Source organism: Zingiber officinale, chromosome 2A (genome assembly GCF_018446385.1).
Source record: "Zingiber officinale cultivar Zhangliang chromosome 2A, Zo_v1.1, whole genome shotgun sequence".
NCBI lineage: Eukaryota > Viridiplantae > Streptophyta > Magnoliopsida > Zingiberales > Zingiberaceae > Zingiber > Zingiber officinale.
The window spans coordinates 166,899,357-166,971,445 of record NC_055988.1 but is presented as its reverse complement, the minus strand read 5'-3'; the positions used below and the strand labels follow the sequence as shown (position 1 = coordinate 166,971,445).

Here is a 72,089-nt window from a genome sequence, read left to right as displayed (position 1 = left end):
CCCTAGGTAATGAAGAGTCTTGTGTAGGATCAGTGTAGTCGAGAGGGGGGGGGGGGGTGAATCTCGACTTGTCGCTTTCTTTTCGATTTCGTCTATTCTTTCTATCAAAGTTGTTAGTAGTAGCGGAATATAAAATAAAGCATGGGAAAAATAATACTCAAGGGATTTACTTGGTTCCCAACTTCCCAAGGTCAGTACTGTTGGACCGTTACGGCCAACTTGAAGGGGGGTTGAATAGCCTGAAAATAAAAAGAAACCCTTCTCGAACTCTTAAACTAACACTTGCATAAATAATTAACTAAACAAACAAAAAGATGAGGCTCACAAGATTTGACTTGGTTACAACCGGGGAGGTTGTTAATCCAAGGAAAATGATCGTACTTAGAACTCCTTTAGGCGGAGAATCCTCTTACAACAATGAAGCGCAGAAAACATAAGCTTAACTACAGAGAAAACGTACAAGTGTAGAAAGAATGAATTGCTTGAGTTGTTTAAAAGCTTCTGGACTAAAACTGTATTTATAGCTTTGGTCGGGGCGCCCCGAAAGAATTTTAGCTTAGGAAGAAATATTTTCAGAGAATTTTTCTAAGTAAAAAATTTTATGAAAGAAAATTTTTCTCAAGATAAGAATATTTCTGAAAAATGTTTAAATTTTTTTTTAAAGAATTATTAAGTTTCCACCTTAATGCTTTTAACAAAAAATTAATTAAATATTTTATTTAAATATTTTGTCTTCCAAGTTGTGGCGAGATACTAGGCCTTCTTGGTTATTGGAGCAACAACCACTTCCTTAGACAAAGTCTCATAAAGAAATTTTAATGTCTAATTTTCTTACTGAAAATACTAAGTCTAAGTTTTTAATTTAGATAAAATTCTCTAATATTATGATATTTAAATTTCCATTTTAGTTTATCATAATTTCTCAAATCACAAATTTTCAAATTTGAAGCAAAAAATATTGAACATGCAGAAAATTGTATCATTTCCTTTATCATGTTATTTTCTATTGTTAGTTTGTCGAAATTCTTTGATCGACAAGCTGTTGCATGAGTTTCATTTAACCCACTATTCTTTAATAATTTTTTTATTTTTAATTCACAAAATCCTTTCGATAAAATAATTTTTGATTTGCAAGAATCTTTTGATAATATATTTCCTAATTCGAAAAAGTCTTTCGATAATTTATTGATCAAATTAAGCAGTTGGTCAGGAGGTGAAGACCATACCTGACTTACCTTGTCGGTTGTTGTTTCTCCCCCTGTTGGGCTGCTTTCTCCCATCATTGCTCCCCCTTTATTGATGCTCTCGATGCTTTTTGAGGAAGAGTTGATTGCATCTTCTGGTAGATACTCGGTGGTGAGTGTTGTTTCGACAATTTCCTCCGCCTCGGATTCTTCCGGAGGTGGTTCAGTGTCCATCGAGGAGTTGGATTCGACTTCAAATGGTTCTTCGTAGAGCTTCAAGAAATTTTCCCAAAGTTCTTTTGCGCTTTTGTATTTTCCGACTCTGTCGAGATCCTGGGCAAGTAGTACGCTCAAAAGGCACGACTCAGCCTTACCGTTTGTTATGAATTCGTAACGTTGCTCGTCAGTCCATTGATGCTCCTCAAGTTCTTCTCCTTCTTTGCTTTTAGGCATATCAAAACCATAGGTCATTATTAATAACAAATTAAAATCAGTTTTAAAATAAACCTCCATCCGTCGCTTCTAAAAAGCGAACTCCCCCTCGAACGTTGGTGGGTAGATGTTCATTCCGGCCATCTCGTTGTTTCAGTCGACGGTTAGTCCTCCTGAGGCGTTCTTGCTCTGATACCACTTGTTGGACCGTTGCGACCGACTAGAAGGGGGGTTGAATAGCCTGAAAATAAAAAGAAACTCTTCTCGAACTCTTAAACTAACACTTGCATAAATAATTAACTAAACAAACAAAAAGACGAGGCTCACAAGATTTGACTTGGTTACAATCGGGGAGGTTGTTAATCCAAGAAAAATGATCGTACTAAAAACTCCTTCAGGCGGAGAAGCCTCTTACAATGAAGAAGCGCATAAAACAGAAGCTTAACTACAGAGAAAGCGTACAAGTGCAGAAAGAATGAATTGCTTAAGTTGTTTAAAAGCTTCTAGACCAAGGTTGTATTTATAGCCTTGGTTGGGGCGCCCCGAAGGGATTCCGGGCATCCTGGGGGAGATAAAACTTTATCCCTCAACGTTCAGATCGCGATTGACGCGTTCTGGTAAAAAAGTCAACTCCGGGTGCCCGGAAGGGGGCGCCCCGGACTGTTCCGGGCGCCCCGGACAGCTCCGGGCGGCCCGGTTGGAAAAGTCAATCCCGTTGACTTTTTCCAGACCGGGTCTTTTGCTCCGGCTCCATTTGCCTCAGACCGAGTCTTCCGCTCGCTTGGGTGATCTTTGCCATCCGGAATAGGGCTCACCCGAACCCAACTTCCGGTCTTCTCGAGCAGACTTCCGCTCAGGCTTCTCGTCCCTCGGAATCGCCGCGTGCTTCCTTCTCATCCGCTAGGGTACTCATCCACAGTCTTCATCCCTCGGTCGCACCTCGTGATGACCTTCTCGCTAGCTGCGTCTCTTGCTCCTCGAGCAGTCTTCTACTCTTGCTTCTCGTCCCTCGGAACCACCGCATGCTTCCTTCTCGTCCGCCGGCGTACTCTTCCGCAGCGCCTCGTCTCTCGGACGCACTGCGTGCCATCCTTCTCGCTAGCTACGTCTTCCGCTCGACTACTTGTGCTCCTAAGCTCCTGTACACTTAGACACAAGGTTAAAAACACACAGGACCTAACTTAACTTGTTGATCACACTAAAACAACCTTGGGGTTCCAACAAGTACGTCCAAGGCCTACGCACTCAAGCACAAGTCTACTAGTGATCTACTTTCCGGAAACTTTCCAGAGGCGGAGAAGCCCATATTTTCGCTTATAAAATACAAGCATAAAAGAATGATAAAGTAAATACAGTTTGTAATAAAAGAAATACAAATAAAAGCTTTACTGAACCGATCCAGAAGTCTACATTCCTAGAGCTTCCTCGGTAGCAAAGCTTCGCATTGTAGCCTTCCTTTTGAGCACACGGAATATAAGTATTAGAAGAAGTGATGTCTTGAACGTAGAGCCTTCATCTTCTTTTATAAAGTTGAATCAGATCCTTATCTAGATCAACTCTTATCTGGATGAAATTATATCTAGATGAAGCATATCTAGATAAAGCAATATATAGATCAATCTTATCTCTATCCACTTCATCTAGCTTATCTTTATCCTCATCCAAATCATAAAGATAAACCTGATCTTTTACCACATCATCTTGCATATCAATATTTCACAACTTAGCAATTTGAACCAAGCCCAGTCGGGCTACCTAACCGCTGGTTCGGTCTATTGAACCATTTTGGATCTAGTTTGATCCGAGTCAAGTCCGGTTCACCCATTTGAGTTTATCTTCTCTCTATTTTACTTTTAGCTCCAAGTTCCTACAAAACAACCAAATATATACAAACAAGCAACCTTAGCCTTAATCCTGTAAGTCTACTTAACTTATTAGGTTTATCTTTTGCTTAGAGGTCGCTCCTCCAAGTCTACCACCTAAGGGTCAATCCCTTGGGATCAAGTCGCACTCCTATAAGTCTACCCGACCTACTAGGCTTGCCTTTTACTTAAAGGTCCTTCCTCCAAGTCTACCACCTAAGGGTCAATCTCTTAGGATCAAGCCGCACTCCTGTAAGTCTACCGGACCTACTAGGCTTCATGCTTGGATTATATCCAAGACTTTACCATTACCTAGAATTACCTCCCCCAAGGATTTCCATTACCTAGTTTCACTCACTAGGACTTCCACCGCATAAGGTTACCTCCCCCTAGGATCTTCACCACCTTCCTTCACTCACTAGGGCCTAGCTTCATTCATTAGGACTTCCACCACCTAAGATTACCTCCCCCTAGGATTTTCACCACCTAGCTTCACTCACCAGGACTTACCCTTGCCTAAGTTATAACTTTTGCTAGTCATTTAGTCCTGACTAGACTTCTCTCTTCCAAACATTAAGTCTTGTTTGGATAAACTTTTGGTCAAACTGACCAGACTTAGGTATATTGTCAAATATCAAAACTCTTGAGGTTGATTACACCAACATATTGGAAGAGTGAACTCCAAGCAAGTGTGACAAAATTAGTGGATTTTAGTAAACCTAAGTATAGTTTAACTAACACTATTTTGCATTACTATTATTGTTATTGTGCTAATTTAGTATTGTAAGAAAAGTTTTAATGGATCAAATTGATCAGATACTAAGCAGAGGAAGTCTAAATAGATTTGGAGGATCTGATGTTTTGAAGATAAGTTGAGGTAAGATCGTAAAGTAGAGTAGTGAGGTTGTGTCCCAATCAGGACAAACTTTAGGCGGTGATCAGACTGAAGAAACCAACAGAAATTTCAAACCTTAGGTGATGATCAAACTAAAGAAACCAACGGAGATTTCTAAGTTGAGATCAAGACAATCGTAAATATTTATATTACTCATGCATACTATTATTTAACTCTGTTTTGTAGAACTACTATTATTATTATACTTGTACTAACTTTATTTTATAGCAAATAAAGATCCGAATTGACTTAGGGTTTGGTTGACAAAACATGGAGGTTCAGTTGATCGATCCGGACAGCTTGGTAGGGAAAAGATCGAGGTACAAAAAATATGAAAAAAAAAAGAGGATTCATAGACTGATAAACTGATCAGTCGACCGATCAAATATGATAATGATAGATGATCATATCAGATCACATAAGAAAGGGAGGTTCCGTCGATGATAAAGTTGTTCAGTCAACCAAACAATATAATTTACATGATCAACTAGATCATATTGAAACAAACAAGAAAGGGAGTGTCGATCAATCTATGGATAAAAGGTTCAATCGAGGGAATGAATCAGTCGATGGAACAGTCTTTCAGTCGACCAAACGATGCCTATAAAAGAAAGCCTCGGGGTTCGAGGCTAAGAATCAATTAACTATTCGAATAATTCTTCTTCTACTGCTCTATTCGTGCAAGTGCTCCTACTACGACTCTGAGAGGCTCTCTGACAACGACGCTTCATCTTCTATCTCTTATATTCTGTATATTTGTTTTTTACTTGCATTTATTTAAAAGGAGATAGTAGCGTTGTTACTATTATCCTATTTCATTGTACGAGTTTACTTCTTCTCTGAAAGGGTTCGTAGAGAAGAATTATAGTGGATTGCCCATCGAAGTGATCAAGGATTGCAAAGCTTGGAGTAGTAGTTGTCAGGCTACGGACAAAGTAAAATCAAACGGTGTTATTATTCACTTTACATTATTCTGCTATTAATTTGATTCGATTTTACGAAAAGATGAAACTGTTAGATCGATACGCACGTGAGAGGGGAGGGAGTGAATCACGTGGTTTTCAAAACTTATTTTTTCGTTTTTAAAATCACGAGTACGAACGTAGTGAAAAGTAAATAAGAAATTAAAAACAAAAACCATAAGAAAACACAGTCGGTTTATTTGATTAGGAGTTTTCGGCAACTCCTACTCCAAGACTTAGGTCCCGCGGACCTATCGATGGATAATCCACTAAAAACCTCTTCTGGTACCTCCGGAAGAGGGAATCAAGTACAAAAACGATTAGAACAAGTGCAACACACTGCACTTATCCTTTTGCAAAAGTTAAGTACACAAACAAAATTCGTTACCGACACTTAAGGATCGAAATGGAGGTGTTCGTGTGTCATTGTTGGTCTACCTGCCATGATCGAAAGTCCTCGGAATAGTCGTCGGGCGCAGTAGCTTTGTAGCAGAGTCGTAGCAGAAGTCTGGAGTAGTCAGAAGCTTAAACGGATGTGTTGTAGCTCGTATATCAGTGTTCTGTCAAAGCCTTCTCGAGACTGCCTTATATAAGGCATGGAAGGCGCATTCCATAACTGTTGAAGGCGCCTTCAACCTGAAAATTTTGATCCCGACCAGCCTGACACTTATTCGTGGCAAAGTCAAAATTTTATCCTGCGAAAGGCGCCTTCTATGAACAGTATGAAGGCGCCTTCGGGCACTGTTCATCCGAAGGTAAATTTGCTTCTTTTGTCTTGCAAAACAATGTTAGTCCAAATTATCTGCAAAACAAGTATTATGACAATAATAATTAATAATAAAGAGTGGTAATTAGTTCTTATTCTCCCAGGACCAGGAACTAGTCAAGGTCTCAGTTTAGGGATTCCAAATGGACCTAAACTGGATCGACGCCTACTGTTCTTCAACCAGGGCACGTCCTCACAAGGTCACTCTCCTCCAGTGGCTTACCTTAACTTACTAATTTACCAGACATCCGGTTAGTCCGTCGACCTATCTGGACTCCCTCAGACCTGTCAACTTCTGCACACTGGGTTAGTACAATAAATAAAATAGTAAAGTAAAATAGTGTCAACATATTTCAGGATTCGCTGGTCCGGTCAGGATTGGCTGGTTGGTCACACATTACCTAGGGTTACCTCCCTAGGGTTACTTAGCTTCACTCACTAGGACTTCCATTACCTGATTTCACTCACTAGGACTTCCTCCACCTAGCTTCACTCATTAGGGTCTGGCTTCACTCACCAGGACTTCCACCGCCTAGCTTCACTCACCAGGACTTCCTCCACCTAGCTTCACTCACTAGGGTCGGGCTTCACTCACCAAGACTTCCACTCACCTAGCTTCACTCACTAGGGCCCGACTTCACTCATCAAGACTTCCACCAACTAGCTTCACTCACTAGGACCCGGCTTCACTCACCAGGACTTCCACTTGCCTAACATCTAGTTAGAACTTCTCACTTGCCTATCCTTCGGTTAGGACTTACCCTTGCTAATCATCTAGTCTTGACCAGACTACTCTTTTTCAAACACCAAGTCCTGTTTGAATTAATCTTGGTCAAACTGATCAGACTTAGGTACATTGTCAAATATCGAAACCCTAGAGCTCAATTACACCAATAGAAACAAAATGAAAAAGTTTTAAACAAATGAGATTCATCCTCCCATCTCTCGACTCTTTTGATCCTGCACGCATACCCTACGTTGCACACCTCATGAGCATCTAACGTAATTATTTTTTTAAAATTAGACTTAATACTTTACCCTAACTCCTGAACCCTTAAGTCAAAATCCTAAATGACTAAACCTAAATCTTAAAAAAACTATATACATCTTACGACCCACATCCCATGAGCACCTAATGTAATTTTTGTTGGTGCGAGAAGCATTCGATGATCGAACCTGGGTTTTGATTATGTCAAAGGGTTCAAAGTTAAGTTATTTTATTGTCTGACAAATTTGAATGAGATTGCAGGAAAGTCCTAAGTGTTCTTAGGTAAAAGTCCTAACTGTGGTTAGGAAAGTGGAAAACCCTAGGGGGTGGTAACCCTAGGTGAGGAAAAGTCCTAGCTACGGTTAGGAAAATGGAAACCCTTAGGGGGCGGTAACCCTAGGTCCTAGGGAGTGGTAAGCCTAGGCGGAAAGTCTTGGTGGGTCGAGAGCTTCTGGCAAAATCCTAGAGTCGGGGACTCTAGGTTGAAATCTTGGTGTCTTGAACCGGGTGAAAGTCTGGACGGGTCATGGAGCGGACGTCCAACATGAAGACTGGAAGTTTCGGACGCTGAGCAAAAGTTCAGTTGGTCTCAAGGATCAATCTAGCAACAGGTAAACTCTCCTGAGAGGAGTAGGTAACGCGCTCCCCCACGAGAGAACAGTGTTGGAGCAATCCCAATGGTCCGCGGGACCATGTGTTTTGTTGTTTGGGCAAAGGGTTTAAGTTAGGTTTACCCTTGTTATTTGATATGTGTACTTGAGTTGTGCAGGACTGCAGGTGACACATGTGACTCAGGTTGACGGCTTCAGGTCCGGTGAAGGATGGAGCATCCGAGGGACCGTGGACAAGGCAGCAAGGACAAGGGCCGAGGGAAGCGACTTCGAGGCATACGCGAAGGATGGCATTGGAGACAAGCCGCGGGCTTGGATGCATCTGAGGGACGAGAGCCAAAGGAAGTAGGCTTGAAGGCAAGAGGTCAAGGCTGCAAAGAAGAGTCAAATGAGTCGTGAGAGTACGAGTGCATGAGAGATTGTACTCGGAGTAAAATCCTAGTTTTGTAGCAGTTACTGTAGCGCACTGTAGCAGTTACTGTAGCGCACTGTAGCAGTTAATGTAGCGTACTGTAGCAGTCGACTGGTGTATGGACCAGTCGACTGATGCACTGTAGCAGATAGCCGTTGAGAGAGCCGTTGGGCTGGCATCAGTCGACTGGTGCAAGGACCAGTCGACTGGTAACGGGCAAATCAGGTTCTGATTTGTTCCAAGCTCTATAAGAAGGAGCTTGGTATGGCCGGGCAAGGCGACGAAATTAGACTTGGTTAAAGCCTAATTAGTAGTCATCTAGTGCTCTAGCAATCCAAGTGTTCTTGATCGAGTTGTGGCGAGGTTTCTCCACCGACAAGGAGGATTGTGCTAGCCGGAGTTTCCGGGGACTAATCCACCGACGGATTGAGGGATCGTCCACCTTACGGACAACCGTGGAGTAGGAGCATCATCTCCGAACCATGTAAACAAACGTGTTAGCGATTTGGTTTGCATTTCCTTTCTTTGTCTTGTATTTAGTTTAGCTTGTTTGTTTTTATTTGTATTCCGCTGCGCAAGCTAACAATAGTGTAGGAAGCTAACGATTTGGGGGTGCCGTCTATCCAACCACCCTTCAAGCATGGCACCGATCCTCCAATAAGTGGTATCAGAGCGAGGACGCACTTCACCGGACTAACCGCCGAGAAGAGCAACGCATATAAGAAGATGGCCGGGTTGATTGTCCCTCCAAAATTTGAAGGAGGAAGCCTTGGGGACATCACGTATTGGATGATGAGGATGGAGGTCTTCTTCAATACGGATTGGGACATCATGATGATTATCAAGGACCCATTCGAAGTCCCAAGAGATAAGAAGGGAAAAAGACTTCGACCACGACGTTGGACGGAAGAGCAAACCACACGATCGGAGGCAAACTCAAAGGTAATATCAATATTGATTGAAATTTTACCTTCTAACGTGATAAGTCGTGTAGGTGACTATGAGAACGCCCACGATTTGTGGAGCAAGGTGAAGATGGTTCTATGGGAAGAACCTAAACCTACACAAGAAGAAGAAGAATCCAAGGAGATGGGTTTAATTGCTCAAGTTGAGGAGGAGCAAATGGAAGTTGAGTCACGCTCAACATCCGAGGAGATAGAGGAGAAGGATGAAGAAATTCTATCCACTAGTGTGGATGAGGAGACATCCTCAAGGGTTGAAGAAAAGTCCAAGACAAGTGAAGAGGATGAAGAAGAGGTCTTGGAGGTCAACCTAGTGAGCACCTCCACCGAAGCAAAATCAAAAGCTCACATTGTGTGTTTCGGGTGCAATGAAAGGGGACACTACAAAAGTAGATGTCCTATGGGTAAGAAAGAGGTATCTCCTAAACCCAATCAAGTTATTTTGAATACTAACATGGGTTGTAGGAATAAAGAAGCCCAAAAGAAGGAGAAGAAATGTCACATAGTGTGCTTCACGTGTGGTGAGCGGGGTCATTACCACACCAAATGCCCAAAGAAGAAAGAAATCAAGAAGTTGGCGCATTTGAAGAAATGGGAGAAGAAGAGAAGCAAGAGTCAAGGGGGAGCTTCAAGGGTAAGGGAGGTATACCCTAACTTGAAGGTTAATTCAAATTTAAACTCCTCCATGCATGCTAGGAAAAATAATGTTAATCATTATATGCCCATGCAAAATTATGGTTTTAGATATCATGATAGGAATAGGGTTAATGTGGATCATAACCCTAGGAAATCTATGCATGATAAATTTAGAAATGGTAGACCTAAGGAGATCCAAGGCATTAATCCCAAGAAGGGGAGACATATGCCTAGAAAGGGTAGGTCTAGAAATGTCCAAGGTGGACATGTTGACTCTAGGGTTAGGAACCTAGAAAGGGAGAATCAAGCTTTGAAGGCAAAGCTTGATGGTTTAGAGAAATTCCTTAAGAGATTCACTATTGGATCTAAGGGATTAAGTATGGTGTTGAGTAGTTAAAGACCCAACAATGATAGATCGGGCTTGGGATATCGATCTAGTCCCTCCAAGGTCAAAAGGAGACCATGTGCTAGGGTGGCACATGATAAGGGCAAGGGAGAATCATCTAAAGCCAATGAGAAGAAATATGCTAGGGTTGCATATGATTATGGCAAGGATGATGTGTCTAAGGTGCACCATTGTGGCCTAGCCATTGTGGATGAGTCACCTAGGGAGGTGGCTAAGGCTAAGAGCTCTAGGGGGAGCTCAAAGAGTCAAATTGGGACCCATGGCCAATGGATCTCAGGTGGGTTCTAGTTGGGGGTCTAGAGGAGCCATGGAGTGTGCCAAGTGGTTTAGAGACGGACTTGAGTCTCAAACCTAGGGATTTGGCACACATGGTTTGTGTTTCATGCAAGAAATATGACATTTGGGGTCATATAGCATGATAATTGGTTTTGGATGTATAGATGCCATATAAACCAATTCTAGGGATGCATTGTGGGTTGGTATGGGCAAATACATCAAAAGGAAGGCAAAACTAGGACTTTAGGTCAAGGTTCAATTGAACCATTTAGCTAGTTTTGGATTTTGTGTCAATCTTGGGATTGGTGATAGATACATTTTGTAATGTATTGATCCGGCAGTAAGAATGGGGGACCCCATTTAGCAGTCAACGCCGCGAGGAGGGCCAAAGGCCTTGGCCGAGCGGATAAGGAGGGCGACGACCAGCTGAAGCTTCCGAGCGGAAGCAATACACCCCGCCGGAGTCGGGGTTCCGACGCTCATGATGAACAGTAGGAAAGGCCGAGCAGAGGGCCTGCTCGGCCGAAGGAATAAAACATCAACGCTGCGAACAGTCCAGAGAGCACATGACCAGGAAGCTCCCGCGTGGATCAAAACACCCGATCGGCCGGACGCGAGGAAACTGTCGACCGGTCGGACGATCGACGGGGAGTAAGAAAAGGCAAGGATAGAAATATCTTCTGACAGCAGATGATATGCAGGATCTTAGGACATGCGCTCACTGTCCCATCAAAGACGCGCTCACTGTCCCATCAAAGACGTGCTCACTGTCCCATCAAAGATGTGCTCGTACTGTAGCAGTAAGGAGTCAGGCAAGCTCCTCTGACAAGCCCATACTGGGTATGGGTTGAGGACACGTGTGTGTGCCTCGGTATATGTACATCAGCCTCCTCAGAAGTCTATATAAGGCCTCCACTTCTTCAACCAGAGGTACGCGAGTCTTCATCCGGCAACCACTTTCATCTATTCCTTCGCCTGACTTGAGCGTCGGAGGGCCGTCGCCGGGACACCCCTCCCGGCTCGGTTTTGTTGCAGGTTCGCCGGAGCACTCGAGGATCCAGCAGGGAGCGCCACGTCCCCAGCGTTCGTTGACCCCTTGTTCGGACAGGATCAATTTGGCGCCGTCTGTGGGAACGCACCTGCATCTGAGCAAAGGCAATGGACGAGGCTGGAAGAATACATACCGTGGCACTCTCACAAGAAGAGTTGGACGCTCTGGTCGAGATAAGGGCCGCCAAACTTGTGGAGCAAAAACAGAAATCAGCAGCCGAACGACCGGAGCAACAAGCAACGTCTGCGTCAGGTGGCCGAGCGGAAGCACCTCCAGCCACTGTCGCATTCCATCGAGCCTTATTTCATACCCCTGAAGCCATACCAGCTCGAAGGGATAGAGGATCTTCTTCAGACGAGATGCCTAGGCGAGATGACAGAAAGGGGAAAGCTCCCCGAGCGGACTCATCTCCCGAGCGGATCAATCGCCAATTTTCGGAGGCTATCCTGCGAGACCCTCTGCCCAAGCACTACGTGCCTCCGACGATCGGCTAGTACAATGGAACAACTGACCCGGATGATCATCTGGGTAAGTTTGATAACATAGCCATGCTCCATCAATACACCGATGGAGTAAAGTGCCGAGTCTTCCTTACCACTCTCTCGGGATCGGCTCAACGGTGGTTTCGAAGGCTGCCGGACGGATCCATCACAAGCTTCAAGGACTTCCGAACGGCCTTCCTCCACCACTTCGCCAGCAGTCGACGTTATCAAAAAACAAGCGTAAGTCTGTTCGCCATCAAGCAAGAGGTCCGGGAATCGCTTCGAGCTTACATCCAGCGATTCAACCAAGTGGCGATGGACATTCCAACGGCCACTACGGAAACCATGATGAATGCCTTCACACAAGGCCTAGTGGATGGAGATTTCTTCCGATCGCTCATCCGAAAGCCACCCCGGGATTATGATCACATGCTACATCGGGCCAACGAGTACATTAACGTGGAAGAAGCGCAAGCTGCCCGGAAAAAGGAAGCTCCAACCGAGCGGGCACCTATTCAGGCCGAACGGAAACAGCACGCCGCTCATCAACCGCCGAGAGGACAAAGGGCCGAAGCAATCCGCTCCCCTCGTGTAAGGTCCCAAGTACAAGAAGTAGCTGCCGCTCAAAGCAAGCCAAAGAAGAAATGGACCCCTATGTTCTGCTCCTTCCACCGGACGGATACGCACAACACAAGGGATTGTCGAAGTCTTCCCTTCGTGGCTAATCCCGTTCCCAGGAAGGCCGAGCGACGGTCTCCTTCCATCGACAGGAGGCGAAGGACCCATGAAGCCGACCGGACTCGCACCGAGAGGCGACATCAACAGACGCCTGATCGGCATAGATCTCCAAGGCAGGAGAATCGCCGAGCGTCAAGAGAACGATCCCGGCCGTCCGCTCGGGAAGAGGAAAATAGAAGCAATACTTCCCGAGGCGAGATCAACGTTATTGCTGGTGGGCCGACCGGAGGAGACTCCAACTGAGCCAGAAAGGCGGGCGTCCGACAGCTACAGATCCACGCAATCGGTTGTAGCCAAGAGCGGGCAAGTGGGCCGGAAATCACTTTCGGGCCCGGAGACTTAGAAGGAGTAGAAGTGCCCCACGACGACGCTCTGCTCATTAAAGCGGTAATAGCAAATTACACTATTCACCACATATTTGTTGACACAGGGAGCTCGGTCAACATTATATTCAAGAAGGCGTTCGATCAGCTGCAAATTGATCAAGCCGAGCTGCTGCCCATGACGACGCCGCTCTACGGGTTCACGGGTAACGAAGTACAGCCGGTCGGACAGATCCGATTGGCTACCTCACTGGGAGAAGAGCCGCTCAGGAGGACCAGGACAATAAATTTCGTGGTGGTCGACTCTCCCTCGTCCTACAACGTTATTTTGGGACGACCGGCACTCGGTGAATTCCGAGCGGTCGTCTCAACCTTCCACCAGAAGATGAAGTTCCCCGTCGAAGACAAGGTGGGAGAAGTACGAGGAGATCAGTTAGCGGCTCGGCGATGCTATATAGAAATGGTTCGAGCAGAAGTCTGTTCCGCTCGGAAGGCGCCCCGGATCGAGGTACACGCCATAACCGAGAAACCTCCTGCTTTAATTTATGATGAAAAGGAGGAGGTTCAGATCCATCCGACCCGATCGGAGGCCACGACTTTTATCGCTTCTGATCTGGAGGAGGAGCAGAAGGAGGAGCTGATCCAATGCCTCCAACGAAATCATGATGTCTTCGTCTGGTCGACACATGAGTTGCCCGGAATTTCGCCAAGCATAGCGCAGCATGAATTGCATGTCCGACCGGACGCTCGGCCAGTGAAGCAGAGAAAAAGAGATTTCAGTGTCGAGCAGAATGCCATCATCCGGGCGGAAGTAGAAAAACTTCTGGAAGCCGGCCACATACGCGAGGTGCAGTTCCCAAGCTGGCTGGATAACGTAGTATTAGTCTCCAAGCCGGGCGGCAAGTGGATGTTAGAGTGTATACTAAAAGCCTAGCTTTTGGTATAAACATTTATCTAGAAATAAGAATCACATTGGTCAAATGTCTACATTTGTGATAAATGTAGTTGTTCAATTAATTTATATTGTAGATAACATGGTGTGTGGTGTCACACACAGAGGATCATGTTATCAGTACCTTATAAATTATAAATAGTAGCTCACGACCAAGATGGAAAGGAACAAACCATTTGAAGGTCGTAGTGTAATTAGGTATTAGTTTATCTTAACTATATAATTACACTAGTACACTTAGAGTGTATTGAGTAGGACCAATAGAGGTCGTTTCTTTTATACTGACTTTATAAAGAAACAAAGACCTCAGTTATTATGGAAGCGTGTGCTCTTAATCCTAATATAATAACAAGCACATATATTTGATATTTATTTCTTTAATTTATCAATGGGTGAGATTTAGTTCGATGAATCAATAAGCCCGATAAGTTGGGAAATGATATCACTTATAGTGTGTGTTGTTGATTATAGAAGGAAACTGTGTCCTAGTGATCTAGGTTGAGAATGTCCCCAAGAGGAGCTCATAAGGATTGTCATGTTAAACCCTGCAGGTGGACTTAGTCCGACATGACAATGAAGTTGAGTGGTACTACTCTTGGAGCTAGATATTAATTAAGTGAGTTGTCAGTAACTTACTTAATTAGTGGACATTTGTTATCTTAAACACAGGGAGACTAACACACTCATAATAAGAAGGAGCCCAAAATATAATTTGGGATTGGTGCGGTAGTTCAATAATAGTTCTTTAGTGGAATGAATTATTATTGATGAAATTAAGTTGTGTGTTCGGGGCGAACACGGGATGCTTAATTTCATCGGGAGACCAAAACCAATTCCTCCTCTCGGTCCCTATCGTAACCTCTAGTATATAGAGATTTATACCCACCGCATACCCACCTTCTTACCCATCCAATGGGGCCGGCCAAGCTAGCTTGGAACCTAAGCTAGGGCCGGCCAAGACCAAGTGGATGAGTCAAGTAGGTGGCCGGCCAAAGCTTGGGTCCCAAGCTTAGGTGGCCGGCCACTAGAATATTAAAAGGATTTTTATTAAAATTATTTCTTATGTGGATATCATGATTTTAAAAGAGAGTTTAAAAATTAAAATTTCCTTTTATAACTTTCTACAAAGATTAAGAGAAGAGATTAATCTCTTTCCTTATTTGTAGATTAAAATGATGGTTTTAATTTTTGGTAAAAACTTTCCTTATTTGTAAATCATCTACATGTTTAAAAGAGAGTTTAAAATTTGAAATCTTTCCTTATTTGTTGATTAAAGGAGGATTTTAAATTTTAAGAAAACTTTCCTTTTTAACCATGTTCATGATTTAAAAGAAAGTTTAAAAATTAATAATTCTCTTTTATTAGTTTCTACAAAAGATTGAGAAAAGATTTGATATCTTTCCTTATTTGTAGATTAAAAGAGATTTTAATTTTTAGAGATAACTTTCTTTTTATCCACATGTTTAAAAGAAAGATTTTAATTTATTAAATTTCCTTTTTATAAACCAATCATGAAGGGATTAAATTATTGAAGAAATTTTATAAATTTCTGGAGACAAATTAGGAAGTTTTAATTAATTAAAACTCTCCTTGTTTGTAACTTTAGTGTGGCCATGTAAATTGAGAAAAGGAAAATTGTTTTAATTAAATAAAATTTTCCTTTTCATGGCAAAAGAATTAAGGAAGTTTTTAATTAAATTTCCTTATTTGCCAAGACCAAGGATTATAAAAGAGGGGGTAGAGAAGGCTTCATGGTGAACAACCTCTATTATTTCTCTCCCTCTTTTCCTTGGTGTTGTGGCCGGCCAACCTCTCTTCCTCTCTTCCTCTTGGTGGTGGCCGAACCTTCTCTATTGGCTTAGAGCTCTTGTGGTGGCCGGATACTATTTGGAGAAGAAGAAGAAGAAGGAGAGAAAGCTTGTATCCCTTGGAGCTTGGTTGGTGTTTTGTTCTTCGTCCTTGGTGAAGCTTCTTTGTGTTGGCCGAACCTAGCTAGGAGGAGAAGAAGGTGCTTGGTGGTTTCTCATCTCGGAAGATCGTTGTCCACACAACGTCCGAGGTTAAAAGAGGAATACGGTAGAAGATCAAGAGGTTTTTCTACAAGGTATAACTAGTAATTTTTCTTTCCACATCATACTAGTTATTTATGGAAATAATACCAAATACAAGAGGCTAACGATTCTAGAATTTCGAATATGTTTTTCGATGTTGTGTTCTTTTGTTTTTCTTTTCCTTGTGATTTGATTGTTCTTTTCGGTTAACCTAAAGTTATTTTAGGAAATTAAATATTAGATTTCTATAAAAGGTTTTGTCTAGTCGGTGGCGGTTGCTCCCATATCCAAGAAGGCCGTGTGCCTCGCCACGTCAGTACTGGGAACCGATTATGGAAATTAATATTTAATGGAATTAATAACTTAAGGTGATTTGGGTCGAACGTGTTAAGTTCCGCAGGAGATCCAAGTCAAAACCTAAAAGAACAAATAGATTAAGTTTTGGATCAAACGTGTTAAGTTCCGCAGGCGATCCAAAATTTAATTTAAAAGAACACATGGTAGCTAGGAAAAGGTTCAGACCTTTGTACAAAATTTTTGTACAGTGGAACCTCTAGGCTTTCCGAGTAGCAACCAACAATTGGTATCAGAGCTAGGGTTTTGCCTCTGTGTATTTGGTATTAGTTTAATTATGCACATGTCATACATAATTTAGGCAGGATAATAGTAGGATGTGCTAACTTTGTGGATGCAGGATCCAACTATTATGGCTTATAGTTTTATGTGTGTGATTGGACCCTTGGACATGTCAAGGGCATTTATATGTGTGTGCATGATTGTATTATAAAATACAGCAGGAGCTGTATTTAGTTTTATTAGGATTTTATTTTTGATCTAGATACATGTACATTCCTTTTATGGAATATAGGATCAAAATTGTAAAATTCTATAAATGTCGCGGATCGAATCTTGCAAAGCGTGGAACCTTCTAAGGACCAGAGGCGCAGCGGAACAAGGAGCAAGATGGATGCGACAGCTAGACCCGGTGGCGGTGGCCAAATATGGCAGCAGCTTGGGATGACAACACACGGAGGACAATAGAGATAAAAGCCATAATAGTTGAAAATTAGATTTTCTATTTATTACTTTTATATTGTGTTGTGTTTGCATGTTAGTTTACAAGTTTAGTAGGCTAGCATAGTTAAAATTCCTCATTAATAAATAACTAAGTGGGAGAGGGATTTTTAAGTAAATCCCATGGTCTCCATTACTGGTTTGTAAGTGATGCAAACAAGCTTGCGCGTTGGCTCTGAGTGCCTTCCTCCATAACGGATGAGCTAGTTTGCAGATCACTAGAACAGACTTCCATTTTTGGATGACTATAGGAAGTTAATTAAGAGCGTGTGATCTTCCCCAACGGAAGGGGCATAATCTTATTAATGGACTTAGTGTCAAGTAATGGTATACACTTAGACACATCTAATAGTATCCTCCCCATCGGAGTCACTGTTATTATTTGTGTGACCAAATGAAACCAACTATTAATTTGTCATAAAACTAGGTTGACAAGATAATAAAATTAAAGGGTTAAAACCCCTATTACAAATGATTGATTTTGTATACGTCCACACTAACGTGGCATACAAAATTAACGGTGTTTAAGATAATTTTATTTGTCATAAAGTTACATTGACAAGATAGTTAATGGGTAAAACCCTCCTCTTACAAATGTTGATTTTGTATACGTCCACACTAACGTGGCATGCAAAATTCACGGTGTTTTGAGGTGTTGGTAAATTTAAATAGTATTGTTAGAGGAATCAATATTATTTTAAATTTAGAGACTTGACCAAATATTTGATTAAAGATAGATCAACTATTAATTTTATTCGTCATAAAGTAAAATTGACGAGATAATAAAATTAATGAATAAAATCTCCTCTTTGATTTTGTATACACAAAATTCATGGAGATTTTAAGAAGTTGATCTTGACCAAATATTTTTGTGATTCTTAGGATGTTTGTCAATCCCTAGTAGTTATACTATAGAAAAAGACTTAGTAGTCCCAATTGTAATGATTGGAAATAGGACTTGGACATTAAGGTAGACTATTTTTTTTTAGAACTAAGAACAATTTAGGTGTATTTAATTCATTAGTTGAAACATGTCTAGTGGTGTTATCTACCAGAACCTGGAGTGTAGATACAATATGCCATTAATCATGTCTGCAATTCATTGCAGGGTTCCGGGAAACCCGACAACTAAATGAAAGGTAAATCACCGTCCACATGGGCACTACTGTAAAAGTGGTAGCTGTTGCAGTGGGAGATGTTTATCCTTTGATAAAGAATAAAATATGGATTTTAAGTAATTGTCTTTACATACCAAGTTTAGAAAGAACCTGATTTCAGTTTCTAAACTATTATAGATATTGTGTCTATTTTGATAACAAAGTTGTTATCAAGAAAAATAGGGAAGTTATCTATTCTGGTATGATGGTTGACAATTTATAATCCAATAACTCCCACGATGCAACAAATGGAAATTAGTAACACATCTTCTAATTTTAAGAGAAAGCAACATTCGGAAATGAACCAATTATATCTTTGGCATCTAAAGCTAGGTTATATTTGAGTAGGATTCATTGGTAGCTGATGAACTTTTGGGTTCATTGGTAGTGGAAATCTTTCCAACCTACGAGTCTTACTTGGAAGGAAAATAACCAAGAAGCTTTTAAGTCCAAGGGGTATGGAGTCAAAGATAAGTTGAAATCGGTTCATTCTGATTTGTGTGATCCTATGACTATCCAGACAAGAGGTAGTATTGAATATTTTGTCTATTTTATAGACAACTATTCAAGATACAAATAAATTTACTTAATGTACCGCAAGACTAAGTACTTTGATTAGTTCAAAGAGTACAAGGTTGATGCGGAGAAATGTTAAAGTAAAAAGTCACTATGGAAGATCGTAGTGGCAAAGTACCTCTTGAGAGATTTTAGGAGTCACTTATCAGAAGTTGGATTTCAATCCCAACTAACTGCATCTGGTACACCCCAACAGAATGGTGTAGTAGAAAGAAGGTAAAGGACTCTTATGGAATAATTAGATAGATGATGAGTTATTCAGAAAATTACCAAATTTGTTTTAAGGATAAACTCTGAAAACGAAAGTGAACATAGTACCTTCCAAGTTAGAACTCTCTACTCATATAGAATTGTTGAATAGGTGAAAACCTATTTTGAAGCATATTCGGATTCGGGTAATCCAGCACATATGTTAAAGAGAGACAATGATAAGTTGGATAGGAGTTCACTTGTTTGTAGGTTATCCTAGATAAACAAAAGTAGGTTTATAGTCTTAAAAATCAGAAGGTCATTGTTAGCATCAATGACTGATTTTTAGAAAAGGACTATATAAGGAACCACGTGCTCATAAGTAAATTTGTTCTTAAGGAAATAATAAAAGATATGTCTAATCTAGTACCAACTGTATAAGATGAGATACCACAAGGAAACTGCAACACGTATCACAAATGATACACAATTACAGAAAGTGTCTTGTCGTAGTGGGAGGGTTGTTAAGCAACCTAAAAAGATTCATATTTTGGGAGAGTTTTTGGACTCGATCCCTGAAGGACATGAACCTGATCTCCTGTCATATGATGAAGCACTCCAAGATAAAGATGCATCATCTTGGCAAAGAGTAATGAATAACAGAATTAGAATTCTAATAAAATCTGGAAGCTTGTAGAACCACCAAATGGTGTAAAAGTCTTTGGGTGTAAAAGGTCTATAATAGGAAAAGAAGGATAGACAGGAAGGTAGAAACCTTCAGAGCAAGGCTTGATGAAAAAGGAAACTTTTTTCACTGGTAGTCATGCTAAAATCTATCCGGATTCTTTTATCTATTTGGCAAGTGGATGTCAAGACAGCATTCCTTAATGGAAGTCTTGAAGAAAGCATCCATATAAAGCAACCAGAAGGGTTCATTGCAAAGGGCTAAGAGCATCTTGTGTAAGCTCAATCAGTCTATGGACTGAGGCAAAGCTTCAAGGTCTTGGAACATCCGGTTTATCAAAGTAATCCAGACCTATGGATTTATTTAGTAACCGGATAAGTCTTGTGTATACAAAAGGCGTGATGGAAACGTGGTGGTATTTCTTGTACTATACGTAGATAACATTTTTGGTAGTTGGAAACAATATCAAAGTGTTGTCAGAAGTAAGGGTATGGTTGTCCAAACAATTCGATATGAAGGACTTGAGAGAATGTATATATTCTTGAGATCAAAGTAATAAGGGATCGCAAGAAAAGAATATTTTACTTATCCCAAGCTTCATACATCGAAAAAATCCTTGCTCGTTTTAAGCATACAAAACTCCAAGAAAGGTTTCTTACTTTTCAGGATAGAGTAACTTTATCTAAAGATATGTCTCTGTAGACATCAAAGGAGATAAAGGAAATAAAGGCAGTTCTTTATGCTTCGGCTGACAGAAGCCTAATGTATGCTATGCACGAGATCAGAAATCTGTTTTGCCAAGGGCATAGTTAGCAGATATCAAAGTAACTCTAGACAAGGACAGTGGACTACAGTAAAGCATATATTGAAGTACCTTAGAGGTACTAGAGAATATATGCTAGCTTACAAGGCAATTAATTTGGTCCTTGTGGGTTGCATGGATTTTGACTTCAAATCGGATAGGGACAATAATAAGTCAACCTCGGGGTTTTGTGTTTACTTTAGGAGGTAAAGTCATAACTATGGAAGAGTGATAAGCATAGGTGTTTTTCTGGACTCCACCATAGAAGCTTAGTATATGGCAAGCCTCTGAGGTAGCCATAAAAGCTGAATGACTCAATAAACCTCAAGATAGACTTAGATATGATTTCTGGTTTGTCCAAAAAATTATTACAATTTATTGTAATAATGTTGGTGCAGTAGCAAACTCGAAGAAACCATAAGTCTATAAGGCAAGTAAACACAATAGAGCGCAAGTACCACCCAATACGAGGAATCGTATAAACGAGGAGAAGTTGTTGCCGCCTAGATTGCATCAGGTGATGACCTATAGATCCTTTCACTAAGGTCCTTAAGGCAAGAGCTTTTGATGGGCATGTTGAAGGGATGAGAATCAGATGTATGGCAGCAGATATGGCAGCTTAGTCTTTTAGTATAAGTGGGAGATTGTTAGAGTGTATACTAAAAGCCTAGCTTTTGGTATAAACATTTATCTAGAAATAAGAATCACATTGGTCAAATGTCTACATTTGTGATAAATGTAGTTGTTCAATTAATTTATATTGTAGATAACATGGTGTGTGGTGTCACACACAGAAGATCATGTTATCAGTACCTTATAAATTATAAACAGTAGCTCACGACCAAGATGGAAAGGAACAAACCATTGGAAGGTCGTAGTGTAATTAGGTATTAGTTTATCTTAACTATATAATTACACTAGTACACTTAGAGTGTATTGAGTAGGACCAATAGAGGTTGTTTCTTTTATACTGACTTTATAAAGAAACAAAGACCTCGGTTATTATGGAAGTGTGCTCTTAATCCTAATATAATAACAAGCACATATATTTGATATTTATTTCTTTAATTTATCAATGGGTGAGATTTAGTTCGATAAATCAATAAGCCCGATAAGTTGGGAAATGATATCACTTATAGTGTGTGTTATTGATTATAGAAGGAAACTGTGTCCTAGTGATCTAGGTTGAGAATGTCCCCAAGAGGAGCTCATAAGGATTGTCATGTTAAACCCTGCAGGTGGACTTAGTCCGACATGACAATGAAGTTGAGTGGTACTACTCTTGGAGCTAGATATTAATTAAGTGAGTTGTCAGTAACTTACTTAATTAGTGGACATTTGTTATCTTAAACACAGGGAGACTAACACACTCATAATAAGAAGGAGCCCAAAATGTAATTTGGGATTGGTGCGGTAGTTCAATAATAGTTCTTTAGTGGAATGAATTATTATTGATGAAATTAAGTTGTGTGTTCGGGGCGAACACGGGATGCTTAATTTCATCGGGAGACCAAAATCAATTCCTCCTCTCGGTCCCTATCGTAGCCTCTTGTATATAGAGATTTATACCCACCACATACCCACCTTCTTACCCATCCAATGGGGCCGGCCAAGCTAGCTTGGAACCCAAGCTAGGGTCGGCCAAGACCAAGTGGATGAGCCAAGTTGGCGGCCGGCCAAAGCTTGGGTCCCAAGCTTAGGTGGCCGACCACTAGAATATTAAAAAGGATTTTTATTAAAATTATTTCTTATGTGGATATCATGTTTTTAAAAGAGAGTTTAAAAATAAAAAATTTCCTTTTATAGCTTTCTACAAAAGATTAAGAGAAGAGATTAATCTCTTTCCTTATTTGTAGATTAAAAGGATGGTTTTAATTTTGGTAAAACTTTCCTTATTTGTAAATCATCTACATGTTTAAAGAGAGTTTAAAATTTGAAATCTTTCCTTATTTGTTGATTAAAGGAGGATTTTAAATTTTAAGAAAACTTTCCTTTTAACCATGTTCATGATTTAAAGAAAGTTTAAAATTAATAATTCTCTTTTATTAGTTTCTACAAAAGATTGAGAAAAGATTTGATATCTTTCCTTATTTGTAGATTAAAGAGATTTTAATTTTTAGAGATAACTTTTTTTATCCACATGTTTAAAAGAAAGATTTTAATTTATTAAATTTTCTTTTTATAAACCAATCATGAAGGGATTAAATTATTGAAGAAATTTTATAAATTTCTGGAGACAAATTAGGAAGTTTTAATTAATTAAAACTCTCCTTGTTTGTAGCTTTGTTGTGGCCGGCCATGTAAATTGAGAAAAGGAAAATTGTTTTAATTAAATAAAATTTTCCTTTTCATGGCAAAAGAATTAAGGAAGTTTTTAATTAAATTTCCTTATTTGCCAAGACCAAGGATTATAAAAGAGGGGGTAGAGAAGGCTTCATGGTGAACAACCTCTATTATTTCTCTCCCTCTTTTCCTTGGTGTTGTGGCCGGCCAACCTCTCTTCCTCTCTTCCTCTTGGTGGTGGCCGAACCTTCTCTATTGGCTTAGAGCTCTTGTGGTGGCCGGATACTACTTGGAGAAGAAGAAGAAGAAGAAGAGAAAGCTTGTATCCCTTGGAGCTTGGTTGGTGTTTTGTTCTTCGTCCTTGGTGAAGCTTCTTTGTGTTGGCCGAACCTAGCTAGGAGGAGAAGAAGGTGCTTGGTGGTTTCTCATCTCGGAAGATCGTTATCCACACAACGTCCGAGGTTAGAAGAGGAATACGGTAGAAGATCAAGAGGTTTTTCTACAAGGTATAACTAGTAATTTTTCTTTCCGCATCATACTAGTTATTTATGGAAATAATACCAAATACAAGAGGCTAACGATTCTAGAATTTCGAATATGTTTTTCGATGTTGTGTTCTTTTGTTTTTCTTTTCCTTGTGATTTGATTGTTCTTTTCGGTTAACCTAAAGTTATTTTAGGAAATTAAATATTAGATTTCTATAAAAGGTTTTGTCTAGTCGGTGGTGGTTGCTCCCATATCCAAGAAGGTCGTGTGCCTCGCCACGTCAGTACTGGGAACCGATTATGGAAATTAATATTTAATGGAATTAATAACTTAAGGTGATTTGGGTCGAACGTGTTAAGTTCCGCAGGAGATCCAAGTCAAAACCTAAATGAACAAATAGATTAAGTTTTGGATCAAACGTGTTAAGTTCCGCAGGCGATCCAAAATTTAATTTAAAAGAACACATGGTAGCTAGGAAAAGGTTCAGACCTTTGTACAAAATTTTTGTACAGTGGAACCTCTAGGTTTTCCGAGTAGCAACCAACAGTGGAGAGTCTGCATCGACTTTTGGGACTTAAACAAAGCATGCCCCAAAGATTTTTATCCCCTGCCCCGGATAGATCAGCTGGTGGACTCTACGGCCGGCTGCGAGTTAATATGTATGCTCGACGCCTACCAAGGCTATCATCAAGTGCCGCTCGCCCGTGAAGATCAAGAAAAAGTTAGCTTCGTGACTGCCGATGGCACATATTGCTACAATGTGATACCGTTCGGATTGAAAAATGCCGGGGCCACCTATCAACGCTTGATGAACAAAGTGTTCAGGGAGCAGATCGGGCGGAATCTGGAAGTCTATGTGGACGACATTCTTATCAAATCAGTCCGAGCGACCGATCTCTTCAAGGACATGGAAGAAACCTTCCGAACGCTACGCAAATATGGAGTCAGGCTAAATCCCCAGAAGTGCCTGTTCGGAGCAAAAGGAGGGCGTTTCTTGGGGTACATAGTGACCAAACGGGGAATTGAAGCAAATCCCAACAAAGTGAAAGCTCTACAAGACATGTCGCCTCCCAGAAATATAAGGGAAGTGCAGCGGTTGACTGGTCGGATAACTGCTTTGTCCAGATTCATCTCCAAAACCGCCGACCGGAGCCTACCATTCTTCAAGATCCTGCGCAAGGCTACTAAGTTCCAGTGGGATGAAGAATGCGACCGAGCGTTCGGATAATTGAAAACATATCTCAATTCTCTGCCTGTACTTGCCAAGCCGATCGGGGGTGAGTCACTTTATATTTATCTGTCGTCAACTGAGCATGCTGTAGGCTCAGCACTTGTGAGGGCGAGCGGCGAAGAGCAGCCGGTGTATTTTCTGAGCCACATTTTAAAAGATGCTGAATCCGGGCTCGAGAAGTTGGCCTTTGCTTTGGTTCTAGCCGCTCGGCGCCTTCGACCATATTTCTTGGCTCACACCATCATTGTCCGGACGAACAGCCCACTAGGAAGAGTGCTGTTGAATCCCGAAGCGTCCGGACGGCTCATCAAATGGACGACAGAACTAAGTGAATTTGACATCCAATATCAGCCCCGCTCGGCGATCAAAGCGCAATCCTTGGCTGATTTTGTGACCGAAGTGCAAAAGCCAGAGCCGGAAGCTCTGTGGAGAATATATGTGGATGGGTCTTCCACTCGGCTCGGAAGTGGGATTGGAATATTGCTGCTCTCGCCTCAGGAAGAAAAGATGCACTTATCCGTCCGGCTGGATTACAAGGCTACCAACAATGAAGCAGAGTATGAGGCCCTCATAGCTGGATTGCAGGCAGCACGGCATGTGGGAGCCGGTCGGGTGACACTTTATTCGGATTCACAGTTGGCCGCTCAGCAACTATCGGGCACCTTCGAAATCAACAGCGCTCGGCTTAAACTCTACGCGGAGGCCTTTGAAAAACTCAAAGCTAATTTCCGCGAGGTTCTTATTAAGAAGATTCCCCGAACGGAGAACCAGGCAGCCAATGAGTTGGCCAAACTAGCAAGTTCTATAACGCCAGTCATTATCCCGAAGCCCATTGAACAAGTATCTTTGGTGGCACATGTTGACCGGATGGAAGGCCTCATGTTTCCGGACGACTGGAGGACACCCATCATGGAGTTTTTGCGCTCGGGCACCACTTCTGCCAATCGGGAAGAAGCCCAGATGCTCAGGAGGAGGGCCGGTCGGTTCACACTCATCGGCGATCAGCTCTACAAGAAGGCTTTCTCTCGCCCGCTGTTAAAGTGTGTGAGCTCGGAAGACTCGGCTTACATCCTCCAAGAGGTACATCAAGGATCGTGCGGAGGACATCCGGGCGGACGATCACTAGCCAAGAAGATTTTGCTAGCTGGATACTTTTGGCCGACCTTACAAATGGACGCCGCTCGGACAGTATCTACGTGCCTTTCATGCCAGAAGTATCACAACTTCTCGCACCGACCGGCAGAGGAGATGAAGACATCAGCCGTTTCATGTCCTTTCGATCAATGGGGAATCGATATTGTGGGTCCATTCCCGATGGCGACCGGGAATTTTTGCTGGTGGCGGTCGATTATTTTTCCAAGTGGGTGGAGGCCGAGCCACTAGCCAGGATCACCGAGCAGATGGTCAAAAAATTCATCTGGCAACACATCATCTGTAGGTTCGGTATCCCTCGCCGATTGGTTTCCGACAATGGGCGGCAATTCACAGGGAAGGTGCTAGAAGATTGGTGCAAAAGCTATGGCATTGAGCAACACTTCACGTCCGTGGCTTACCCCCAAAGCAACGGTCAAGCCGAAGTAGCCAACCGGGAAATTCTCCGTATTCTGCGCGCTCGGCTCGACCACGTGGGAGGAAGTTGGCCGGATGAAGTGCCGGGCGTTTTATGGGCCATCCGGACGACTCCTAAGGAAGCAACGGGCGTCACACCTTTTCATCTAGTGTACGGCGGCGAAGCAGTCATCCCGGTTGAAGTCGGCGTCGAGTCCGTCCGGGTCCAATTGTACGATGAGGGCAACGCCGATCGGAGGAACATGGAGCTGGATATGATTGACGAGGAGCGAGCCAAGGCATCCGTTCGGCTGATGGCATACCGTCAACGAATGAAGCAAAACTACAACCGCTGCGTCATTCCCCGATCATTCCAGGTCGGCGACCTTGTCTGGAAGAAAGTCAAACCGGTCGGCGACGTCGGCAAGCTTGAAGCTCCGTGGGCAGGGCCCTTCAAAATTATCGAAAAGCTCCGCTCGGGTGCGTATTATTTGGAGGATGAGGACGGTCGACAGTTAGATAGGCCGTGGAGCGCGAACCACCTCCAGCCTTACCGGGCGGGATGAAAGGTGTACCACTGTAAATCATCCTGTGTACTTTTTTCGACTGAATACTGGAAATGCAGAAATGAAGAACCAAGAGAACAAATATAAGGCATTGTCAAGAAACGAAGGCCCCGCGTCGTTCGGCCGGAGGTAAATGGGTCGAGCCAAGTGCTCGAGGATCGAAGACCCAGTACCTTCCGGACGGAGGTAAATTAGCCGAGCCAAAATGCTCGACGAAGCAGACCCTGAGCTGTTCGGCCAGGAGTACGTTCTCCAAGCTGGGTGAAAGGGGCATATGGATTATCCGAGCCAAGCGCTCGAATAGTGAAGGCCTCCCAGCCGATTGGATTCGCAAGCAAATGACCCGTGCCGCTCAGCCGGGCACAAAGACTTCAAGCGCGAGATAAGTTATGAAGGCCAAGGTCGCTCGACCTGGTAAGGAGTTAGCCTTAAAGGCCGTCTAGCTCAGACGTTAAACCGTAGAGCCGCGCCGACCGACTATAAATATCCGCGCCGACGAGCCCCGTCGTTAAAAATTGAGAGCCGCGCCGACCGGCTATAAATAACCGCGCCGTCGAGCACCGACGTTAAAGATCGAGAGACGAGCCGGCCGTCTATAAACTCTCCGAGCGGAAGACCGACGAGCCCCGTCGTTAAAAATCGAGAGCCGCGCCGACCGGCTATAAATAACCGCGCCGTCGACCGCCGAAATCGAGAGACGAGGCGGCGTCTATAAACTCTCCGAGCGGAAGACCGACGAGCCCGTCTTTAAAATCGAGACCGGCTATAAATAACCGGGCCGTCGAGCACCGACGTTAAAGATCGAGAGACGAGCCGGCGTCTATAAACGTCCGAGCGGAAGACCGACGAGCCCCGTCGTTAAAAATCGAGAGCCGCGCCGACCGGCTATAAATAACCGCGCCGTCGAGCACCGACGTTAAAGATCGAGAGACGAGCCGGCGTCTATAAACTCTCCGAGCGGAAGACCGACGAGCCCCGTCGTTAAAAATCGAGAGCCGCGCCGACCGGCTATAAATAACCGCGCCGTCGAGCACCGACGTTAAAGATCGAGAGACGAGCCGGCGTCTATAAACTCTCCGAGCCGACGAGCTCCGTCGTTAAAATCGAGAGCCGCGCCGACCGGTTATAACCGCGGCGTCGAGCACCGACGTTAAAGATCGAGAGAGCGGTGTCTATAAACTCTCCGAGCGGAAGACCGATGAGCCCGTCGTTAAAATCGAGAGCCGCGCCGACCGGCTATAAATAACAGCGCCGTCGAGCGTAGAGACGAGCCGGCGTCTATAAACTCTCCGAGCGGAAGACCGACGAGCCCCGTCGTTAAAAATCGAGAGCCGCGCCGACCGGCTATAAATATCCGCGCCGTCTAGCCCAGACGTTAAACCGTAGAGCCGCGCCGACCGGCTATAAATAACCGCGCCGTCGAGCACCGACGTTAAAGATCGAGAGACGAGCCGGCGTCTATAAACTCTCCGAGCGGAAGACCGACGAGCCCCGTCGTTAAAAATTGAGAGCCGCGCCGACCGGCTATAAATAACCGCGCCGTCGAGCACTGACGTTAAAGATCGAGAGACGAGCCGGCGTCTATAAACTCTCCGAGCGGAAGACCGACGAGCCCCGTCGTTAAAAATCGAGAGCCGCGCCGACCGGCTATAAATATTCGCGCCGTCGAAACTAAGGACGTCAAATAATGAGCGTTCTCAAGTACTAAATTGATTAAGTCCGATCGACCATCAGTTTGCCAATACTTCGCATTCACTGAATGCAAACAGCATAGCCAAGCGCTAAACGATTTCGAGGAAAACAAGTCAACTGATTAACCCGATCGGTCGTCTAGTGGGGAACACGTGGAGCTTAACTGATTCTACGAATAAGCACCAAACAGACAAAAAAGGGCAATGAAGGGCAAGCAAAAATAGAGGCAAAAGAAGACAATTACGCCGATCGGCGCATGCAAAAATTTTACATCAGCAGATGAAATACAGAAAGTACTGGGGAGAACTCGCTTCACTCCGGGTCCTCAAAATTAAAAAAGGCGTCCGGGATATTGTCAATCATAGCCGCCAGATCTGAAGAGGGAATGCTCAGGTCAGCAGGAAGGTGCCCCCCTTCTTCAAGTACGCCATGGTGACCTTGACCGCCTCGGCGAAGGTGGAGGAGACGTTGCCACCGAACTTTTCGCCGAACCGCTCCGAGCGGAGGTATTCTTGGCGCGCTGCTGCTAGGCGACTCGGCTCCCCTTCCTTGTACTTTCTGAAAGCCGCTCGGGAGGCAATTAGCGAGTCCTGGAGAACTTTCTGGTCCACCTCCGCTTTAGTGCGTTCAGCGGAGCGCCCATCCCGTTCGGCAGCTAGTTGGGCTTCCAGATTCTTAGAGTGCTGATCTAGGGCTCGGACTTCAACTTTCATCTTATCCAGATCAGCAATCGCCCGCTTCTTCCGGCTACTGGTGCGCTTCACGTCTGCGTCGCGTGTCTTCACCAGGCCTTCAAGTCGAGCCACCTCTGTAGCCAGGTCGGCGGCCTTCTTCTGTTCGGCCTCACGGGCTTGTTTCTCCCGCTCGGCCGATGGACCCCCCAACACTTGGAGTTTCTCCAGGAGATCCTCCAGCTCGGCTAGCCGATGGCTAGTGGCGATTTGCTCAGCCCAACGCTGTAAGGGAAATAATAAAATGAGGAACCGGACAGTAGCATGGCACAGAAAAAAAAAATGAATTTACCTGAGTGGCCTGCTGCATGTTGTTATCGCCGAGCTGCTTGGGCGTCATGAGGGCCACTTGAATCTGGGCGTCCTCGAAGAGTTTGGCGATCGGACCCGTCAAGGTTATTTCATGAACGGGGCTTGAGGGCCGATCGGCAGACAGTAAATATTCCTCCGATGGGAATCGAAGGGTAGTCTTGACGGTCGGGTGGTCGGCCGGCACTTCCTCAGCCGCAGTCGCCTGTCCCGAGGACTCCCCTATGGTTGAAGTCTCGCCCAACCGTCGTAAGCGACGACGAGTCAGTGGAGGAGAGCCAGAGGGCTGTGCGGTGGGCGAGGCCACGGGGGTCCTGATCTGCGACGGCGTGCGACTGGGCGAAGCGACCTCGATCGGCGCCTGGGGTTCGCCTTCTTGGGTCGGCGGGAGGCTGGGGTCTCTTCGACGTTTCCGCCGAACTTGTCTGGGGAACTCCCAGCTCTGCTGGAGCAGAGGAAACAGGATCCGCCTCAACCTCCGTTGAAGCGGCTGAGGTAACTTCTGTTTCAGGGGCGGACTGCGTCCCCCCCTCTCCTGTAGCTGCCGGGCGGCTGGGGATAAGACCCCGCTCGGCGAGTTCTTTTTTAGTCGCCGCCTCAATTTCCACGGCCTTCAACTTCAGATGATCGGTGGCCTTGGAGCGCCACATGACTTCAGCTGTAATGGAAGAAATTAAAATCAGTTAGACAAAAAAGGCGAAGAGAGTAAAAAGTCCTTACTCATGCGGTAGGGGAGATTGGCCCGAACGGGAGATAATCCGAAAATATACAACACCCCCTTGAGAAGCAACTAGTCGATTTTCTACCGCTGACCGGACAACCAGTTCGCCGCATGAAGGTAGGCCGGATTGCTTCTGAATTTGCCGAGCTCCGGCTGGGTCGGTACAGCGGTCTGCCATTTGGTTCTGAATGCTGGCCGCTCGGGAAGTCGTATGTAGAAGAAGAACTCCTTCCAGTGCTTGTTAGAGGTCGGCATATTATCAAAAAATTTAAAGCCTATTCTACTTTGGAAAATGAAAGTGCCCAGCTCGGATTGTTTGGGGTAGAAGAAGAAGTGGAATATTTTGGGGTCAAGTGGGATACTGTGCAGCTTAAAGAGGACAACCACCCCGCTCAGCAACCTAAAGGAGTTCGGCACAAGTTGGCCGAGTGGGATGCGGAAATAATTACAAACCTCCAAAATAAAGGGATGGGTAGGAAATCTAAGGCCGCCCTGGAATTGGTCCAGAAAAAAACAAATGGTACCGATCGGCGGGTTATGGGGCCGGTCGGCCGGGTCGGCTATAACTATTTCATGGTCATCAGGGATCCCATACGTCCGAACAAGACGACGAGCGCCCTCTTCATCAAACCGACTCTCCATGGTCATGTACTAAGGGCCATGAACATCCATAGTGGGTACGGAAGTGCTTGCCATGACTGAAGTATCAAGAAAAAGAAAGAAGGAAGCCGAAGGAAACTCGGAAACGGAGGACAGATAAGAGTTCGCAAGCAAGGGAACGAAAGGAGTTCCACGCGAAAGGGAAAGGTCGAACGAAAGGAAGGGAGAAGCTTACTGAGGAAAGGTGAACGGAGAAGATCACCAGAAAGCCGAAAACCACCGAGAGGCGAGAGCTAGGACAACCGGAATGAAGCAGCCGCGGGCACCTTCGACGGAGGATGAGCGATGAAATAGAGAAATGCGGCGTAAGGGCGGAGACGAAGGCTTTATGCGAACGAGGCTGGTCGACCTCGTCCGTCGGATGCAGGTCACGAGGGACGAGGTCATCATCTAACCGTCCATTTCAAAGTAATCGCGTCCCATCGTACGGATCATCACCGCCACACAAGAAGAGCCACGTGGCGCTCTGTCACCAGGCGCAATTAATGCGCCCATACCGCGTATGCTTCGACTTAATGGAAAGGATTTGCACGATTTTCGAGAAGATTTAGACAAGCAAACATCCACGCTGGACGCCAAGACATCCAGAATGAAGAGCCGAGCGGATGATGAGTTATGAGGGCCGAACGACTCTAGGTATATCATAAGCGGCGGTAAGGCGACGACCGCCCGTTCGGACACATAGTCCAGTCAGTCGGACTCATTGCCTCCTTCGACTAGACTTGAAGAGGAGGCAAGTGATCCGTCAGTAAGAATGGGGGACCCCATTTAGCAGTCAATGCCGCGAGGAGGGCCAAAGGCCTTGGCCGAGCGGATAAGGAGGGCGACGACCAGCTGAAGCTTCCGAGCGGAAGCAATACACCCCGCCGGAGTCGGGGTTCCGACGCTCATGATGAACAGTAGGAAAGGCCGAGCAGAGGGCCTGCTCGGCCGAAGGAATAAAACATCAACGCTGCGAACAGTCCAGAGAGCACATGACCAGGAAGCTCCCGCGCGGATCAGAACACCCGATCGGCCGGACGCGAGGAAACTGCCGACCGGTCGGACGATCGACGGGGAGTAAGAAAAGGCAAGGATAGAAACATCTTCTGACAGCAGATGATATGCAGGATCTTAGGACATGCGCTCACTGTCCCATCAAAGACGCGCTCACTGTCCCATCAAAGACGTGCTCACTGTCCCATCAAAGACGTGCTCGTACTGTAGCAGTAAGGAGTCAGGCAAGCTCCTCTGACAAGCCCATACTGGGTATGGGTTGAGGACACGTGTGTGTGCCTCGGTATATATACATCAGCCTCCTCAGAAGTCTATATAAGGCCTCCACTTCTTCAACCGGAGGTACGCGAGTCTTCATCCGGCAACCACTTTCATCTATTCCTTCGCCTGACTTGAGCGTCGGAGGGCCGTCGCCGGGACACCCCTCCCGGCTCGGTTTTGTTGCAGGTTCGCCGGAGCACTCGAGGATCCAGCAGGGAGCGCCACGTCCCCAGCGTTCGTTGACCCCTGGTTCGGACAGGATCATGTATTTTTCCCAAGTAGACACTGGTACAATAGACCTCTCCACAAAATTTGGGAATTTTTGGAGGTCTAGGGAATTACTGGTGCATTTCTGAAGTTGGCCTAAAAAGGCTGATTTTTTCAGAAATAGGGTACCAGTCAACTGGTACAGATACCAGTCGACTGCTAACAATGTTTTTGAGCACAGAATGTCTCTGTAAGCTCATTTTGTCGATACCAGTCGACTGGTGCCGATACCAGTCGACTGGTAACAGTGTTTTTCGACCACAGAATGGTTCTGTAAGGTTGTGTCGAAGGGGGCAGTCGACTGGCACTTAGGGCAGTCGACTGATACCAGTCTGAAATTGTTTTCAGCATTGGTTTGTGACCATGTCAACTCGCTTAGATGTATGGGATCCAAGGGGGATTAATACATGAGTTTAGAGTCAATTTAGATGACAAGTTTTCAACAATTGGGATATTGTTGGAGAACTTTTTGGATGATTAGGCAAAGGGGAAGAAGTAAGGTTTAGTTGGGAAAACCTGAAAGTGCCTTTGAGTTGGGGGAGCCTTGGGATAGGTTCTTAAAAAGCCCTGTGGGAAAATCCTAGCTCAATGAGGAGCTTAGGTGTAGGGGGAGCCTTGTGATAGGTTCCAATGCTTGGTGCATTGTTTCGGCGGTTGCCAAGTGTGTAGCCTTGGCAACGTAAGTCCATTCGGCAGTTGCCAAGTGTGTAGCCTTGGCAACGTAAGTCCATTCGGCATTATAAGTCCAAGTGTGTAGCCTTGGCATCGTAAGTCCATTCGGCGGAGTAAGTCCAAGTGTATAGTCTTGGCATCGTAAGTCCATTGTATTAGCATGTTTATTTGCTATTTGTTTTCCCTAACTTAAACGTATTGCCAAACACCAAAAAGGGGGAGATTGTTGGAGCAATCCCAATGGTCCGCGGGACCATGTGTTTTGGTGTTTGGGCAAAGGGTTTAAGTTAGGTTTACCCTTGTTATTTGATATGTGTACTTGAGTTGTGCAGGACTGCAGGTGACACATGTGACTCAGGTTGACGGCTTCAGGTCCGGTGAAGGATGGAGCATCCGAGGGACCGTGGACAAGACAACAAGGACAAGGGCCGAGGGAAGCGACTTCGAGGCATACGCGAAGGATGACATTGGAGACAAGCCGCGGGCTTGGATGCATCCGAGGGACGAGAGTCAAAGGAAGTAGGCTTGAAGGCAAGAGGTCAAGGCTGCAAAGAAGAGTCAAATGAGTCGTGAGGGTACGAGTGCATGAGAGATTGTACTCGGAGTAAAATCCTAGTTTTAGGCTTTTACTGCAGCGGCACTGTAGCAGTTAATGTAGCGTACTGTAGCAGTCGACTGGTGTATGGATAGCATCAGTCGACTGGTGCAAGGACCAGTCGACTGGTAACGGGCAAATCAGGTTCTGATTTGTTCCAAGCTCTATAAGAAGGAGCTTGGTATGGCCGGGCAAGGCGACGAAATTAGACTTGGTTAAAGCCTAATTAGTAGTCATCTAGTGCTCTAGCAATCCAAGTGTTCTTGATCGAGTTGTGGCGAGGTTTCTCCACCGACAAGGAGGATTGTGCTAGCCGGAGTTTCCGGGGACTAATCCACCGACGGATTGAGGGATCGTCCACCTTACGGACAGCCGTGGAGTAGGAGCATCATCTCCGAACCACGTAAACAAACGTGTTAGCGATTTGGTTTGCATTTCCTTTCTTTGTCTTGTATTTAGTTTAGCTTGTTTGTTTTTATTTGTATTCCGCTGCGCAAGCTAACAATAGTGTAGGAAGCTAACGATTTGGGGGTGCCGTCTATCCAACCACCCTTCAAGCCGGCCACCGATCCTCCAACAAACAGTAGGCGTCGGTTCGATCTAGGGTTTCTGGAGTGAAATCCAAAGTCAGAATCGAACAGTCCGGTGACTATCCAATGCTTGTATTTATCTTATTTTATTGTGTTAACTTTATTTTACAGGGTATACTTTGTTTGTAGACTAATATGCCTTGCAGGAAGGGAGTTGCACAAGAGAATGCTCGGATGAACAGTGTCCGAGGTGCCTACGGGTTGTTGGAGGCACCACAGGCACCTTGGCTGCGGCTACGCAGGAAGCAGGGCTGAAGGCGCCTTCCAAGTATGCTAAAGGCGCCTTGGACAACTGATGGAAGGCACCTTCGAGTGGATAATCAACGACCACAACGAAGCTTATCAACGACCGAGATTTGGGAGATAAGAGTTCGCTGAAGGCGCCTTCCAAGGAGCTTGAAGGCGCCTTCAACAACCCTATATAAGCAGGTCACCAATTGATGCAGAACAACAACTTCAAATTGCGATCTTTCTATTGTGCACTACTCTACAAGACGAACCTGCTACTCAGTAACACACCTCCAGCAACCGAGCAATGCAACTCCGGCTACTGAGCAACGCGACTCTGACGACCAAAAGAACGACCATCCAGATCTGAAAAGTCGTCGGTATACTTTCAAGTATTGCATTAAAACTGCACTTCAAGTTGTAAAGATTCTCGAACTTATAATGATTGTCCACCAAAAGCGATCAATGATCGCGAGCCTTAGAATAGGAGTCGACACAGGCTCCGAACCAAGTAAACAAAAGTGTTAGCGATTGCTTTTAGTTTACTTCTATATTTCACTGCGTATTTACGAAATGAACGAATTAGTCACAAGCGTTATTCAACCCCCCTCCCTCTAGCGCTTTATGATCCTACGATTTTCTGTTTGAATTTTTTTTAGACTTGATACTATAACTCAACCTCTAAATCATAATGCCAAAATCCAAAATGGCATAACCGCAAGTAAAAAATATATATATTGTGCACCGTGTAGTCACGCAACATTTTTTATTTATTTATTTTTTAAAACTTGCGGTTAAATCATTTATGATTTTAATTTTAAGATTTAGATGTTAGGATATAATATTAAGTCTAACATAAATATTTTTTTATATATAATGCTCACATAGTATGTGACAGGATATATATATATATATATATATATATATATATATATATATATATATATATATATGCCCAAAGGATGTTCATATATCTCCATAATAGTATGATATTATCCACTTTGGGCATAAACCCTCATGGTTTTACTCTTGTGCTCTCCCCAAAAGGCCTCATGCTAATAGAGATATCCTACATTCTTTTTAAACCCATGATCTTTCTAATGTGGGACTTTAATTGAATCCCAACAATCCTCCCCTCAAACTAAGGATCACAATTATTCTCATGATCCGGGCCTCCCCGCGAGCATCCGGTCACCCTGACCTGTTCTGGACTTCCCCGCAAGCATCCACATCCGGTCAGTCTTAACCTGCTTCGCGCCTCCCTGGGAGCATCCGTCACCTTGACTTGCTTCAGGCCTCCCCGCAAATATCCAATCATCCTGACCTACTCAATGCCTCCTTCCAAGCATCTAGTCATCATCACCTGCTCTAGGTCTCTCTGTGAGTATCTGGTTACCCTGACTTGCTTCAGACCTCCCCACGAGCATCTGATCACTCATGATCATCTCCAGGCCTACCCTCAACTCCTTCACCCCACATGACATCTGGTCTGGACCATGGCTGATATCATCCCAAACTTTTTAATGTAGAACTTTGATTGAATCCCAACATATATATATATATATATATATATATATATATATATATATATATATATATATATATATATATATATATATATATATATATAATCTCTTTTTTTTATGGACCGGGGGTTGGACCACTCATAATTGCAGTCGGATCGTGGTCGTAATCCGGCCGCAATTGGTTGCGATCTCTTCTTGGATTCATCGTCCCCTCCAGATTATAGTTTGGTTTGAAGCGGGCGGCCTCCGACTGCCCGAAGGCCACCAGTGGTGGACAAGTGATCATGTTACTGAGTGTCGACCAGGGGACCTCCTAGCGGCCTCCGACCGTCCGCTTCAAACCAAATTATAATCATTATAATCTAAAGGGGACGATGAACTTAGAAAAAGATTTTAACTAATTGTAACTGGATTATAGTTATGATCCAATAATAATATTGAACGGTCCATCTCCTAATTAAAAAAAAAAAAAAAGAATCAGGAGATCTGCTAGAGTTAGGTTTCTACCTTTTCCACTATGAAATGAATTATGTTAAATCTTTGAAGAACTTTTTTTTGACAAACTGAAAATTTCTAAGGGGTATGATATAAAATTCTGAGGTAAATTGAGGTGATTGGAAATTGCCGCGATTGATTGGTTGAAAAAGAAAAGCAAATCTAGTGCCCCGCCGCAATTATGCAGCATCTATCCGCCACACACTACGCAGTATTGGATACGCAATCTTACAGTAATATCTAACGTGACGCGACATTAGATTTACTCGCATTTACTTTATACAAAAACACCTCAAAAATTCTAAAATTTCAAATCCAACCCCTTAAACATAAATAAATACTTTTCTTAACTAATTGAGTAAATTTATTTAAATTTTATTAAGCTCCAAGTTTTTTCTATTGAAATCAACTAAAGATACTCATAATTTAATATTATAAATTATTATATTTTATATATTTAAAAATTAAATTTGTGATTAAATATTTGGTTCATTTACCATGATAATAACAATCTGGAATAAAATTGCTCCCGGGACTATGGTACAATGACAGGGCATCTAGGTTGTCACCCAGACATTCATCGTTCGAGCCCCAACTATGGCGAATTTGTAAAAATTTTTTCTCCAAATGAGGCATGCGACTAAAGGGTGTTGGGCTTTGGGCTACCGCTGCGAGCGCTTTCCGATTTACCCTGGGAGATCTGCTATGCCAAAAGCGAGAAAACTCATCCCTCTCTTTCTTTTTTACGTCCTCATATTGTCACACGGGAGGGACATGATGACGTAAAAAAGGGGATCCTATCAACTAACTTGTTCCGATCTAGGATAATAAGCTTATGAGCTTGGTCTTACTTCACCGTCGAGAAACGAAAGAAGACTTCTATATCCAAGCTTAGCTCAGACGTAACTCACTTCTTTTGAGGTGTGAAGCAGTATCAAACCAAAATACTCAACAAGCATAAGCATTAGTTCTCCCTGAAAAGGAGGTGATCCAACCGCACCTTCCAGTATGACTACCTTGTTACGACTTCACTCCAGTCACTAGCCCCGCCTTCGGCATCCCTCTCCTTGTGGTTAAGGTAATGATTTCTGGCACGACCAACTCCCATAGTGTGACGGGCGGTGTGTACAAGGCCCGGGAACGAATTCACCGTCGTATGGCTGACCGATGATTACTAGCGATTCCGACTTCATGCAGACAAGTTGTAGCCTGCAATCCGAACTGAGGACGGATTTTTGGGGTTAGCTCACCCTCGCGGGATCGCGGCCCTTTGTCCTGGCCAGTAAAAAATTTTCGTGGAGCCGGACCGATCACCCCAAGGCCAACTTAATTAATCAATTTTTTTTAATAAAATTGGATCCATATAGTATGGGTTGACCTCGTCATCCTTTAGTTTGATTAACAATTATTCAAACAAATTTTTTGAATCGATTAGAATAGTTAGAATAGAATAACAAACACTAAGGGCCCATAGCTAGAAACCATCATAGTGTTTACTTATAGATACCCCAAAAGTCTTGTTTCCTCTCCATATATCCCTCCTCTTCTCTCCAATTCCAATCAGTTGAAGTCAGAAATGGGATTGGATTTGATGGTCGAAAGAAACACAAGTGACCAAGAGGAGCGTGAAGAGGAAGAAGAAGAGAAGGCGGCGAAGAACCGCTACACGAAGGGAGTGAAGCATCTACTCGAGACCGGCATTTCTAGTGTCCCCAAAACCTACATCTTGCCCCCACAAGATCGGCCTCGAGTTGCCGACAAGGACCTAGAACACGGCTCCAATTTCCGCCTTCCGGTAATTGACATGGCCCGGCTCCGATCATCGTCTGCCGCTGACCGCATTCAAGCCCTCGAGGCCGTCGACAAGGCCTGCAAAGAATATGGCTTCTTTCAGGTTCGGTTAGTTCGTTAGTTATTGAATGTTTTTGTTTAAAATTATGTGAGGTCAGCTAACATGAATCTTATACCAAATGACAATAACTAGGTGGTGAATCATGGGATGAATGAAGAGGGGATGAGGAAGATGATGGCGGCTGGGAGGAGGTTCTTCGAGCAGGGGTTCGAGGAGAGGAAGAAGTGGATGACGAGCGATATAAGGGGGAAAGTGAGGTATGGCACCAGCTTCAACGAGATCAATGACACAGTGTTGTGTTGGAGGGACTTCTTGAAGCTCAATTGCCAACCACTGCAAGAGATGCTCCCCCTTTGTCCTTCTTCTCCCAAAGACTTGAGGTCAGGAGCTTAACGACTCATTACTTTCGTAAACTAATGCTCCAAGATCGAACACGATCAACTCGTGGTTTTTCGATGGTCGAGGATTTCCGATCGAATGGCCATTTTGGTTGGAGTTTAGAAACACTTTTTAGGTTTGTTTCAATTATATATATAAAAAATATTTTTTAAATTTATAATATTTTTTAAAATTTTTTTTTTCCTTTTTATTCAATAAATAAACTTGTTGACAGGTTGACATAAATGACAAGAACATAGCAATAGTAGACTAAATAGAAAGTAGTTGACTTTAAACATTTATTTTCCTTTTAATTTGATATAAAAGACAATGAACAGTTAGAATACTAGATTTGGCAGCAGCTCGTAGTTGACTTTTATTAACAAAAACTAATATAATAAAATAGTAATTTAATTTTTAAAGAATATAGCGCATACACCTCACTCAATATATTAATAAAATGTTTTTATTTTATTGCTTTTAAAAAATTTAAATCTTCATATTGATTAATAGGGACGAGGTGGTCTCGTACGTGGAGGAAATCCAAGTTTTGTTTTTGGAAATCATGGCGGTCGTTCTTGAAGCATTGGGAGTAAGAAAGGAAGAATCCCTGATGGAAGAGTTTGAAGAGGGATCTCATATGCTCATTGTCAACTACTTTCCGCCTTGCCCTAATCCGGATCTTACACTCGGGATGCCGCCGCACTCTGACTACGGCTTCCTTACCCTCCTCCTTCAAGACGACATCGCTGGACTTCAAGTCTACCATCGTGATCGATGGTTCACCATCGATCCTCTCTTCAATTCTATCGTTGTCAACATCGGCGACCATCTCGAGGTAGTAATATTCATCCCGGTTGAAATTCATTTTTTTTATTTATTTTCTCAAGTGTTTTACCATGACACTTGCAGGAATTAATATAAGATTTATTACAATTACAAAGTGTCTATTTGATTTGATGATGATGATAGCTAAATTGTTATTGTTTTATAAATAATTGTGTAGATATTTAGCAACGGAAGGTATAAGAGCGTGTTGCACCGAGTGCTGGTGAACTCGACCAAGCCACGAATGTCTATTGCGTCGCTACATAGTCTACCGTTCTCGAGCACAGTCAGGCCGGCAGCAGCGCTCATCGACGACGCTGGCAGGGGGCGGTTGTACAAGGACACAGACTTTGCCGCCTTCCTCAACTACATCTCCTCTCACGATGCTAACCGCAAGAGCTTCCTGGAGACGAGGAAGTTGACTCCCAATGGTCAACGAGGATGACATGTCAAGTTTGTCTACGGCGGAAGAGCAAACGATAGTGTAAACTAAAAGTTTAAATAGCAAGTTAGAAAGGGAAAAAACATGGTCCGGCCGGAAAAATACACAGGTCAGGTCGGCCTAGCTGATGTATATGAATGAAGATTGAGTCGATTGGATAAAGTCGACCGAGCTGTAGTAGAATGACCGAGAGGAGTCAGAGGACAAACCATCAATCTGGGAGACCATCACATGAGCTCTTCCAATTCAATGGAACATGGTATAAATATTCGAGTCTCTAGGAGAGACAAACTTTATATATTAATCGGGAGCAACACATAGTTTGATACGTCGATACATTATCATAAGTGCGATAAAATTTAAAATTAAAGTAGATAAACTTGCAGTGATGACTTTTGCTGAATTGTCAATACCATGTTTTCAATTTGAAGCTTTCCTCATTCTCATTCAAGCTGCCAAGCTTTTGGAAGCAATTTCATAGACGTTTTCCGACAGTCCATTGGCCGACATGATCAATTCAAGTTGCGCCTGAAGAGAAGCCCAAAAATACAGGAAATGTGAGATGGGAGAAAAAGAACATAGATGATGACAGAAAATGCTTCACAGGTTCAACTAAGCAACAATAGAGATCCAGATGAAAGTCAGGGGCGGTTATGCAAATTTGAGATGAAGCTCATCTAGACAAATCCCGTAAGTGATCACTCTGCCCATACAGCGGTAATTAATCATGGCCAATGGCAATTTGAATGAAGAATGAAAAAAAAAATCTAGGTGGAATATATGAGAATCTCACACATTCCGATATGTATATCGGATATGGAACCCTAATGCAACCTTAAAGCTGCAAAATACCCATTCCGGGAAAAGGAAAACAAATAGATATCATCCAATTTTAACACTGAAAGGGAAAGAAAATAAAGTACCTAAACTCAACTAGAAAAGCTTCTTTACAATGGATGAAAAAGAACCTACATCATGCATTTGCCTAAGGGTGTGTTTACTTGGAGAGATGAGGGAAAAATTGATCAGGGGATGGGAGTGAAACGAGAGAGGGATGAGGTGAGCGGATCCTCTTCCCGCCCTTTCCTTTAAATGGATCTTTGGCTGACATGGAGGGAAGTTGATTTGTGAAAAAAAAAAGTAGGAAACTTGTTTTCCCTCCTTTCCATCCATCGTTCCTCTTTTCCGAGTAAACAAACAAGTGGACCATCTATTCTTTACCTTCTGCTCCCACCGCCTCCCTTACCTTCAATTCCCCTTCCTCTCATGATTATTTGTTTAGGCAGAAAATCAGGTCATGCTAATTGCAGAACATTTTCACAGAATGTAATTAGGTTAAGTACTTAGGCTGGTTCTACTTGCATGAAAAATCAGGAGGGGAAGGGGGGAGGGAGAGGGAAAAGCACAAATAAAATGCACACGAGTCGTTGAATAACTCGTACATTTTTGGCTTCAATTTGTCTCTCCCCCTTCTTTCCCTCCACCTAAGTAAAACCAGCCTCGGTTCTCTAAGTTGAGCACCATGCTTATTTAAACAAGTTGAATATGAACACAAAGGTACTCTGACTAGCCTTGGCCTTCTTCCGGTTGATAGTATTTTAACTGCAGTCTTTTATTTTGTTTGAGCTAAAAAAGATGTTGACAAACATAAATGTAACAAGGTGCGGATGATATTACCTTGGCAAGGGCTTGCCTATGCTCATCGTAGCGCCTCCACCTAGAGAAGGCAGATACCATTCGCGATGCCACCTAGGATAATCACATGAACAGGATGGACCAAAATTGAAAAAATGGTAAGTCCACAATATTGATGAAAATTATTAAATAAATAAATACTAGCTAAACGACTCTTGCTATTCTTGCTGACCTGAGGGTTTAGTATGTCCAACTGCACCACTAATTCACCCAAGAATTTGTAGCCTGAACCATCTTTTGCATGAAAATTCACAGGTGAGCCACAGAAACCTCCAATTAATGAGTAAACCTGAAAGCACAATAAAGGGATGTCCAAACTTAACACGAGCATGCTACAATATGCTGCAGACTTAAAGCACAACAATTTTGGCTACACTTACCTTGTTAGGATTTCGTAGGTCGAATGCCGGGTGGCTCAACAACTTCTGGACATTTGCCACATTCCCAGGAATGTCTGACATGGCTTGAAGGGCAAACCATTTATTTACAACCTGAGTAAAGAAAGACAAATAGTGGATGTCACAACAATGATTATCCCATGACAAAATAACTTCATTCCCAGCAATGGATTCCATTCTACTGAGGTTCTCACCAAAAAGTCATGCTGCCATTTTCCGTAGAAATCAGAGAGAACTTCATCACGAACTTGACCTGGATTTTGGGCTAATGCAGCCAAAGCAGCAAACTGGTCAGTCATATTAGTAGCAGACTTGTACTCGTGCAATGCAAGATTGGTGAGCTCCGGGTCGTCCAATGATGCAAGATAAGCTGCATATGATTGAAAATCAATAAGCCAACAGTCACAAAGCATTTGATAATAAGATTCTGAATGTCAACAACACTTAAACCTACCAAGAGCTGTATTCTTTAAAGCACGTCGGGCCATATTATCATGGTCAAAAACATAAGCCTCCAAGCTTCTGTTACTATTAATCTGTAAAAGAAGAAAAATTATTCAGGAGATCATTCTCGTGGATCTAGATTAGCTAGATATCAAACATTCAAGGTAGTATATAGTCCTCTCTAAGATTAAAATACAAATCTTATTTCAGGATCAACTGCAGAAGCTGACTTTTCAATAAGAAAGAACTTCTGGTACCCAGCCAATTTAAGAGTTGTTAACTTGATAAACAATTGTAGTAAATGTCTATAGGCTAACCGTTGTAGAGGGAATATATTTCCAAATATGAAGGATTAGAATTCCAGAATTTCCATCACTAACCATATTTGATTTTCACCAGTTCATCAAAGGATTGAGCATTTCTGTTCTTTGTTTTGGAAGAGTTCAAAAAAGGATTGATCACAGAAATACAAAAAGCAAGCTGATAGACAAGTTCAGCTAGATCATCAAATGCAAGCGGATCGATAAATACTTTTTTAAGATGTTAAAGGTGCAACTTAGAAAAATAAAGAATCAAGTACATTTAAAGTTAGGCACGGTTGCCTACTGCTAAAAGTAGAAGCATATATAGACTGCATACACTGTAATATCAATTTGGATACCAGTAAAACGATTGTGGGTTAGCTGCATTAAACTTAGTGTCTAAAATCATTCAGATTGGGAGCATTGGCACTTATTACAAGAAGTATATATGGACTCGATAGTTCAAGAACAACACAAACAAGCACAATTTCAAGTTATTACATTGATCAATGAACTACAGAAATTAACGCACTTGTAATATGCATGGAGTGTACATCTAAAACCAATAAACTAGAATGTGAACTGGTCATGAGTGTCAATAATATCAGCAATAAAATGCACGATATGGATTGCAAAACTTACAGTGGCTAAGAGATCTTCCTTCAGACTAAGAGCAATCTGCTTCTTAATGAAGGTCCGGACAGCATGAACAGCATCTGGATCTGCAATTGCCATCATGTCCATTATCTCCCCTTCACCAGGCAAGGTGATTGCTTTCGCAATAAATTCCTATGTACAAAACAGGTTAGTCTACAAGATTTTGTAAGCGATATAAGTTAAATCTCACTGAAGTTGTAGATACTTTGTCTAAGCTTGAGTTGCAAAGGATGCTTCTAATCCCTTCGATAAAATTAGGGTTCAAATTCAATGACTTGTTCTGCTGGAAGTCAGATACAAGACTTAACATCAATTTACGCGCCAAGACTTGACCAGCCTCCCATCTGGCAACAGATTAAATTTTTAAATGGATCCAAAATGCTTATCCAAATACACATGGTAAGATTCACAAATACTGACCTGTTAAATTCATCTGAATCATGTGCTAGCAAAAAGAATAGGTCACTATCCGTGAGATCAGAATCAAGACGAACCGGTGCACTATAGCATCGTAATAGTGAAGGGATTGGTCGTTCAGGTATATTGACAAACACAAATTCTTCTTCCTTCTGCAAATCAGAATTATTGCTTCTAAATTAATCACACCAAAAAGAAACCACTACCAATTCAATCCTTGAAAATGTGTTCAAATCTCAAAAGAAAAGTGAAGGTCAAAAACATGATACATCAGACAAATCAAAAAAAGGTACAACAAAGAAGGGTTAGTGTTCACCATTTGTGGGTTGACCTTTGAAATACTCCCAAATCCTCTACTAAAAAGTAATTAACTAAAACAGAAAGAGATAGAGAGAGAGACTAACTACTAAGTACTAATAGAGAGAGAGAGAGAGTACCAGAAAGAAAATGCATCCTGCCTGGATTGGTTGGTAGAGCAACTGAAATGGGAATTTCTAACAGATGGATATCTTACTTCTTCATTTACATCTACAAAGATCGACCAGGGTATGACTTCTCCTGCTTGATTAAATTGGGACAATGCCTTGATATTTGCTCAACTTGTGTTTCTTTGATTTTTTGCATAAAATGATCGAATCTCTTTTCTGTTTTCCACTATGAAGGCTTCTTCAACTTGTAATTTCCTTCACTTGAAAGAAGAAACTATCTCCCAGTATAACGAAATAATTCAAACAAGATGCTGCTCATTGTGGCAAAAAGGTGACAACCCTCACCCCAGGGCCCCTCCAAGACTGCCCAAGCACATTGGAAGGGAGTAAATCAGGGGGGCCATTCGACCAGCCGAACGTCCTCCTAGATGAGGGGGCCTAGCATGGGGAAAACCCTGCAATTCAAACCCGAGACCTATTGTGACAACTCCTCACCCGACTACCAACTTGGCTACACCCGTGGGGGGCTACAATAACGTTGTAAGGAACAATGGTGTAGCAGCTATTGAGTAGCCAAAGAACTAATGGGTAAAAGGAGGACATGCATGCATGTGAGAGCATAGGTGGTCTATCTTGTCAAAAGTTTCAATTTTCTGAAAAGACTACTGATTTTATGCACACCAATGACCAGAATCATAGATGTATGAAACTATTTATCCTCGTAATAGAATTCTAGTACTTCTCCAGACTTCAGTTGGTTAATGGGCATAACTCAGAGTTTCAGACCACATGAGCTGAAGAACAATTACAATTGCACACTATCCATTTGATAAGTTTAATACCTCACAGAACTCACTACAAACCCTGTTGAACTCGCCTGAGTGGTTATTCACTATCTGAGCGAACTCCCCTTTCGTCATAATTAAGAATTAGAATCTGAAGCTTTTATCAGCCATCAGGCGGCAACAACTCGTCAAGAAAGAGACTAGGTTGATTTGTTTGCTCCCATAATTAATAGCTTTAAAAAGTAACAATTGGAAGATCTTTTCTTTAAACATCCCAATACATCTTGCCATTTATCTTGACAATATGTCATATCCATTGGCATAGATCAAGCCTAGTCCATATTATGCCTAAAAAGACTTAGAAATAGTAAGGAGCGCTACAGATCGTTCAGCCTAGAAGAATGATGATATCGAATAGATTTTCCATGGCTGGCAATTCACATTCTATCTGGTTACTAACTATAAGGTATTTGTAAAAAAGAGTACCACATAAAGAAACCAAACAATAGCATATGCTACTAAACCATGAAAAATAAGTCAACAACATTGATGGAAATTCAGGGATTTCTTTTAACTCCTATTTAATATAGTAAAAAAAATAAAGAGCTGGCATTTTATTTCTGTTGTGTGAAAGAAAAAAACAAGATAACCAATGTTTGATGGACCAGTTTTACATGTTATTTAGTAAGCCATCTATCAAAGTAATAATTTGAGTCCCACAATAGTCAACCAGGGGCTGCATTCAACAACCAAAATAAAGGCCACAGAAAATGGAAACAGATCATCGTAGCTAACCTTTGTGACTCGAAGCACAGTTGTAAATACTGATTGGCCAGGAGTTGAAACTGTATGCAGCATTCCATCATGATGAATAGAAGTGAGGGGCATGTCTTTTCCACTTGAGTCAAGTAGTCCAACAGACACAGGTATAAACATAGGTTCTTTCACGGGTTGACCAGGAGTAGGAGGCACTTCTTGACTGGTAGGATAAATTAATTCATATTAGCACCAGCCCTAAAACCTGATAGGTAAGTGTGGAGGAACTACACAAAGGAAAATATATTTGCATAAAGCAATAATTTTGACATAACAAGGCACGCCCATGTGAAAAGCAAGTATCACTTATTTCAAGCTGCATAGTTTTATTACAAAAGATTCGAAGAATACTGCTAAGAACGAGAAATCTCAAGATGAAAAGGAACCACAATGAAGATGATTGATAGAACATTTTGCAATTCAATAAAATCAACAAAAATGTGTGTTTACCCAGAATAATGTGAAATTGAAGATGCTAACCATTCAGCAGTAATGTATTTTACCTGAACTTCAAAGAGTATGTCTGAGCATCAGGATTATACAAAGAAGCAACCTTGACATTAGGTGTTCCAGCTTGAGAGTACCTGGCACACAGTATAAAAATATCAAGGAATTGATGCAAAAACAGTGCTAAGATGGGACAGAAGACCCTGAACATACCATAGTAAGAAATTAGAGAAATCTGCATTGTTTGCATCACGCATAGCAGAAAAAAAATCTTCACAAGTCACTGCTTGTCCATCGTGTCTCTTGAAATATAGATCCATACCCTACAAAGCCCAAGAACAGTCTCAATACCCTGACTAATCAACCTCGAGAGTCAACAGATAGGGGTGAGAGAAAATAAGACAGTGAGAATCTAAGAATGCATTAAAGGAAAAGAAATGAGTCTGTCGTATATGAGAAATTCAAGATTTGGTTAAAAAATAATAGAAGACCAATTATATAACAAAATTAAGCTACTAGGAAGATTCAATCTTTAAGAAGCAAACAGTTAAGATAGCCTCCAGAGAGGCAAGCTTTTTTCACAAGTCCACCCATGGTTGGCAAGAAAAAAAATTATACTGTTAAGAGGATAACAAAGCAGGGCTCCACTGATGAGTTCTTCTTCTGTGATACTAGATAAAAAAAAAAAGGCAACCAGTGCACGAATCTCCCGCCATGCGGGGTTCCGAGGAAGGATTCATTGTACGCAGCCTTATCCTGCTTTTTGCAAGAGGTTGTTTCCAAGATTCGAACCCGTGACCTTTTGGTCACATGGCAACAACTTTACCATTGCGCCAAGGCTCCCCTTCAATATGAAATACTAGATATTAGTTAAAATTGATCATATGCAACATTTTGAATTGAAACAATACATTAATGAGAAAATTTTGAACTATACATGAACCAAGAAAAAACAAAGAAAAGGTATCCATCACCATACCTTTCTAAACCCAGAACTACCAAGCAAGGTTTTATACATTCTAACAACTTCAGCACCCTATTATGATGATTAAAATATTTAGCACTTCGCCATAATCTTTGGTGATGGAAAAAACATAATATGACCAAAAGTCAGAAAGACAAACCTTTTCATACACCTGTAACCACAAGAAAAAAATGGGACAATATTTAGTATGAAATAAATTAGAAAGGTGATTATACAATTGACATTATATTGATAAAAATTACCGTCACTGAAGATTGGATTTGTGCAAACCGCAGAAGATGATGTACAGTAAGATTCATAAGTAAATCATGTCAGAAAAAACTTTAGGCCTTTGAGGAAATTAGCAGGTACAGAGTTTCAAAATCTTGTCAAAAAAAAAGATGGAAAAAAGAAACCACAAGACTTACCAGTATAGAAGTTATCCATCTGCCAATGAATCACGATGAATCAATTTTTCATTTAAAGTTGGTGAAAACTTATATCTAAGTTCTTGAAGATCTGACCTTAATGTATGAGTGTGGGCGGACAGGGTGTGCCATGGGGCCAGCATCCTGAGATCATTAATAGTTCAGTCAAATGAAGAACTTAGAAGGTAATAAATAGGCATTGTAAATAGACCCATCAAGTGCTCAGATTAGAAAGCAGAAGCGTCAAGTAGTAGTACTTTTTGCTTATGATGTCACCAGCTTTAACTGGAAGGTTTAATAAAAAGAGGTTAATGGAACCACAACAAACACTATTTGCAAGGAATCCTTGCTAATATCCCATATTAATGAAATAATGGGCGTACGAAAAGGTAAAAAAGAGTATAAATGGATTACATTGGTGTCACCGAACCCATAGTTACATTATCTAAGAGCTGATGTGATTGGAACAGAAAAGCAGAATACCAACCTGTGGGAATTGGTAATTTCGCAATCTGGAAACATCAGCTATCCGCTTAACTGTGCGACTGCCTAAGTCAGATGAGAATTCCTGTGAAAACCAATAAAGTAAAAAAATCATAATCCATCTTATTTAGTCACAACCAAACATATTAAAAATACTGCATCAACAAAAAAAGGCATCACCTGATCTCTAAATACAGTAAGACCTTCTTTTAGACTTAGTTGGAACCAGTCTCGGCAGGTGACTCTGCAATTATTCAGCAAAGCTCAACCATACTGAAACTAAAAAATCACAGAAACAAGCACCACTAATGCTGTTAAAATTTTTAACGGCCCAAGTTCTGAAGATCAGCATGAGAAACATATTCACACAAACACCAAATTTGGAGAAAGCCATCCTTGAAAATTGAAACAACACTAATAGAGTTAAATACTTATATGATTATAGGTTTAGTCCACATATATTTAGTCATTGGAAATTATGCTAGAATCTGATACCTAAGACCAATTTTAAAGATAATGCATGTAAATCTCTAAGAGAACCACGGAAAAAAAACTGAGCATAAAAATCAATAGTTTTAAATTATATTTGCATGCAGTTGAGCCTCACAACACAAATATAAGGAGGCAATCATGCAAAATAGGTTCGTTTTAGATGATAAAATCAGGCATGAAGCTGGTTTTTCTCTTAAATCTTAGAGCATTTCCCACTTCAGGTGGTTTTAAACAGTCAATGTAGTTTGCTATGCATAACCAGGGTTTCTGGGGGAGCAAGAATAGCTCACTGAAAAATCTCAATATGGCATGGAGAATGTGGCTTCACAGTTAAGGCTTCAAATCCCAATTAAAACCGTTGTTTAATTTAAAAGATGTGATGCAGAAACAAGAATATTGAGGTATAACTAAGAGATCAAAGATATTGAAGATTTGAAGATACCTGTTGCCTGTCCAGTTATGGAAATACTGCAAGTTAAGCAGGTCAACAACCATATCAGTATCTAAAGATGAAGGTAACCTTAGTACATGAAAAACAAGAAATTTGTACCTCATGACCAATTACTCCCAAAATTGCAGCATAATCTCCATCAGTAGCACTTTCAGGCAATGCCAACACAAGCTTAGAATTAAATATCTGCAATTTACAATTTAAATTTTTTCTAAACATTCTTGAAAGAAACTATCCATTTTGTAAGTTGCATAATTCTGAAATTCTCACATTCAGACTCTTGTTCTCCATGGCTCCCCTACAAAATAACCAAATGTAAGTGTCTCAATGCCCATAACAATAAAGTAGTTCTTTTTAGAAATTTCTATTCTGAGAAAAATCAGAAATGAATGTGTGTTGAGTGTTCACAATAAAAATGACTAATCTTTTTAAATTACAACAGTTACAATAAGGTTCAGGAAGGGTCAACTAAGGGGAGTTCATGAGGAAAATTGCTATCTGTACTACAATACTAACTAGGTATAGTGAATTTCCTCTGAAATAAATTCAAGGAGGGGAGAATTGCTATCTGTACTACAATACTAACTAGGTATAGTGAATTTCCTCTGAAATAAATTCAAGGAGGTTCTCCCCTCACTGTTTTTCTTATTATAACTAACCAAATAGTTCATTATCATTCATACAAAAGAAAGATGCAGAAGCTTTTATGAAACAAAAGAAATCAAAATGCATAAAACCATGAAACAGGCAAATCTGGCAAAAAGATATTTGTTCAGAAGCCAAGTAAAACATTGTCATTGACTTCAATTGCACAAAGTATATGCTTTGAGATAGAATAGGCTTTTCAGGTGAAGAACGTAATGAGAACAATTTATGGCAGTGATTAATTATACAAACGAATTGTTAAAACTTCATTGTGAACTTTCTTTACTCAGAGAAGAAGCCTCAAAGTTACCAAAATGGACAACAGTAACCTAATGGCCTTAGATGGTTCATGCAAATTTTTAGAGGAAACTTCATACTCAATAATCATACAGAACTTGCACATCAGCAGTGGTCAAAGGAGAAAACCAAAGATCACAAACATTACAAAACATACAGCTACCTGTACAAAACCACACAGGTAACACATTGAAAGAGAACAGCCCATCATATTTATTCCATAATTAATATGTAGATCACAAGTTTTATAGACCATACAACTAATTGGATAGCTTACATGTTAAAATCAGGAACAGCCACAATGTTGAACAAATCAAGATCATATTCAAGACCAAAAACCTGTATTACAGGAAGAATAAAGATCAGTCCACAATTCAACAAGAACAATATCATGAACATCAATTATAGACCAAATCTCACTTCTTCATCCCATTTCATAGCTGCTTTAAGAGAATACATCGCATGGGCAGTTTTGGGTACATCATCTGAGGGTGTCCAAATCTTCAAGGTAACCTCACGTCCAGAGCGAGTGACAAATTTATCAACTCTGCTTTCTAGTGGTCCAGCAACTAATGCAAACAAGTAGCATGGTTTTTTAAAAGGATCTTCCCATAAAGCATAATGCTTCCCATCCTGAGTAGAGCATGTTCAAACAAAGGTTTAACATTTGTTGCCACCAGCATAACTAACAAAGACTTGTAATAGCTGCAAAAGAAAATTATACCTCCAGATCACCTTGCTCTATCAGATTTCCATTAGATAAAAGCACTGGATAAAGAGACTTATCAGCTTCAATTCTACAAGTATATCTTGCCATCACATCAGGGCGATCCTGGCAATAACATTTACATACATTGGGAAACTTCTGTCTCACCAAAAAAGCTTCTTACAGAAGTAGCATCTGAATGAACACATTCAGAGTCCATGTACAACTGAAGAGAAAATTGAAGCATATTAGAGTGATTATGAAAAACCTGATAAAAGGTTATTTTCCGAAAACCTTCAGCTTCACACTGTGTGCAAAAATTTCCAGAGGACTTGTACAGACCCTGTAAAAGGAAACAATCAGTAAAGCATGAAGCTACACCACTAGCAACCACAGCAATACAATACCTCTAATGATGTATTCTTTTGTGGATACATCTCTGTCTCAATTTCAAGTGTAAATGCACTAACAGGAGGTGATAGCAGGGTCAAATGACGATGATCCAAGTGAAAATCTTGTTGCTGAAATGATATGGAAAATAAATAAGTCAAAACAAAATGCCGCATTAGTTGTATTTGTAACATTGGATACACAACAAAGCTGCAGAAATGTTTGCTTGCATTTTTAAGCAAAGTAAACTTCAATTTGAAAAGAAGACCATACAAAAGCATCAGATAAATGTTTAATAAGCTAGAAAATAGTCTTCAACTGAAGTTGATTAAGCTGTTAGGATAAATAACAAACAAAATCATTAATTCAAGCATTCTAAGCTACTAAAGAGTTCCAATGAGTAAAGTAAACTAGGAGAAAATTCCAATAAGTAAAGTATGCTATTCTAGTGTTCCAAGTATACAATACTTAAGTGAATTTTTGAAAGAACTAACGAATTGTTTTTTGTTACGAGAAACAACACAAACGAATTTGTAATTCAAGTATGCTAAGTCAACTAGTTCTAATAAGTAAAGTGAAATAGGAGAGGATTCATAAAAACATGGTCACATTTACTTCCCAACAAACCCAACATCAAACCCTCCAAGAAAGTAATTGTTACCTTTTACACATCGCACATGAGCTATAATATATACAGAAGCTATAATCCTTTACATTGCATGTCCCTGAGTGTTTAGAGCCTCGTCTTTCTAGCAATTATAGTAAGAATATACAAACTGCATCTACATTTTAAGCAAATTGTGCTGTGGACCGACTCAATCCATTATGTTGAGACTAGTTCACATGTCATTGGCTCATTGCTAAGCAATTGTATGTTGGCTTCTTTGTGAAAATCTAATTTGATTTAAGAATATTTGAGAGGTCATGTTTTGAAGATGAAAAATGTTTGCCACAGTTTACAAGCAGAATCATGACTAGAATTTTTAGAATAAAGTTAATTGTACTGATAATCTAAATTGCTAAATTATTAGACAAGCATTGATAAAAATAACATAAATGAAAAATAAGAATTACTAGCTAAAATATACTAAAGAAAAAGATGAGTTTAGACAATGGTCATGGTAAATCACCTGTAATTCCTTTCCGTTAATTTTAATTGACAATAGCTTAAGATCACTTCCATGAAGAACCAAAGGAGACGAAATACCTAGTAGCAATTACAGAAGAAGATTTTAAGTAAACAAATAAACAGAAAATAGATCAATGAACTCAAGAATTATTTGGAAGAGATATCAGTAGTGAAAGTTGCATGAAGAATCACAATATTATAGTTGAATGTAGATGCTCTACAATAATTATATAAAAGGCAATTACCAGCAACCCTGGGGTAAACAGCAATTTTAGAGAAGACTATAGTCTTTTCCTCTCCCAATACAAATTTCAAGTCAACCTGAAAAAAGTTCAACAAACTATTAAAGTTAACTTAATTGTAATTGTTAATTGAAATAATTGCAGATAGTAAAAAAATAAAGAAGTGAAACAAAACTATAAGCTAAAAAACCAAACTTTAGGAGAAACAACTAAGAATTAGTTTCCATATAAAAATATTTTGATAAGCACAATAACAAATTTGACAGACAACAGATTGTGATCCCACCAAAAGGCAACAGTTCTAATGTCAAGCAATACCAGCTGCCATATATAAATTTCTCAGAATCTCATTTAGAAAAAGATCAACGGAAGCCATATTTTGAGGGGAAAACTCCCTTTCGACCCTGATCAATAAAGTTCATTTAAAAAATAGCTTTTCAACTTGCAGATGCAACGACAAGTACAATGGACATTCCTAGATTTTCCGTTGCTTGATGCCTGACACACCAAGATGTCCTTGCTCAAAGAGATAGCATAGAGTTGCATAGCAGGCAAGATAAGAATTAGAAGAATTGCAAGAGAAGATGTTGGAACTGTGGTGAAGATTTATTAGTTGATGAAGGGAGGAAAAAAAAAAATTAATTCTCCAAACTATCAAACACAACATGGTCAGTATTCAAATCAAAATACTAAACCAGAAGTTCAAAAAAAAAACATGATCTTGGCAAGTTATAGTTTGCCCTTAGTGTCAGTAAGAAAGTAAATTCCATGTCTTCACATTTCCAAATTACCTTTATACTAGGGACATTTTACCACAAATTTGATCAAAAAAATTTCTTAAACTTTTGAAGGAAACAAAACTGTAAGAGAAAAGTAAAGCTTATTCAACTGGATAGGGGCTAGAAGAGGGCAATTGAAATTAAGAGAGACTTATAGAATCTTATGTGATTGTAGTGTGCCTCTTAGGCTCCATTTACCCCCGCGAAAGAAAGCCGCTTAAGCGAGGCTCACAGGAAAGCACCTTCTGTTATTTACACTCAAAGTTTGCCATTGTGAAAGGGGCTCTAGGGCTACTCCATAGACAGCATTTTAGCATTTAAAGCTTGCATCTGAAATCAGGGAGAAAACCAACAATTCTGTCAACAAAGTTCAGGGAAAAAAAGAGGTTTCAAAGACCTATTTGACCTTCCACAGAGTGTGTGGTGGGCAAGCAGTTCAGCAAGGCAAGGCAAGTTGTTTGGGAAGGTGAGGCGAGTGACTCGACAAGGCTATGGCAAGGAGTGGCAAGGCATGTGGTAGGGAGAGACAAGACACATGGCAAGGAGTGGCAAGGTGTATGGCAAAGCACGGTAAGGCATGGGATGGCAGTTCACCAAGGCACACGAGGGAAGTGGTCCAACAAGCTTGGCACCAAACAATGAGCACTCAGAGTAGAAGATCGGTCACAGCAGTTGATTAAGGTTGTGAGATTGACAATAGAGGTCACAACGAGGTTGAACAAAGGTCAATTGGGGCTTGACAAGGTATATCAAGGTTGTGAGACTGGTGACAAAGGCATGGTGGGCTTGAATGGAGGTCAATCAAGGTTGTGAGGCTGATGATGGAGGCTAGGTTGCGATTCTTTTCCCCATAGATTCCTTGTTGCTTTCCGCAAAAGCCTATTTTCCATAGGCTAAAACAAAAGTTTTCTAAGGTAGTGGTAACTTTATAGATAAGTGTTGGCTAATTGATTAACAATATGTACAAAATAATAATATAACAATAATGAAAATGATGAGATGATGTCTAGGCATGCGAAATTATTATGAAAGGTAAGATTAAAAAAAATAGTTCCATCGAGGAGCAACTAAATGTAGCTTCAATAGAACATACAATAAATTAGTTGAGATGGTATGGACCTTTTCAAACAAGACTAATGGATTCTATAATTAGATGAGCTAAGTAGATTAGAATTAAAGATGTAAAAGGGTAGAGAGATCAAGGAAACCTCAAAATAATATAACAAAAAAATATCTAATTGATTTGGATATTACTAATGATATAACCTTAGAGAGAGTTTAATGGTAAGATAGGATTCATATACTGGATCAAAATGGTTGAGGCTTACACAGCTCACAGATGATGATAATTCAATTAGTTGTCAATTACATAAAGAATTAGTAAAGATATTTATAGTAACAGAGCTAAGAAAAAAGATGCATCAACATTAGTTTGCTCTGATATTTTCACATACAAACTTAGTTTATGTAACATTCAGCCTAAAAAAAAAAGATATATATTTACTTGATTTTGATGGTTCAATTTTTTAGGAAATCATTACAGCCATTACCAACAACAACTTTGATCCATCAAAAGTAGGAGACATGTAGCTGTAACATAGATTAGGAATTTAGTCATAAAAGCATGGTTAGAAGGATCAAATTATTGGTGGTTTATGTCTTTCAAAACAAACTTTCAAAATTTAATAGCAACCGCTTTTTGATAAATGCCAAAGTACTAACACTGCCACATATCCATCCATAAGAAAAGTAATATCATTAAGGTGATATTTAAAGGTAAAGTGAATGCAACCACAATCCATTAACAAAGCCAAAAAAGGAAAAAGAATATGTGCGTGTCCTAAAAACAAAACTTCAAAAACAATCAGATGATTATCAATAAATTTATAAATAAAATAAATTTATACAAGTAGGAAGATACTGATGAACGTGCTCGCAAAGGTTGCAAAGTTCATATCAAAATAAATAACTGGCAGCAGTAGCAAAGCTATATACCGTGTCAAACAAATAATCTGGCATCTTGTAGTCCTTCAGAAATATCTCTTTTGGTGCGTCCATTTTCAACTCCTCTGAGTGTGCAGGTAGAGGTTCAGTTTCAACTAAAGAAGCTAGCCTTTTTCCACTTAATTTCTGAAATTATATTACAGAGTTAAAAACAAATATAGATTTTTTAAATGTACACCAGCTTGCAGTTGTATATAAATGAACATGATAATAGTATTATAGTATTTGATGGACCAATTTGAAAGAAAGGTAGCAAGCAACTAAGCAAGTTATGGTAATTGACAATCAATTTAAGCACCTGATTAAATAATAAGTTCTAATGCATGAAATAATTGAATGGAAATGATGTGTTAATGACAGTCATTAACATTGACTATTTCAACTTAAACAAATATGAGATAGAGGATATGGCATATGTTAGTGGCATAGGCATCATATTCACAAAGTGGAAGCTTGGAGTTATTTATGCAAAAGCTTTCCCATTCATGAACGTGGAAATTCCAGAGCTTGCAAAAAATCAATTCAACCTTAGAAGATATCGACTTTACTCGTCAAGTTTATGTCCTTCAACTTAATAAATTTAGCAAGGAGCAAACCCAGGGCATACTTTAGCAGAGTAGCCTTCTTTTATTAATATATCGGCTTTGCATAATAAAGCTGCGAGAAAGCTTCATGCAATAGAAGAGAGTTTGATAAAATTATATAAACATTGATTTGCCATATTGGGTTGACATAACAGGTAAATACTATATAAGCAGATAAAAAAAGTAAATTGACTTAAACCGAGAAGCTTTTAGCAATAGAATCCATGATCAGTAATCTATTCTGTTGTCAGTAGTTTGAGAACTGGCCTTAGTGGCATGAACTCCATAAACAAGCTTGGAGAAGTAAATAAAAAAAAAGGGTAGTGTATACTAAAGAGAGAATTGATTCTTAAAAAGAATATAAAAAAAATATTTCTAAAATAATCTAACAAACAAAATATTATGGTAATACAGTTGTATCAGAACAATCTAACCCCTCGTACAACCTTCCTGAAGAGATTCATGCATGAGATTAGACCCTTATGATAATATGTGAAAGTTTCATGTATTACACAACAAACAAAAAAACTAAGTCAGGTGAAATCCCACAATTATGAAACTTACAGGTGAAAATGAAGGTAAGAGGCTTCTCCTCCAATAGAAACCCTGGAGCACAAAATTTATGTAAGAGGTTAACCATGATAATAGAGGACTAAGATATGCATAGCAGCTAGATTAACAGTGCTACCTCGTTCTTAACGTTCGAATTGTAATTATGGTGATTATAGGTGAAATAGCTATTTCTTGGGAAACAGATAGAAGAACTTCTACGTGTATGCTGAAGCTGCAAAGCAAACAAGCCAATATTTGAATTCACATATATGGATAACTAAAAACACCAGTTATAAGACTGTAGATGATTGAACTGTAAGTTTGAACAATATGTAAAGCATACAAAACTACAGAACGTGGATTCTAGAAAAGTATTGGATGTACGCTTTAAGGATACAAGAATTGGAAAAAATAAAAATAAAAATAACATCATTTGGCAATTTTATGATTCTAGTACTGCGATCTGGGCTAAGAAGAAATAATTGAGAAATAAATGAAAATTTGTTCCACTGTATGATCGTCATAAAAAAGTATCTTGCAACTTACCAACACAGCATGTCAACGTAGAAAACCAAGGGGAAAAATGCAAGACGAATGTATTAACAATTCATTGAGCTTAACTGCTTATTAAGTTGCAGCATACATCTGGTTCATCTAGTACTGCAGGAACAACAATGAAGCATGGTCCGCTTAAACAGAAACTTCCTTATATTGAAGCAATATTACACATGTTTGAAGGTAGATGAACCCAATAACAACTGGAAGGTGGAAACAACATCATAGTCTCCTTGGAACAAGAACAGGTGCTAAAAATATAACTTCCAGCGCGAACGCAAAACAAACTATGGTAAAAGAGGGAATTAGGTTGAGATGATCACATGAACGGAAGAAAAGACGCCGAGAAACCGATTCTTTACCAAACTCGAACCTTTCCACGGGACTACCAAACGAGCCATTTCGATCGAGACACCCATCGCCTATTTCTGATAAAAAGAACCAGATCAACTCCCAAGCATCAAAAATAGGAGCAAAAACAGACGCAGGGCGAGCGAGGGACAGGAAGAAGATAAGAAAAAGGAGCAAAGCAACTCCAATCTACGGATAACCCAGATACGGACGAGATAAATCTAAGAACATCCGGATCATACAACACGACAAATCCGCAGTTGTTGGTGGCAAACAGATCATGCGGAACCCTAATCAATGAATTCTTCCTCGTTACCTCAAGTCCTCAACCGATCACGATCAGGACGGGATCGGCGGCCTCCTGCGGGAAGAAGATAGAATGGCCGATCGCCTGTGCGAGCAAATGGGTCCAAGTCGCTAGGGAAGGACAGGGAACGAACGGAATTTAAGTACCGCAGTCGTTTTTTCTTTTAGGTCCTTTTCGTAATTTGACGTTTATCTTTTACTTTTTAAATTTCAATGTTATTGTATTTACTCGTTGCTTCCACTGAGTACGATTTTCTAAAGCGGAAACTGTAGTCGGAGAGTATTTGGGAAAAATGTAGGGGGTAGGTGCATAAAAATGGCATTATTATTGATGGGATATTTGATTTTGACAATCACGTAATCTCTTCGAGTATGACGATGAGATAGAAAGGCAAAATATCTCTGGACTTATTACAAAAGCACCCTCTTAATTTAAGGAAGCCTTTTCATTATTATCCTCATAATTTTTTCCTTTTAAAAAATTTAAAGAGCAACAGTGTCGATTTGATTTGGAAATGAAAAATAATTAGAAAGTCATCCGAATTAGGTAAATATTAGGAATGAAGCTTTTTCTAAAAAAGTATAAAAAACTTTATCAAACATTTTGTATAAAAATCCCTCAAATTCCAATGTTATTATGAGAGGAACGAAAAAAAAATTAAGTATTTAATTTTAATCAAAATTAAGATAGATATATAGCATCCTGTCGCGACTTGTCCGTGGACGGTAAATCCTATGATATGTATTCTCTAATTTTTTTCTAGTACTCTTAGCAATTTACATATTGAATCATGATTGAAATACGATTAAAATTAAGTATGATCTTTTTTGAATTTATTTTACTATCTAAATTATAATTTAGTTCAATTAGACGATCAGAGGTAGCCGACTGGGAATGACACTTGTATAGCACCGAGCAAGGACGGCTTGCCCACTATTTGCAATTTTTAATATTATATTTCAACTCAAATTATAATCGAAATGGAAAGATAAATCTAAAAAAAATTATAATTAGTTTTAATTACATTTTAATCATGATCCGTACAAATTACGAAAGGACGAAAAGATCAGATATTACGGACGAAGATCTGCATGCTCGTCCGTGTCTCCAAGATTTCAAATAAAAATATATATATATATATATATATATATATATATAATTTTAAAAAAAATATCAATTTAATCAAAATTATGTAAACATTATTGATATATCGATCAAAAACATTTTTAAACTGTTCTAACAGCTACTTAAATAAGTATGTTACCGGCTTAAATGTTAAACGCTGTTATATAAAAATATTTTTTACCAATTAAAATTATTTAAATTTTATGAAAATTACTTAAAAGAATATATGGGAGTCCAAAAAAACATCAACTATCTTTTTTGATAGGGTAATTAAAAAATCTCTACATCAACTATTTTATCTATTCCTTACATTTAGAGGGTGTCAAAAATGAACCCGACCCGACAACCCAACCCGAGTCGACCCGAAAAAAATCAGGTTCGGGTTGAGCATTTTCGGGTTCGGGTTGGAGGGTTGGAGGGTTGGAGAGTAAAAAAATTTCGAGTTGGGTCGGGTCGGGTTCGGGTTGACCCGGATTGACTTAAATATAGGGTTTTGTGGGTTTTTTTTAGTTAAATCAAATTTTATTTTAAAAATTTAGATGTTTTTATGTATATTTGTATGATAATGATGGAGTATTGAGATAAAAATGAAGAATTATAGGGAAAATAGTCCAAAAAAATCGTTTTGAATCGAATTTTCGGGTTATATGGGTCGGGTTCGGATTGATCGGGTTGGTCGGGTTCGGGTTCGGATTTAGGTGTTTTGGGTTGAACTCAAGTTCGGGTCAGGTTCGGGTTGGGTTAAAAAAAAACTCAATCCGACCCAACCCGATCCGACTCACCCGAATTGATACTTAAATTTAGATTTGAAACTTTTATTTTAAAATTAAAATAATATTTTTTCAATCTCTTTGCTTCCCCTCGTTCCATAAATATAATAATAAAAAAATAGAAGAAAAAAAAAAGAAAATAATAAAAAAATTAAAGATAATAGAAATTTTATAATTGTTGATATAATGTGTAGTGAAAAATTATTATCTAAATTTAATAAATTGAGTTATTTACTCCTAAATTTTAGATATAGACATATAGTGATAGGTAAACTAATGTTGATACTCTTACCCTATAATAGTAGTTAAATCCCGCTGTAATCAATTCAACCCTGCCCCGGGACATTGTAAAATAAATATATGAAGTATGATGGACTAGTTCATGTAACATTGAATCTGAGATGATCGTCCTGACGACGGATGAGAACTTTTTATGGGTGGAACTGATTACCTTCAAAATTAATCAATTTAAATATTACATGTTATAACCGTTATGATTGTTAAGTATTACAGCTACTACAACAATATTAAAAATAATTAATCGTATCATCTATAATAGCATAGAAGTAAGCCTCCAAGGCTATAATGTAGTGGTACGACATATACGTTGTCACCCGGGTACCAATGAGATTAATTGAATATTTTTTTTAATAGCATAGCTCTAAACACATATTAGGGCTGTTACAGCAGAACTAAAAATAAAAGTATTGTCGGTATAAAATATATAATGGGGGTTCATTCCATGATTTTTATAAAAAGGAACAGCAATTCGTTAAATATGACATTTTTTACCTTTTAAAAATTTTGAAAGGGTCCATATTAGCTTAACAATATCAATTAAAAATGAATATCAATTTACTAATCAAATTTTAACATTTTGACTCAAAATTATAATAAGTAAACAGGGCATTTTCGGCAATACATTTAATAAATATAAAAACATTATGCACATTTTAAGTTGCTTTTCAAATTAAGTAAGATCACGTTTCATATATATTAATTTTTAATATTTATATCCGATTACTTATTGCGTAAGTTTACAATAAATAATGAGTTAATAAGTTTACTTTTATATTGTTATTACGATTAGCCGAAAGATAGAAGGAAGTATAACATTAGAAATGATTATAAGGGAACTATTTATTGCTCGCATGTAATGTCAGGTGTCAAATGAGTCATATTAACTATATTTGACATGATTAATATGGTTTATAATTTTAGGGTGCTATTGTCTCTCAAAATTGAGAATACGAAGGGCATTTGATAATTATGCATTTTTATCATTTAAAAAATATTTTATTTTTCATAGCTGAAGAGTAGTAGGTTTTTATATTTTAAATTTGATATATTGTGAATAAAAAAAATCTTAACACAACTCCAATGTAATTTTTTTTACCTAGGAGTTGATACAGTTAGTAATTTTGTGATCAATTTTTAGCCTGTTCAATTTTCCCTATAAAAAAGTCACTATGGTAGAGTAAATGATCTCTTATGATTTACTTATCTATGTAATTCGTTATCTTAACGGTCCCTTTAGAATTGATCCCATGAATATGGAGAGAAGTTTTACAGATACATAAGCGTTGAGCGCAGGATGGAATCGACCATGTCGGTCATCATCCTAGGGGATCGACTTCTAATCATTACGTTAAAATTATCATATGTCCATCGTCTACGTTATATCTGAGGGCATGATTTACTTATCTATATTTAACGGTAAGATTGATTATATTAAATCGCTTAAAATTAACAGATCATATTTTTACTTCAATGAAAAGTTAAAATAGTTAAATTTTTCTAGAATGATTTCCTTTCTTTCAAATGAAATTTAAACATATATATGAATTATATATAACAAATATAGAGTTAAGGATAGGCTAGACACAATATATTAAAAATCGATTCTTTATGCTTTATATAAAATATATATTTTTCTAATGAAGAATGATTCAATTAAATAATTAACAAGATAATGATGATGACATTTTAAGTATATGTTTAATTAAATAATTAACATGTGACTAAACAATATTTACCTTTCTTTTTTAATTTTTTTTAAATATTTTTTAAAATGGTAATTTATCAAAAAGGGCATGTAGATTTCTAAATTTACCAAAGACATATGTTACTTTAGTATTTACCCAATAATACATCTTTTTAAGTGCATTTCTCATTTTATTCTTCTAATAGATTTGACTTTTCCCTTCTTCGTTTCTCACTCTCTCTTCTATTTCCTCTCTGCATGCAACAAATATTATTTTTCCTCTTTTTTTTTTTTTACACACGTGCATGCATAGCATATGCCTAATAAACAAATCATATTAGAACCACGACGTTTAGAGTTTAGTTAAATTTTTGATAATATTTTAATAAATCCGGAGAAGTCAAAATAATCAATAAATAGCATATTTGAACTATTTGCAACCCCAGAAATCGATAGAAACTTATCGATTATTTATTTTGACTTCTAAGAAAGTGTAAAATTATAATAATGATGAATCGATAAAAATCCTCATGAGTGGGCATGATATATGGAGGTTTTTTGCTGATTATTTCTTATTATATTTTAACATTTTCTAAAAGTCAAAATAAATAATGGATAGCTTATTTGAACTCTTTACAACATCAGTAATCCATAAGAATTGAAATGGGTGCAATCGGAGCTCTCTAGGTTCATCATTAAATTTTAGTTAAAATTCACTAATAGACCTGGAGAATTCCAATTGCACTTGATCCGGTGGTAAAAGCCCGGGACCCCCTAACGAGGGGTCAACGCCACGTGGAGCTCAAAAGGCCAGGTGGTCCGTCGAAGAAGGGTGAGCCGACCGGACTCATGAGAAAAGGGCAAGCCGATCGGTCTGCCAGTAAATATCTGATAGTAGAAGGCGCCCTGACAGGGATCGGGGTTCCGACGCTCAATGAAACAATAGCTAAGAGCCGAGCGGAAGGCCTAAGAGAATGTGACATACTGCTAATAGTCCTTACGTAGCACCCGCCCAGAAGTCTCCCCAGCATATCAATGCAAATGACAGGCGGGACGTGATGGGCGTGCCGCCCGGCCGGCGCAGGGGATGAGGGCCGTCCGAACGACGCTTCTCGTCCAGCCGGCCGGACGGACGTTCCGGGCGGTGGTGGGTAAAGAAGGACAGGAACATCTTCTGACAGCCGTCAAGTCCTATGGCTAGGCCATACTCCAAGTCTGACAACGAGGTGTTCTGTTGTCCCATCGAAGACATGGTTGGACTGTAGCGGTATGACGTCAGGTAAGCTTTCTGACAAGCACATACCGAGGTATGGGCTGCGGACACTTACGCGCCTCGGTGGGCGTGTAGAGGCTCTTTCACCGCTCTATATAAAGAGCCGCAGATTTCGCCGGAGGTACGCATTCTACGATTTTTGGAGCCGCTGCTTTGTTGCTTGCTTGCTTGACTTGAGCGTCGGAGGGTCGCCGCCGGGAACCCCTTCCCGGCCCGACTTCTGTGCAGGTTCGCCGGAGCTTCGGGAGATTGGCCTAAGATCTACGTCAGCGACAATGAGAGCGCCCCGTGCCCAGCGTCCGTTGAGTCAGCGTTCGGACAGGATCAACACTCATTTCAATTTCTGTAGATTTCTGATGTTGCTAGTCGTTTAAATATATTATCTATTGTTTATTTTGACTTTTATAAGATGTTAAAATATAATAAAAAATCAGTAAAAATCCCTATACGTTGGCCCTGATATGACCATATCAGAGCCAACATGGGCCTGATAAATTTCAAAAGTGGTGATCCAAGAAAACATGTGATTAAAGGTTTAAGTTTTGAAGATGACAGGCTTATGCATGGAAATTGGACAAAGGAACCCACAACTGATATCATTCTCCTGTTCTTCAGGATCCTTGAGTTGTGTCACAGTGCAATTCCTGAACTAGATAAGAAAATTGGTGGCTTTACTTATGAATAGAATCAACAGATGAAGCAACATTTCTTGTTGTTGCTAGGGATTTTGGCTTGGAGCTTTGTAAGAGGACTCAATATAGTATATTAATTAGGGAGAAATATTCATCTTCTGAAGATCTTATTGAGAGGTAACAATTTAGTTTACATGTTTTAATCAACATTTCTTTTTTATGAAGATCTTGGTGATTTAATATTTTATTCTAATATAGGGAGTTCAAGATTTTCAATTTGTTGGAATTCAATAGCACAAGGAAGAGAATGTCTATAATTATGTGTGATGTGTGATGTAAGTGGAAAATTTTTTCTTCTTTGCAAAGGTGCTGACAGCTTTGTTTAACTTTTATACAAAGAATTTTTTTTGGATGATTAGAGATGTAGTTTGTGTGAATTGTCTTTAGTCATATCTGAAATCACTGGTGTAGATGGTAAATACAAATTGAATTGTTATTGATATTTGATTTTTTTTAAAAAAATAAATTTTTTTAGGCATCATCATATTTTGGCTTCTGAAAAGTCTTAAAATTTAATCAGGAATAATCAATAAAAATCCCCATGCATTGCCCCGATATAAATCATATCATGCCCAACGTATGGACATTTTTACCGATTATTTTTATTATATTTTAACACCTTCTGGAAGTCAAAATAAATAATAGATAGCATGTTTAAATTCCTTGTAATATCAGAAATTCATAGGAACTAAAATGGATGCAATCGGAACTCTTTAGGTCCATCAGTGAATTTCAGTTAAAATCCATAGATAGACCAAAAGAGCTTCAATTACATCCATTTCAATTCCTATAGATCTATGAGTTTAAAAGAAGTTCAAATATGTTATCTATTATTTATTTTGACTACTCGAATGTGTTAAAATATAATAAGGAATAATCGGCAAACACCTCTATGTTAAGCATGATATGAGGCCCAATGTAGACATTATATGAAATATAGTATATAGAGTGATCCGGCAGTAAGGACGGGGGACCCCCTTTGAGGGAAGTCAATGACATGTAGAGGTCAAAAGTCTAAGGGCAATATGAGGTCCGGCCGATCGGGTAAGGGTCGGGTCAACCGGCCGAACGGGTCAGAACAGAATCAAAGACAACCCGGCAGGGAGTCGAGCTTCCGACGCTCATGGTGAACAAGGTCGTCGGGCCGAGCGGGTGGCCCGCTCGCCCGAGGCATAAGGCAGCAATGCCGTGAATAGTCTCAGCCGAGCACACGACCGGGTATCTCCCGAGCATACTGATACTTGCGTCCGGTCGGACGTGATGGGACTGCCGAGCGGTAGGACGCTCGGCGCGGGGAGAGAAGGGACAAAAGGACAAGGGGGCATCGAGGAACATCTTCTGACAATGAGCATGTTCAACGACCAAGCCATACGCAGAATCTTACGACAGAAGGTTCTGCCGTCCCATCAGAGAGGTGCTCGGACTGTAGCAGTATGGTGTCAGGCAAGCTCCTCTGGCAAGCCCATACTGGGGTATGGTAAGGGGACACGTGTACGCCTCGGTATGTGTGTATAAGCCCCCTCACAGCTCTATATAAGGGTCCTCACACTTCGCCGGAGATACGCATTCTCTGAGATTCGAAGCCACTTCATAGTTTCCTCTTGCCTGACTTGAGCGTCGGAGGGTCGTCGTCGGGAACCCCCTCCCGGCCCGACTTCCTTGCAGGTTCGCCGAAGATACATACGGTCGGTCAGAGATTCACTTCATCGGTTCGGAGAGCGCCACGTGCCCAGCGTCCATCGATTCGGCGTTCGGACAAGATCAAATTGGCGCCGTCTGTGGGAACGCACCTGCATCCGAGCGGAAGAGATGGACGAAGCTGGACGACTGCACGCCGTGATGCTCTCCCAGGAGGAGCTCGACGCCCTAATCGAGGCAAGAGCTGCTAAGATCATGGAACAACAGAAACAGAAGGCGCAAACCGAGCGGATGGAGCAACAAGCGACGCCCGCGTCGGGAGGCCGAGCGGAAGCACCGTCGGCCACGGTTCCATTTCATCGGGCTCTATTCCGTACGCCTCCTGAAATTGCACCCGTTAACCTTGATCGAGGATCTTCATCCGACGAGGCGCCCAGGCGAGACAACAGAAGAGGCAAGGCTCCCCGAACGGACGCCTCCCCCGATAGATCAACCGGCAGTTTTCAGAGGCCATTCTGCGGGACCCTCTGCCAAAACATTATGTGCCCCCGGCGATCGGGGAATATAACGGAACCACCGACCGGGATGACCATCTGGGTAAGTTCGACAACACAGCTACCCTACATCAATACACAGATGGAGTAAAGTGTGGGGTGTTCCTTACCACCCTCTCGGGATCGGCGCAATGGTGGTTTCGGAGGCTGCCGGATGGATCCATTACAAGTTTCAAGGAGTTCCGCACGACCTTCCTCCACCATTTTGCAAGCAGTCGGCGTTACCAGAAGACTAGTGTCAGTCTATTCGCCATCAAACAAGAGCCCAGGGAGTCGCTTAGAGCTTACATCCAGCAATTCAACCGGGTGGCCATGGATATTCCAACGGCCACCTCAGAAACGATGATGAATGCGTTCACGCAAGGCCTCGTGGACGGTGACTTCTTCCGCTCACTTATTCGAAAGCCGCCCCGAGACTATGATCATATGTTACACCGGGCCAATGAGTACATTAATATGGAGGAAGCTCAGGCGACCCAAAGGAAAGAAGCTCCAACTGAGCGGCTAGCTACTGCCGAGCGGAAGCCATCCACTGCCACCAGCCGCCCAGGGGACCGCGAACTGAAGCAGCCCGCCCTCAGCAACATGCAAGATCCCACGTCATCCAAGAGGTATCCGCCGAGCGGCCCAAACCAAAAAAGAAGGTATGGACCCCCATGTTTTGCTCGTTCCACCGGACCGACACGCATAATACAAGAGATTGCCGAAACCTTCCCCTGATCGCCCACCTCGTTCCCCGGAGTGGCCGCCGCCGATCGCCATCATTCGACAGGCGACAGCGACACCGTGAAGCCGATCGACGACAGTCTCCCGAGCGGTATCATCCTTGGAGGCACGAGGACTCCCCGGGTGTCTAAAGAGCGGCCTAGGCCGTCCGCACGGGCAGAAGAAAATAGAAGCAACACGTCTCGCGGCGAAATCAACATCATCGCTGGCGGGCCGACCGGAGGTGACTCCAATAGAGCAAGGAAGGAAAGTGTCAGGCAGCTCCAGATCCATGCGGTCAGTTGCAGTCAAGAACGGGCGAGCAGGCCCGAAATCAGCTTCGGGTCCAGGGACTTGGAGGGAGTCGAAGTGCCACATGACGACACCCTCCTCATCAAAGCGGTAATAGCTAATTATACTATTCACCGCATTTTCATTGATACAGGCAGCTCGGTCAACATTATATTCAAAAAGGCCTTCGACCAACTGCAAATTGATCGAGCTGAGCTGCTGCCCATGACAACCCCCCTCTACGGGTTTACGGGCAATGAAGTTCTGCCGGTCGGACAGGTCCGACTAGCTATTTCGGTGGGAGAAGAGCCGCTCAGAAGGACGCGGACGGCAAACTTCGTTGTGGTCGACTCTCCCTCAGCGTACAACGTTATCTTGGGGCGACCAGCGCTCAGCGAGTTCCGAGCGGCCGTCTCCACCTTCTACCAGAAAATAAAGTTTCCGGTTGAAGATAAAGTGGGAGAAGTGCGAGGAGACCAGTTGGCGGCTCGGCGATGCTACGTCGAGATGGTCCGAGCCGAAGCTAATTCCGCTCGGAAGACGCCGCGGATCGAGGTAAACGCCATAATCGAAGAACCACCCTCTTTGGTGTATGAAGAAAAAGAGGAAGTACAGATCCACCCGACCCAATCGGAGGCCACCACATTCATTGCGGCCGATCTGGAGGCAAGCCAGAAAAAGGAGGTGATCAAATGTCTCCAGAGAAACTGCGACGTCTTCGTTTGGTCAACGCATGAGCTGCCGGGAATTTCGCCAAGTATCGCACAGCATGAGCTTCACGTCGGACCGGACGCTCGGCCGGTGAAGCAAAGGAAGAGGGACTTTAGCGCCGAACAAAACGCCATCATCCGAGCGGAGGTAGAGAAGCTCCTGGAGGCCGGCCATATAAGGGAGGTACAGTTCCCGAGCTGGCTCACAAATGTAGTGCTAGTCTCCAAGCCGGGCAACAAGTGGAGGGTTTGCATCGATTTCCGGGATCTCAACAAAGCGTGCCCAAAGGATTTCTATCCTCTGCCTTGGATTGATCAACTGGTGGACTCCACAGCCGGGTGCAAGTTAATATGCATGCTAGACGCCTATCAGGGCTACCATCAGGTGCCACTCGCCCGAGAAGATCAAGAAAAGGTTAGTTTCGTCACAGCCGATAGCACTTACTGCTACAATGTAATGCCGTTCGGATTGAAGAACGCAGGAGCAACTTACTAGCGCTTGATAAACAAGGTATTCAAAGAGCAGATCGGACGCAATTTAGAAGTGTACGTGGATGATATTCTCATCAAGTCCGTCCGAGCGGCAGATCTTTTCACGGACATGGAGGAGATCTTCCGAACACTGAGGAAGTATGGAGTTAAGCTGAACCCTCAGAAATGCTTATTCGGAGCAAAAGGCGGGCGTTTCTTGGGCTATATAGTGACCGAGCGGGGCATAGAGGCAAATCCCAGCAAGGTAAAGGCGTTGCAAGATATACCGCCCCCAAGAAATATGAGGGAAGTCTAGCGTTTGACCGGGCGGATAACTGCATTGTTAAGATTCATATCGAAGACTGCTGACCGGAGTTTCCCTTTTTTCAAGATCTTGCGCAAAGCTACTAAGTTCCATTGGGACGAGGAATGCGATCGAGCGTTCGAAGAGCTGAAGATATACCTGAACTCTTTGCCCGTACTAGCTAAGCCAGCTGTGGGTGAGCCGCTCTGTATTTATTTATCTTCAACCGAGCAGGCAGTAGGCTCGACATTAGTGAGGACGAGCGGAGAAGAACAACCCGTGTACTTCTTGAGCCATATTTTAAAAGACGCTGAATCTCGCTACACTGGGCTTGAGAAGCTGGCTTTTTCTTTGGTCCTCGCCGCTCGGAGACTTCGTCCTTATTTCTTAGCACATACAATCATCATCCGGACAAATAGCCCATTGGGAAGAGTGCTGCTGAACCCAGAAGCGTCCGGATGGCTCATCAAATGGACAACGGAGTTGAGTGAATTTGACATCCAGTATCAACCCCGTTCGACGATAAAGGCGCAGTCCTTAGCAGATTTTGTTACCGAAGTACAAAGTCCCGAGCCCGAAGCTATGTGGAAAATATTTGTGGATGGATCGTCCACTCGGCTCGGGAGCGGGATTGGTGTGTTATTACTCTCTCCCCAAGAAGAAAGGATGCACCTATCCATCCGACTAGATTATAGAGCCACAAATAATGAAGCGGAGTATGAGGCGCTCATAGCCGGCTTGTAGGCCGCTCGGAATGTAGGGGTCGGTCGGGTGACACTCCATTCAGACTCTCAGCTGGTCGCCCAGCAGCTCTCGGGCACTTTTGAGATTAACAATGCTCGGCTCAAGCTTTACGCTGAGGCCTTTAGAAAGCTCAAAACCCACTTTAGAGAAGTCATCATCCAGAAGATACCCCGAGCAGAGAACCAGGCGGCAGATGAGTTAGCCAAACTCGTAAGTTCAATATCACCGGTCGTCATCCAGAAGCCGATCGAACAAGTATCCTTGTTGGCGCACATTGACCGGATGGAGGGTCTCGCATCCCCAAGTGATTGGAGGACAGCCATCATGGAGTTTTTGCGCTCAGGTGCGACACCGTCCGACCGGGAGGAAGCCCATCTATTAAGAAGGAGAGCCAGCCGGTTCACACTCGTTGGAGACCAACTCTACAAGAAGGCTTTCTCCCGCCCACTTTTGAAATGTGTGAGCTCGGAAGACGCGGCGTACATCCTCCAGGAAGTGCACCAAGGATCGTGCGGAGGACATCCGGGCGGACGATCGCTGGCCAAGAAGATCCTGTTGGCTGGGTACTTCTGGCCAACACTGCAAGAAGACGTCGCTCGGACCGTCGCAACGTGCCTCTCCTGTCAGAAGTACCACAACTTCTCCCACCGACCGGTGGAGGAGATGAAAGCGTCTACGGTATCCTGTCCGTTCGATCAGTGGGGAATGGATTGTTGATACAATCGACCTAGGATTAAATAGGTGATCTTTGTTTTTGATGTGTGTGTCAAAGAGTTTAAGTTAGACTTTACATTGGTTCTAATATGTACTTAAGTTATGCAAGACTTGGTAGACTGCACAAGCTTGGAAAGTTTCATGGCTCATGTTCTTGAAGATTGGTGAAGGATGGTGCATCCGATGGACTACGGACAAAAAGCAAACGGAGTGAAGGGAAGTGAATCTCAAGGCAATGTGAAGGATGGCACGAAGATTAGCTGCAGGCTTGAGTGCATCTGAGGGACAAAGGCTGAGGAGAAAGACTTCAAGAGCAACTCCGAACATCAATCGACTGATGCAGTCGACTGGGAGCGAACAGAGGCATTCTATTCGCTCGGTCCACAGCCACCAGTCGACTGATGAAACATGCAGTCGACTGGTGCAGTCGACTGCATATTTCAGCAGTCGACTGGTATAATGTCGTTGGGATGATGACGCACAGGATCTCCGCAGATTTGATTGAAACAGTAGCCGTTGTGTGATACCAGTCGACTGCATGTTTTAGCAGTCGACTGATGTCGCGAATTCCAGCATACTGTATATAAAGTTAAGAGCTTGGAAAGAAAAACTTAACTGATTCAAATTACTGTTTAAGCTTTCCAAGTGATCTTCTAGTCTTACTACTCTTATTCTCTCCTCCCTAAGCTCATCAAAACCTTGTAAAAGGAGGAGATCATCTTGTAAAGGTTTCTCCACCATCACTCTTGGATTGAAAAGGAGAAGATCTTTGTGGAGCTTGTTTGGGTGTGTGTGTGTGCCTTGGATTAGTCACCTCAAGGAGGTGGAGACCAAGTAAATCGAAGAGTTAGCCGTGTTCTCTTATTGTTTTTCATTTTCATTTCTTTTTGTGCTTCCGCTAACAAATTGTAGGTGAAAAATCAAGAAAGGCTATTCACCCCCCCCCCTTTAGCCATACTCAAGGTTCTATCAATTTGTATCAGAGCGAGGTTCGCATCGGAAGACCTCACTGTCAACCGAAGCATCAAAATGGCATTTCAAGAGGGATATAACACCGCAAGGCCACCCTTCTTCGATGGGAACGACTTTGCATATTGGAAAGGTAGGATGGAGTATTATTTAATGAATGACATTGAAAATTGGTTTAGTGTTGTAGATGGATTCGAGATGCCGAAGGATGGGTCGGGAGCTCCTCTTTCAACCAAGGATTGGACAAAAGAGATGGCAAAGAAGGCTTAAGCAAATGCAAAGGCTACAACAACCCTACAATATGGACTCTCAAAGGAGCAACTAAGCAAAGTAGGATCATTCAACTCCCCAAAGAACTTTGGGAAAAACTCATTGAGTTGAATGAAGGATCAAGCGAATCAAGGAGAGCCAAGAGAGATCTCTTGTTGGGGCAACTTCAAACTTTCACTATGAAGACAAATGAGACCGTGAGTCAAATGCATGGTAGATTCAAGGAGATAGTGAATGGTCTTCATGTAATAGGTGAGAAAATTGACAATCGAGACTTAGTAAGGTATGTTTTACAATCCTTTCCTAGAACTACCTTATGGGCATCAATGGTTGATGTGTTGGTTGCTAATCGGAAAGCCTAGAGGTTCCACTGTACAAAAATTTTGTACAAAGGTCTGAACCTTTTCCTAGCTACCATGTGTTCTTTTAAATTAAATTTTGGATCGCCTGCGGAACTTAACACGTTTGATCCAAAACTTAATCTATTTGTTCTTTTAGGTTTTGACTTGGATCTCCTGCGGAACTTAACACGTTCGACCCAAATCACCTTAAGTTATTAATTCCATTAAATATTAATTTCCATAATTGGTTCCCAGTACTGACGTGGCGAGGCACATGACCTTCTTGGATATGGGAGCAACCACCACCGACTAGACAAAACCTTTTATAGAAATCTAATATTTAATTTCCTAAAATAACTTTAGGTTAACCGAAAAGAATAATCAAATCACAAGGATAAATAAAACAAAAAAAACACAATTTCGAAAAATATATTCGAAATACTAGAACGTAAGCCTCTTGTATTTGGTATTATTTCCAAAAATAACTAGTATGATGCGGAAAGTAAAATTACTAGTTATACCTTTTAGAAAAACCTCTTGATCTTCTACCGTATTCCTCTTCTAACCTCAGACGTTGTGTGGGCAACGATCTTCCGAGATGAGAAACCACCAATGAACCTTCTTCTCCTCCTAGCTAGGTTCGGCCAACACAAAGAAAGCTTCACCAAGGATGAAAGAAAAACACCAACCAAGCTCCAAGGGATGCAAGCTTTCTCTCCTTCTTCTTCTTCTTCTCCAAGTAGTATCCGACCACCACAAAAGCTCCAAAGGAAGAGAGAGAGGTTCGGCCACCACAAAGAGGAAGAGGAAAAGAGAGGATGGCCGGCCATACCAAGGAATAAGAGAGGGAGAGAAATAATAGAAGTTGTACCTCATGAATGCACTCCTACCCCTTCTTTTATATTCCTTGGCTTTGTCAAATAAGGAAATTTATTTATAATAAAATTTCCTTAACTT

At 41.4% G+C, this 72,089-nt stretch overlaps 2 protein-coding genes across 3 annotated transcripts; one reads left to right on the top strand and one right to left on the bottom strand.

Annotated features, from left to right (window-relative positions):
* Positions 1–37,860: 37,860 nt before the first annotated feature.
* Positions 37,861–40,208, top strand: LOC122043100 (probable 2-oxoglutarate-dependent dioxygenase SLC1). Its single transcript, XM_042603570.1, has 4 exons — positions 37,861–38,223; positions 38,314–38,561; positions 39,073–39,397; positions 39,566–40,208. The coding sequence occupies exons 1-4, from the start codon at positions 37,906–37,908 to the stop codon at positions 39,830–39,832; spliced, it is 1,158 nt and encodes a 385-aa protein (XP_042459504.1). The 5' UTR covers positions 37,861–37,905; the 3' UTR covers positions 39,833–40,208.
* Positions 40,092–57,724, bottom strand: LOC122043099 (puromycin-sensitive aminopeptidase-like). Of its 2 annotated transcripts, XM_042603568.1 has the most exons (34): positions 57,587–57,663; positions 57,243–57,347; positions 56,501–56,596; positions 56,377–56,418; positions 55,220–55,354; positions 52,449–52,524; positions 52,205–52,281; positions 51,092–51,205; positions 50,953–51,027; positions 50,703–50,810; positions 50,399–50,611; positions 50,256–50,317; positions 49,307–49,334; positions 49,136–49,222; positions 49,028–49,053; positions 48,274–48,337; positions 48,098–48,178; positions 47,707–47,754; positions 47,611–47,629; positions 47,446–47,450; positions 47,343–47,354; positions 47,198–47,254; positions 46,432–46,541; positions 46,275–46,355; positions 45,751–45,934; positions 43,746–43,894; positions 43,531–43,669; positions 43,311–43,457; positions 42,377–42,458; positions 42,117–42,292; positions 41,905–42,015; positions 41,697–41,813; positions 41,507–41,578; positions 40,092–40,357 (listed from the first exon to the last, which is right to left on the bottom strand). In XM_042603568.1, exons 2-34 carry the CDS (start codon positions 57,336–57,338, stop codon positions 40,277–40,279), a joined length of 2,970 nt encoding a protein of 989 aa, XP_042459502.1. In that variant the 5' UTR covers positions 57,339–57,347; positions 57,587–57,663; the 3' UTR covers positions 40,092–40,276. The 2 variants fall into 2 exon arrangements, with proteins under 2 accessions (XP_042459502.1, XP_042459503.1); XM_042603569.1 differs by lacking the exon at positions 57,243–57,347 and having other exon boundaries at positions 57,587–57,724.
* Positions 57,725–72,089: the final 14,365 nt, after the last annotated feature.

Coding starts and splice junctions, on each gene's coding strand:
- LOC122043100 (XM_042603570.1), top strand. CDS start 37,906: ATGGGATTGGATTTGATGGTCGAAAGAAACACAAGTGACCAAGAGGAG. Junction 38,562..39,072: donor TCTTCTCCCAAAGACTTGAG/GTCAGGAGCTTA, acceptor ATTGATTAATAG/GGACGAGGTGGTCTCGTACG. Junction 39,398..39,565: donor ACATCGGCGACCATCTCGAG/GTAGTAATATTC, acceptor ATAATTGTGTAG/ATATTTAGCAACGGAAGGTA.
- LOC122043099 (XM_042603568.1), bottom strand. CDS start 57,338: ATGGGTGTCTCGATCGAAATGGCTCGTTTGGTAGTCCCGTGGAAAGGT. Junction 51,206..52,204: donor TTAACGGAAAGGAATTACAG/GTGATTTACCAT, acceptor ATATCATTTCAG/CAACAAGATTTTCACTTGGA. Junction 43,670..43,745: donor GATTCAGATGAATTTAACAG/GTCAGTATTTGT, acceptor ATCTGTTGCCAG/ATGGGAGGCTGGTCAAGTCT.